Here is a 72089-nt window from a genome sequence, read left to right as displayed (position 1 = left end):
AAAGGACAGCACCCACACCACTAGAGGGATATCTTGAACCACCAATTTACCATCCTGAAACAAGGCAGAGTATAGCCCACAAAGATCTCCGCCACGGCACAACCCAAGAGGGGGCGCCAACCCAGACAGGAAGATCACATCAGTAACTCAACCCACTCAACTGATGCACCCCTCCTAGGGACGGCATGAAAGAGCACCAGTAAGCCAGTGACTCAGCCCCTGTAATAGGGTTAGGCAGAGAATCCCAGTGGAAAGAGGGGAACCGGCCAGGCAGAGACAGCAAGGGTAGTTCGTTGCTCCAGTGCCTTTCCGTTCACCTTCACACTCCTGGGCCAGACTACACTCAATCATATGACCCACTGAAGAGATGAGTCTTCAGTAAAGACTTAGAGGTTGAGACCGAGTCTGCGTCTCTCACATGGGTAGGTGGACTATTCCATAAAAATGGAGCTCTATAGGAGAAAGCCCTGCCTCCAGCTGTTTGCTTAGAAATTCTAGGGACAATTAGGAGGCCTGTGTCTTGTGAACGTAGCGTACGTGTAGGTATGTACGGCAGGACGAAATCGGAAAGATAGGTAGGAGCAAGCCCATGTAATGCCTTGTAGGTTAGCAGTAAAACCTTGAAATCAGCCCTTGCATTAACAAGAACCCAGTGTAGGGAAGCCAGTGTAGTGATCAAATTCTTGGGTTCTAGTCAGGATTCTAGCAGCCGTATTTAGCACTAACTGAAGTTTATTTAGTGCTTTATCCGGGTAGCCGGAAAGTAGAGCATTGCAGTAGTCTAACCTAGAAGTGACAAAAGCATGGATTCATTTTTCTGCAAAGTTTTTGAAGGCATGGAGGCTGAACCCTCGTCAGGCAAGGTGGGCTATGTTTTTCACCCTTTCCTACAGACCAGGTTCCCAGAAAGCTAAGGTACGGTACAGAGCCCACTCCCAACCAGTGTCCAGTTGGGCGTCTGTACGTTCCGTCTGATGTCCGCAATCGTTTGATCTGTTGGGCTCACACGTCACCCTCCCCTGGTCATCCTGGCATCGGTCGGACAGATCCGGGACCAAGGTTGTCGTCACAAAAAGCACAAAAAGCATAAAACTGTTGAAATGAGCCTGAATTCAAGCAATAGCATCACACACATTGGGGGGTGGTCTTGTTATTGAATTATAAATGTTGTGACTTGCTTTCATGTTAAAGTCAGTAGTCACTATTAACATTTCCTGCACATAAAATGACTTTCTATAGGGTACGCAATAAGTTGATAATGGCCTGGGTAAAATGATTGAGAGAAGGGAGACCCAGTGGTGTGGCTCATTGTTCTTTCTCCCCTGCAGGTGAAGCAGCGGTATCGGGAGCAGTGGGAGAAGAAGCAGTATTGGGAGCAGTGGGAGAAGCAGCGGTATCGGGAGCAGTGGGAGAAGCAGCGGTATCGGGAGCAGTGGGAGAAGCAGCGGTATTGGGAGCAGTGGGAGAAGCAGCGGTATCGGGAGCAGTGGGAGAAGCAGCGGTATCGGGAGCAGTGGGAGAAGCAGCGGTATCGGGAGCAGTGGGAGAAGCAGCGGTATCGGGAGCAGTGGGAGAAGCAGCGGTATCGGGAGCAGTGGGAGAAGCAGCGGAGTTGGGAGCAGTGGGAGAAGCAGCGGAGTTGGGAGCAGTGGGAGAAGCAGCGGTATCGGGAGCAGTGGGAGAAGCAGCGGAGTTGGGAGCAGTGGGAGAAGCAGCGGTATCGGGAGCAGTGGGAGAAGCAGCGGTATCGGGAGCAGTGGGAGAAGCAGCGGTATCGGGAGCAGTGGGAGAAGCAGCGGTATCGGGAGCAGTGGGAGAAGCAGCGGTATCGGGAGCAGTGGGAGAAGCAGCGGAGTTGGGAGCAGTGGGAGAAGCAGCGGTATCGGGAGCAGTGGGAGAAGCAGCGGTATCGGGAGCAGTGGGAGAAGCAGCGGTATCGGGAGCAGTGGGAGAAGCAGCGGAGTTGGGATCAGTGGGAGAAGCAGCGGTATCGGGAGCAGTGGGAGAAGCAGCGGGAGAAGCAGCGGTATCGGGAGCAGTGGGAGAAGCAGCGGTATCGGGAGCAGCGGGAGAAGCAGCGGTATCGAGAGCAGCGGGAGAAGCAGCGGTATCGGGAGAAGCAGCGGTATCGGGAGCAGCGGGAGAAGCAGCGGTATCGGGAGCAGCGGGAGAAGCAGCGGGAGCAGCGGGAGAAGCAGCGGTATCGGGAGCAGTGGGAGAAGCAGTGGTATCGGGAGCAGGACCCATCAGCCTGGACATGAAGAAACTGAGGCTGCATAATCCTGTTAAAGCATTCCAACATTATATCGTCAGTTGCCGAATGTGGTGGTTGTAAAGTTTGTTGCATACAAAATGGTGTGAGGGATGTTGAGTGTTACAATCTTGGGGCTTTGCTATGTTTATAGGCATTTGCTAATTTAAAAGACTTTAAAAAACTAAAATCATCTTTGCCTGCATGTTTCCCTGCGCTCAGGGAAGATGCGTATCCCAAAATGGTACAACATAGACAAGGTTGTACAATAGGTGGACAAATACGGCATGACAGTTATACATTAAGTTGATTTAAAGCTACAATATGTACATTTTTGGGCAACATAAATGTGTGTTTATACATTTGTCATTCTCATTGAAAGCAAGTCTAAGAAGCGGTAGATCTGTTCTATGTAAGCTATTTCTATCGGTCCCTTTAGTTTGGGTGTCCTTTACTTTCGGTTTTGTTGTGTACACCAGCTGAAAATACAATATTTTTGGTTATAAAAAATATATTTCACAGCGGTTTAGATGGTACAATTATTCGCGACACAATGAATGCCTGTTATCTCACAACTAAAATTAGGCAAACTATTTTAATTTTAGCAACCAGGAAATGGAAAGATTAATGCATATTCCACCTTTGAGAAATTAAAGATTATTTTTTTGAGCTCATGGTGTAGCCAATGAGGCGGAGAAGCTGGAGGAGGACAGGAAGAAGGTGAAGTGCCGCAAGAAATCTGAAATAGGGTAAGTGCCTCCCATTGGAAGGGTTCAGTCTAGTGGACTGAAATAGGGTAACTGCCTCCCATTGGAAGGATTCAGTCTAGTGGACTGAAATAGGGTAAGTGCCTCCCATTGGAAGGGTTCAGTCTAGTGGACTGAAATAGGTGCCCGTACTCATTTTGGGTGCCTTTAGTGTTCATATTTAGGTGCAGGAGCTCCACAACACTTTGAGCTAATATTCTATGAGGTGGAGGAGCTCAAGCAGTAGAAAAAGTGAGGTGCCAGTGCTCAGCTTCGGTGATCTCATGCCTAAGTGGTTCAGTCAGGGATAATGACAGAATAAATAAACCAGCAAAACTGAAAAACAGCTACAACAAGCTGTTGTTCTTATGGATCAAACTGTTTCCTTCCTAAGGCAATGATTGACCCCCCAGTACCGTACCCACCTGAAGAGGAAAGCACAGGTGGCTCAGGGGGAGCTGGTATGTCCTTGTTTTTTAACTGCTGTGAATTGACATGATGGGATCATTCCTGCTCACCCAACTTCTGCTTGTAATGTGTCTGTTGTCCATTAGGAGGCAGACTGCAGGATCCTGGGAGTCCTGCTGGAGAGTGCACGTCTGGAGGGAATTGAAGCACGTCAAGGAGCAACTCCAGCTGGAAAAGGAAGCAGAGTTTGTTGTCCTGTACAGGTCGGTAATAGCATGAGCAGGCCCGGAGGCTGCAGGAGGATGAGTGGAGACTGCAGGAGGATGAGTGGAGACTGCAGGAGGATGAGTGGAGGCTGCAGGAGGATGAGTGGAGGCTGCAGGAGGATGAGTGGAGGCTGTAGGAGGAGGAGTGGAGGCTGTAGGAGGATGAGTGGAGGCTGTAGGAGGATAAGTGGAGGCTGCAGGAGGATGAGGGGAGGCTGCAGACCCAGAGGATGTCCTAGCAGGGCAAACAGGACAAGGTACTGAACCAGGATGTGTGTTCTGAATTGCTAAATCACTTGATTAGTTGTGTCCCATGTTCATACTCGTCTTTCTCTCGTAGATTCAACACAGAACCTGTTCAGTCTGGACATGAAGAAGTTGTGAGGCCAAAAAGACACGGCACAATCATATGTTCTTATACATTTGTACAAAGAATGAAGTATACCAACTTCATGCTTATATGTTAATTGCTGAATGTGGTGGTTGTTAGGTTTGTTACATATTCAGCAAAATTATGAGGGATAGTTTATAATTCAAATAATATTTTTTTTAAATCTATAAACAAGACCTAAGATTGTGAGTTTTAGTTATGTAATTAAAACATATATTTTCTTTGCTTGCCCGTTTCTCTGCGCTCATGGAAGAAACACTTTGTCACACAATACAACAAACAATTTATCATTGACAGAATAATTAGATTAATTTCCTTAGTTGGATATCTGCTATTTATCATAATTATCAACCTATAAAACATATGTGAAGCATATACAATACTTTAGAGTCAATCTGTAAGATTTACTCTTTGATTTGAAAGTTTTTGATCTAAATACCTTGTTGAGATTCGTGCTAAAGGCACATACCCCGTTGTTTGTTTTTGTTTTCATTCAACAGGGCTGTCAAATACATTCCATTCCTAGTGTTTACATGTTAATGTTTTTTTCTTTCAATTAAAACAACCAGGTGCGTGGACTTCTTTACTAATTAGTGACCTTAATTCATCAATTAAGTACAAGGAAGGAGCGAAAACCTGCAAATACTTGACCCTGCGTGGAATGAGTTTGATATGTATGATATGTATGTTCGGCATACAATTCATACAATTCATACAATTCATTCAATTATTTGGGCCTACTTGAAACCAATACACATTTCTATGAAGTGCTTGTGTGAACAGAATTGCACAGTAGTGAAATGCATTAAATGCATGTCTTGATGGAGGTACATTTCACTGCTTCAAAATAAATTGTTCTTTATCAACTTATACCTGGTCATGATACATCTTATTTGATCTACCAACATGACAAATACATAAATAGTAAATAAATGAACACTTTCACAAACATGGTTAATCTTTGATCTTATTACTGTTTCTATTTCACCACCAGATGGATGGATATTCGTGCAGCATCAGATAAGGTTTTACAGCCGGTTCCCATCCAGAGCCATGCTGTATACACAGTCACGGCTCAGTTCTCATCAACATAGAGGACAACTTGAACAGGAAACGCTGAGTGGGCGTTTTAACTTCCTGTGCCCGACCATGTGTCAATGTCAGGACCTGTACACTGAAGGATTACAAGCAGCCAGCAGTATCATGATGTTCTTACAGCTTGTATTCTCATGTCAGACCCGTGATCACAACACGTGAGAAAACAACTTTGATCGTGTGAGCAAATTCAGTGGACACCTGCTCATCGAACATCTCATTCCAAAATCATGGACATTAATATGGAGTTGGTCCTCCCGTTGCTGCTATAACAGCCTCCACTCTTCTGGGAAGGCTTTCCACTAGACATTGCTGCTGGGATTTGTGAGGTCGGGCACTGATGTCGGGCGATTAGGCCTGGCTCGCAGTCGGCGTTCCATTTCACCCCGAAGGGGTTGAGGTCAGGGCTCTGTGCAGGCCAGTCAAGTTCTTCCACACCGATCTCAACAAAACATTTCTGTATGGACCTCACTTTGTGCACAAGGGCATTGTCATGCTGAAACAAGGAAGGGCTTTCCCCAAACTGTCGCCACAAAGTTGGAAGTACAGAAGAGTCTAGAATGTCATTGTATGCTGTAGCATTAACATTTCCCTTCACTAGAACTAAGGGGCCTAGCCCGAACCATGAAAAACAGCCCCAGACCAATATTCCTCCTCCACCAAACTTTACAGTTAGCACTATGCATTGGGGAAATTAGTGTACTCGGGCATCTGCCAAACCCAGATTTGTCCGTTGGGCTGGCAGATGGTGAAACGTGATTCCTCCTTCCAGAGAACGCGTTTCCAAAGGTGACGAGCTTTACACCTATCCAGCCGACGCTTGGCATTGCGCATGGTGATCTTAGGCTTGTGTGCTGCTGCTCGGCCATGGAAACCCATTTCATTAAGCTCTTGACAAACAGTTATTGTGCTGATGTTGCTTCCTGGAACTCAGTAGTGGACAGTGCTGAGCTGATAGATGTGTCCACTTCACAATCACAGCATTTACAGTTGACTGGGGCAGCTCTAGCAGGGAAGAAATTAAATGAACTGACTTGTTAGAAAGGTGGCATCCTATGAAGGTTCCACGTTGAAAGTCACTGAGCTATTCAGTAAGGACATTCTACTGCCAATGTTTGTCTGTGGAGATTGCATGGCTGTGTGCTCAATTTTATACACCTGTCAGCAACGGGTGTGGCTGAAATAGCCGAATCAACTAATTTGAAGAGGTGTAATTTGAAGGGGCACAGGGCCCTGTAACATTCCTCAATGAGATGAAGTGAACCGCAAATGGAAAGGCTGCCGTAATCAAGATATCAGAGAGCCGTAAGAAAAATACCACAGAATCAATATAGTATCTGATGAATATACTGTATGTATATTATATGTACTGTGTCCTTTTTACAATATGTTTTTCCTTCTCTCTGTTTTGACAGCTTTGCATTCGTATTTGTAATACTAGTTATTGTACAATGAAGAATATGTTCATAACACACTCAAGACCAAATGAATCAACTTGTTTTTTTTAAAGTGACAACTGAGTCGTTGGTTCACATTTTAAAACACAAATAGACCTATTAGCCATAATTCCTTTTTATTTGAACCATAATACTTATTTGACCCTTTTTCCCAATCTTCTTGGAAGACAACAGCATCTCATTCCCTATATTTTATTTTTTATTTATTTTGGCCAAAGGGGCTTTGGTCCAAAAGCAAAGCAATAGTTCGAAGAGAGAGACATGGAATGTTGAACATATAATTGATAGAGAATAGCTACACATCATTGATAATAACACATCAACCACCATCAAATGACAAACATTGTCTGTGAAGGCTGCCATTACAGAATAGAGGTCCCACACCTACATACCCAGATATACTATGCGTGTGGTGGTGCGTTGCCAGACTTTGTCTGAGATAGATGAAAATCAAGGTTCCTATGTGTGGAACCAGGGGTTATAATGATAGTTATGCTCTAGCACAGAGATTACATAATTTTTTTTTTTAAACGAGGATGACATACTGGGTAAAAGATGTGGGACTCTACACATGAAACGGCACATACGTTTTTTACAACATCCCATGGAAGAGAAACCAGTCGGAAGAAAGAGGAGTAGACACTTGAAGCACTAAAAGTGAGGCCTTCAACTTTCCCCATGTGGTGAGTTAGTTTTTCTAAGGATGAGATTGTGTCAGTTCAATCTGAAACACTTTCTTTATCCACTCAGGAGCCAAACGTCAGTAAAACAGTGGGAATGTGAGGCAGAGTTTAATGTGCATAGTTGTCTTTACTGCATCTTCAAGCTGGTTCGAGATTGAATTACACATTACCACAGATAGAACAGTAACAAGTCCTAAACAGTCATTGGGGCTTATAAATTCAGGGGATTATAATACTCAAACTCAGTTCTCTTACAGTAAGGATGTACAGCTGTAGTACCAGTAACAGTGTTATGTAGTTTTTGCGACAATGTCCTATAAATATGTCTATTTTATGTCTATGTAAGACCAATGATTGACGATCAGGTCATTCCCAGCAAATGCAAGTGGTCTCTTAAAAAATACAGCAGTCTTTGGAATGCAGTAACATAGTGTAAAGTAAGACTATATCCAGCTGTAAAGCACATTCTCACATATGTATTGGCACCAAGTTTAACACTATGAAATGCTGTCTGTCTGTTTTGACCATATTCTGGACTCACCTTTCCAGGATGGACCTTTGACACCATTAGCATGCTAAGCATTGACATGTTTTGGACCAGAGTAGAATCCAGTTCACTTACTCTGTCTCTACCACAATTCACATGTCTTTAAGGTTCTGTGATTGTTGGCGTCTACGTTCTCCATGCTACGTTCTCCTATCCATGCTGATGTCTACAGTAGGCCAACGTACATTTTGAAAATGACTTTGTCTGTCGATATGAACAACATGGAAGTCAAGTGGGACAGGTAAGGAAAAGACAACACCGTTAAATCTAAGTAATGGTAACCAAGTATTTGGTTTTCTGTTTGTTTGGTCTGGGTATGAAATGGCCCCTATTCCCTACATAGGCTGTGTTTAGACAGACAGCACAATTCTGATATATATTTTTTCAGATCAGCTCTGGAAATGATCTGTTTGGAAAGATCAGATGTTATTGGTCAAAAATAGAATGAGTGAAAATAGATATCAGAATTGGGCTGTCTATGTAAACGCAGCCGTAGTGCACTACATTTGACCCGGTAAATATAGGGAATAAAAGGGTAATTTCAGTCCAAGATCGATTCCTGGTAAATGTTAGCCTCTTGATTAGTGGACCATGTACAGCCCAGATTATTTGACCTAATTACCACACATCTAGATTAGGCAGCTCCATTGATCCCACAGACCAGACTCAGAATGATTAGTGACATGAACACATCGGATCAAGCAGGCCTGGGTTCAAATACTATTCCAAATACAAATATATTTAAGCATTTGCTTTAGTCTGCATGGAGTGCCAGGTGGGTGGGGTTTGCCTTTTTTGGACATTTCTATTGGTTCAATTGCTACAGGAAAGCTTCAAAAAAGTACCACTTAAGCATTTAACATGATTTGAAAGTATTTGAACCCAGATCTTGACCACAAAGAGAAACAGTGACGAAAGAAATGGGGAGAACATAATAAGTGCTGTATAAAACATACACAATCATTTCAACAGTGGTTAGGTAAGAGTCCCGCGGGGTGGGAAGGAGTGTGTGTGCCTTTTGATTGGTTGGTTGTATTTGGCATTCATCATGGCATTGAGAAAGAGGGCGGGCACCGCCAGTGCGGCAGAAGGGTAGTCAAGGAGCCTCCCGGGGGGGACACACGACTCTTCCTCATCACGCCATCTTCAGAAACTGTTCCACTTTGTCCTCCTCCACTGCGTCCGAAAACATCTCATAGTTCTGGAGGAAAGAGACCAAACAGAGTATAAGGTATTATAAAGGGGTCATATCATAACATGTTTCTGCCATCTATGTAAACAGTTACCTACCTTTTCATCTATACTTATTATCCTCATACCGTTAGATAAACACTCAACACACACACAACCCTATCATATCTCACAAATATTCATTCTCCCTTCCTTACCCCACAGTACTGGTCCTCATTGAAGATCTGTGGCGGGACAGCCGTGGGGTTCCCTGCCTTGCTTCTCATCTCGTCCCTGACCTCCCCGCCAACTGAGATGTCAATCAGCTCGTACTGGATGCTCTTACTCTCCAGTATCCTCATCACCTCCGCCTGCTGAGACTTCACCTGGAGGGGGAGAGGAAAGGGTCAGTTCAGGATCAGGGATCCATTGCACTTTTCACACTACTGGCCTGATTATACATTTAACATAGCGCTGAAAAGGACAATGTGAAAAGACATATCAGAGCCAGCACGGTACAGTTCGGTAAGATAGTGTGAAAAGGGTGCAAGCTTTACTTGTAGTACCAGGCACCAAACAGTCAGAGATCTGCTTTGTTAAATGTCTGCTGTTAAGGGAGATAGATGGGTGGCATTAACGCTTCTATGATTATCCTGACAGAGAGACAGAAAACGGCTAAGTAGATCTAAGTAGTCTGCTTTGCCTTTAAAAGCTAAAAGGGTTTATAATAATGTGTGGTTGATGATTAATTGTGCAACGCTATCTTGTTGGGCCTGATTGAGGAAGTTGGGGGATGGGGTGTGTTTGCTATGTGTAACCACGTCTACTTCACCCACCAACTACATACAGCCTGGCATTCAATGGGCAAGGCAGAAAGACACCACGCACTACTGAAAGCCGATTAAAATTACTATTAGAAAACAAGCGGAAAGCTAGGGCCAAACCGAATGACTGAATCCCTTATTTTTTTGTAGAAGAGGTGAAATTACATAACTTATGGCTAAACATTTTCAAAGTCTTCGATTAAAAAAGATCGTGAATCATATGACCCGATGGTTATAGGCTATGGATAATTTGGCAGTGCAATGCAGAGGCCACCGAAAAACAAATCTCCCTGTAATTGACACCAGATGTTTAACCACGATGTTTTGCATAAATTGATACTGTGTGTCCACGCTTGAGCGAAAGTAAACTCTTGGGAAGTACGCTGCAACATCTGTATCAATTTGATAATTTCCACGAAAAGCGAAATCCTGTCTGTTTATAATGCTTTTAGACTGCACAAATAGTTCACATCCACCGTGCAGGCAGGTACACGGTAGCCATTGCTGACAAGTATGCTAACCTAGTTCCACTTGTCTAGGCATGCATCGATTATATTAGGTAAGTTGCAGAATGCGAAAAATATGCAATTAACATGCCCTCATTATTCGAATAGGTTCGTGAGATCTACCGCCAAACGCAGACAGAGGAAATGAAGCAGAACTATATGACTTCCGTCCCCATTTTCGGGGTGAGTTTGCATTTCCTGGTCTGTTTTGTTCATCTCTAAATAAAGTCGTTCTTCAAAAACGTTGCGATTGAATGGTGGACTGAATTATAAATTATTCCACACATGCAAACAATTACATTCTTGATCTAAAACATGGAAAATTCTCATTGTGTATATATGCTGATCAGATCCTGGGATGGATCGTTGACAGGGCGTTGGGTGTGTCTTTCAGACTGGTCCATAAAGGGTCAATTAGAAGTGTATCCACCTGCAAGAATATAATATATCAATGAATATCCGTTTCATCTCACCTCTCTGGATGCAGTAACGGTGGTATAATACAATTTGACGCCCATGGTTGCGATTCTCGATTTCCCTTTGTGTTGTCACACGAACCGCGAATAGCTCTCTTGCCGAAGACTACGATCAATCGCCTCCCGCGGCTGAAAAGCCTCTATTTGCTGTGTGGTTTAAAGGGCCAGTGCAACTCTTTAGTCCTGTGTGTAGATTGATGTTCTACTAGTAGGCTATTTGATGGGACTGTGACATGTATATCGAGCCTGTTATTGGCATATAGTCCAGTGTGTAGTAAAGTTAAATAGCCTGGAATAAAATGATTACCCATATCCAATTTATTAAAAAAAATCAGCTTTTTTGTTTGAGACTATATGAACATGAAGGGCAGTGGTATAAAGTACTTAAGTAAAAATACTTTAAAGTACTACTTAAGTAGTTTCATGGAGTATCTGTACTTTACTATTTATATTTTTGACAACTTTTACTCCACTACATTCCAAAAGAAAATAATGCACTTTTTACTCCTTACATTTTCCCTGACACCCAAAAGAACTAGTTACATTTTGAATGCTTAGCAGGACAGGAAAATTTACTAATTCACGCACTCGTTTGTAAAGGATGTCTGAGTGTTGAAGTGTGCCCCTGGCTATCCATAAATGTAAAAAATAAAAAATTGTGCCATCTGGTTTGCTTAATTAAAGGAATTTGAAATTATTTATACTTTTACTTTTGTTACTAAGTATATTTTAGCAATTACATTTACTTTTGATACTTAAGTACATTTAAAACCAAATATTAGACTTTTACTCAAGTAGTATTTTACTAGGTGACTTTCACTTTAGTCATTTTCTTTTAAAGTATCTTTACTTTTACTCAAGTATGACTATTGAGTACCTTTTCTACCACTGATGAAGGGGTTAAACAGCCCAGGCTATTACTACATGTTATTTTCCATGAGCTGCTTCTGAACAACAACAAAAAATCAAAATTCTATTACAAATTATATCAAATCAAATCAAATTTATTTATATAGCCCTTCGTACATCAGCTGATATCTCAAAGTGCTGTACAGAAATATGGATTTCACTTCCATTGGTCAACAATCAACTGAGCCAATGTGCCTTGATTACAAATCCTCCTCAAAGTCCCTGTTCCACTGACTGTCACTAAGCATTAAAAAAAATCCAACCCCACCTAGGCTATTTCAAGGCAATCATTTTGTTATTGTGATAAACACTGTCCAAGTAAATTGGGTAAACTCAGGTGCAATAATGGGTTATGATAAGACCTCCCATTGGGACTGAAAGCAAATAACAGATCTTTGTAAATCTGAATCAAGACTACTATGGTCTCTGTGTAACTGATGTAATGGTGAACAGTAGGCTAATGAAACTAGTTGAGCTTGGCATGGTGATGTAGACATTGATCACTAGCAGGGCAGTGAGCCAGGCAGCAGGGGTAATGTGGACAGAGTCCAAGCGTAGGGTTAGCTCCAGCTTTGTCTGCTGGTTCAAGTTTTTCCTACATGGGATAAAGAGGAGCTGAGCTGGGTGGCTTGGCAGGCAGCAGTAGCTAACCAGGAAGAGGGCCAAGACTGGAATCAGACCCCCAAACTGTGTCCTGGCAAGCCTGGTCAATCACAATAATTCAAAAACCATTTATTGATCAGTGTCTACATCAGGATGGGACTGCTTGTGATCGTTGAAGGGAAGCATTGTGATCTCAAAGTCAAAGAATATGGAGAGATGAAACCATGTTCAGACAAACAGATCTCATTCTGGACAGAGAGGCTGACAAGTAAAACCGATACTATGCCTAAAATGCCCATTGGTATACTGGTGTCAAGATTATACTTTTCAATTGGTAAATTCTGAAATGGGATTGTTAGCCTATCACACGGTGGATCAGTTTCAGTCATTAATGAAGAGCACAAGCAGAGGACAAATACAATGATAATTTCAGCACTGTGATGGAGCATAGAACAGCAGTAGGCTGTAATGTGTCAATGTTACATCGATCAAACCAAATCCTAGGGTTACTAAAATAGGCTCCAAATGTTACATTATTTCGAGGGATATGACGGGAACACTATACCATATGGAGACAATGGATGGATACCCACTATTCACATGGATCCGTGGCATACCAATACATATCATTTGTGTTTCAGATCAGACGCTTGGCCTCTCCACATGGAGGAAGCAGTCGCCTAGAGTTCAACACTGTCCTCTGCTGAGCTGCGTGAAATGCTTGGAGACAGAAATGACAGCAACGTAACGGTTACATATTCTTTGCAATTTCATTGGGCGAGGTGAGTTTGAGGTTGCAGTAATAACGAAAGGAAAAGGGTGTGGGCTTCAAGTCGTTTTTTTTTTTTTTTTACAAATGCCATGAAAGTATTGGAATGTGAATGCCCTGCAAATTGTTAGGATTTCTGACTTGTCTTAGTAAGACTGCTTTGTTGTGAATGTTATTTTTTTTCCATCACTCAGGGGAAAACTATACCTGGAGCAGTGGCCACCTGTCATGTTCTCTAGTTGTTTTGTGCTTCACGTGTTTAGCCAAATATATATATATATAAAAATATATTTTATCTGTTTAAAAGTTTGGGGCCACTTGGGGTCCTTGTTTTTTGAAAGAAAAGCAAAAAAAAATGTCCATTAAAATAACATCAAATTGATCAGAAATACAGTGTAGACATTGTTAATGTTGTAAATGACTTTTGTACTGGAAACGGCAGATTTGTAATGGAATATCTACGTAGACCTAGAGGCCCATTATCAGCAACCATCACTCACTCCTGTGTTCCAATGGCACGTTGTGTTAGCTAATCCAAGTTTATCATTTTAAAAAGCTAATTGATCACTAGAAAACCCTTTTGCAATTATGTTAGCACAGTGAAACTGTTGTTCTGCTTAAAGAAGCAATACAACTGGCCTTCTTTAGACCAGTTGAGTATCTGGAGCATCAGCATTTGTGGGTTCGATTACAGGCTCAAAATAGCCAGAAACAAAGAACTTATTTCTGAAACTCGTCAGTCTATTCTTGTTCTGAGAAATGAAGGCTATTCCATGTGAGAAATTGCCAAGAAACTGAAGATCTCGTACATCGCTGTATACTACTCCCTTCACAGAAAAGCACAAACTGAATCTAACCAGAAAATAAAGAGTGGGAGGCCCCGGTGCACATCTGAGCAAGAGGACAAGTGCATTAGAGTGTCTAGTTTGAGAAACAGACACCTCACAAGTCCTCAACTGGCAGCTTCATTAAATAGTAGCCGCAAAACACCAGTCTCAATGTCAACAGTGAAGAGGCGATTCCGGGATGCTGGCCTTCTAGGCAGAGTTCCTCTGTTCTTTTGCCCATCTTAATCTTGGCCAATAAAAATAAAAGATTAAGATGGGCAAAAGAACATAGACACTGGACAGAGGAACTCTGCCTAGAAGGCCAGCATCCCAGAGTCGCGTCTTCACTGTCAAGAATCACAAGCAATGGACATTAGACTGGTGGAAATCGGTCCTTTGGTCTTATGTGTCCAAATTTGAGATTTTTGGTTCCAACGCTGGGTCTTTGTGAGACGCAGAGTAGGTGAACAGATGATATATGCATGTGTGGATCCCACCGTGAAGCATTGAGGAGGAGGTGTGGTAGTGTTTTGCTGGTAACACTGATTTATTTAGAATTCAAGGCACACTTAACCAGCATGGCTAACACAGCATTCTGCAGCGATACGCCATCCCATCTGGTTTGCGCTTAGTGGGACTATCATTTGTTTTTCAACAGGACAATGATCCAACACACCTTCAGGCTGTGTAAGGGCTATTTGACCAAGGATAGTGATGGAATGCTGCATCAGATGACCTGGCCTCTGCAATCACCCAAACTCAACCCAATTGAGATGGTTTGGGATGAGTTGGACCACAGAGTACAGGAAAAGCAGCCAACAAGTGCTCAGCATATGTGGGAACTCATTCAAGACTGTTGGAAAAGCCTTCCAGGTGAAGCTGGTTGAGAGAATGCCAAGAGTGTGCAAAGCTGTCAAGACAAAGGGTGGCTACTTTGAAAAATCTCAAATATAAATTATATTTTGATTGGTTTAACACTTTTTTTTGGTTACTACATGATTCCATGTGTGTTATTTCATAGTTTTGATGTCTACACTATTATTCTACAATGTAGAAAATAGTAAAAATCAAGAAAAACCCTTGAATGTCCAAACCTTTGACTGGTACACACATGTTATATATAAAATATTTGGGGGGGCATTAATATGTGTCACATATCAGTTTGCAAACAATGTATAAACTAACAATTATTGAGTTAATAAAGCCGCATACATACATGCTCTTGTTTTGCTTTCTTGAGCAAGGCAGCTTCAAAAGGCAGGTGTTTAAGCCTAGCTCAGCTTTCTGTGGTGGTGGAAAATACAGAGCTTAGGGGTTGGTAATGTTCTCTAGTTACGCCGTGATTGGCTCAGTGTTCTGTCACTCATGGGGATACTACGTCACCGCAAAAACTATGGGCAGAGTTTAAAAATTCAAACCCCTTGGGTGCTGCCATAAAGTTACAAAAGAAGTGCCCATTCAAGAAGGCTCATGGTCATTGGCCACAGATAAAATTACGTTATATCTATCCTATCTTTGATTGGACTGATCATGTCAACGTCATACTTTCTAAATCTTAGCTAGCAAGCAGTCTTCATAATGAATCACGTCGACAATCTACTTGCAAATCCTTTTCAATCCTATGAAGATAAATTATAGATACAACGTATCGGTGTTCATCGGCCATTGGACATAAACATTACACAAGTTGTGTTTTGGAAGGAAGCAGTGGCTAACTGCAAGTGTTGCAAAGCAATCACTATCCTGTTATTCAGTGGAGTGGGTGTGTGGTCCAAGTCAGGGTTTAAAGGTCTCTTTTCCAAGATAAACATTCAACACCATGGGCTAGAATAGGTTGAATACATTGACCATGCTGTCAATCCAGCATGACTTCTGCCGCGTTCAAAACAATTGGAAATCAGAGTAATGGACAAAGGGTAAACATTAACAAAGCCGGATTGCATCACAGCACTGTGGAGAGCGAGAGAGAGAGAGTCCTTACCAGTCCTGGCAGTGGGAAGCCAGGGTAAACGCACCAACAATTTACAGATTATAAACTAGTCATGTATTACTGTACGATCACGACCGTTACATACATCATTTGACACCATGTCAATTGAAAATGTTCAATATGACACAGTAGCTTTCAAAACTCAGTCAACACAAGGTCAGGACTTTTCCAGACCAGAGAACAACTAAGCAAATATATTCTAGGATTAAAGTGAGCAAGTAAAAACAACTGTTACAGCAAAGTGACAAATACACAAAGAAAAAACGCAGTTAGATTCACCCGCCCCCCAATATAGAAAAGACTATAAAAGTTTACGTTCTAATTCGCTTTGTTCAGTGATAGATCTAGCCCGGATCCAGATTGATTTGCGCTATGACAAGAGTTGGCAAGACAGCACAAACAGATCTGGGACCAGGCTAGTGATAGGCTTCGTCATCTCCCGTTATGTAAAAGATAAAGACTCTCAAGGCACAACAAGAGTATGTTGACATAATACAGCATGTTGACATAATACAGTGACTACACAAGGTGTTTACTATAAAAAATATACTGTGTGTATACAGTGGCAAGAAAAGTATGTGAACCCTTTGGAATTACCTGGATTTCTGCATAAAATTTGTCAAGTTTTATCTGATCTTCATCTAAGTCACAACAATACAATACACTTTCTCAGCAATTGGTCCAGTACAGCCTTGATTTGTGACCCCACATGAGAAATACTCAGTTTATACTCTCATAGGTGAAAAAGTGCAATGTGGGTAAGTCAATTTGTCTGCCTATAAAAGTGCTCTAGACGTGGATAGATTGATCGGCCTGGCATTAAAATGTGAAACTCCTATAAAAAGCATAGTTAGCAGTATTGTTGATATTCAGAACCACACCCACTACACAGTATGCTTCCTTTTCCAACATAATACTACTTTGAAAGTGAATAAACTATCCCTTTAAGATCAATTCATTTCATTGTTTGAGTGCTGACAAGGACTCAATGTTTCTTGGCAGTAGTTAGACATACGTTGTTGTAAAAAAAACAAAAAACATAATGGAACAAAACTAGCACAAATGTAACAAAAGCATTGAGACATGATTAGACATACTGCTATAGGAATACTTCTGTCATCGTCAAGGACACAGGTGCTGTAGAGAAACATTATATTATAGAAGCAAACTCGAGCCGGCTAAGGAAGGCAGTGTGTGTCGAGTCGAACAAGGCCACATTGATCACTTTGGTACCAACCCAGCAGGCAAAACTGGGCAAAAGTTTTTGGCTGTAATAACGTCAACTCATTTCAACCAGTTTTGCCCACAGGGAAGTGATTGTAAGTCTCCTACACAGTGACCTACCCAGTTCATTTGGACTTGTCTCTGCAGTTAAGCAACCGTTTTGCTTTCCTTGCTATGAAGACTGCTATGCAGACACAGGCCACCAGCGTGGCTCCATACTGCACCAGATAGACAGTGGATGCTCCCTCTCCGTGTAGCTGTGTGTAGAGTGGCCGTCGGCCCAGGTAGTCCAGGTGAGAGGCCTGGATCTGACAGAGAGTACAGATAACCAGGAAGACGTGGAACAGCTGGTGGCCCTGCCCCAGGAAGTCACAGTGGCCTGGGAACAGACGCTCTGGGAGGGGGTTGGTGAAGAAGAACGCACTGGACAGGAAGAAGGCTACCTGGCTCCCATGGAAGGATATAGCCGGGTCGCCGACTATGCCACTGGCGGGGGCAGCGATGTCATCACTGTGCGACGTGGTCCAGAGGGACTGGAGGAGGCGGTGGAACACCGGACTAGTATCCCAGGCATAGGCCATAGCCGAGGGAATCACCTGGCCCACCTTCCGGACCCAGACCCGCAGGCTGTAGTTGCGATACTTCCCATAGCAGCAGCCCAGGCAGGACAGGCAGCAGAGGAAGGTGGCAGTGGGCATGAAGACTGGGGAGACCCACTGGTGGTAGTTTGGTTCCACAGCATAGTAGAAGTGAGCCACGGCGCTGCCGTACTGATACTGAGCCACTCCTACATAATCCAGGAAGAAGAAGCAGTAGTGGTAGAACTCTGATTTGGCGGCCAGGAGGTGGGCTACCGTGCTGCAGGCCATGTAGGCCAGGGAGGACAGCAGGAGAATGAGGAGGGGCCAGGCGTGGGCGTCATCGATGAAGTCCACCGTCTCAGCTAGCTGTAGGAACTTGACCAGGACCAGGAGAGACCCTAGCAGGTGGGTCCACACGTTGATGGTCTCGTTGTGACGCTGGAACAGCGACAGGAAGTAGTACCTGTATTGATCAGGAGATGGGACACCATTATGTTCGCTTCTTTAAGAGACGTCTTTACTATGATAAAACCGGATATGATGTACATAGCATTATGGGTAATGTAGTACATGTTACAGTACCTCCAGCCCTGGTGGAGCGGTCGGTAGCCAGCGTGGATATAGCGCTCTCTGAAGAATCCGGGAACTTCGGTGTCCCGTAGCGTGCCTGGCATGGAGGGGGCGGCCTCTGTCAGCATCTGGGGCAACGCCCTTACCTGCTGGAGGTTGATGAACAGACGCCCAATCCGCTCCATGGCGATCGTTGCCATGAGGGATAGTTTGACGGGGGGACTGTTGTTGTTGCTGACTGGACAGCTTCAGGAGACTGGCAACTGAAAGAGAAGGAGGGTAACACCATTAGAAAGACATGCTGACACTTAAAAGGCTTAAAAACAATAACTAAGAACAAAAAGAGGTTCAAAATGACCATTTATTTGAAAACTGCAGCGCAAGTAAAACTATTGGCAAATATAACTGACACACAGGTTAAAAAAGTTCCTTCAATCAGGTGCAATTATGTGCACCTGTGTCAGTATGCCAACACGAAATGAAAAAATGGAAACAATCAGCAAGACAATAAGCATTTGGGGTGTGTGCAATTGGCAATCAGCGCAGGCTAGGAAAACTTTGAATGTTGAAGGAAATGGCAATAAATTATTATAAAAAAGAAAAAAAGAAATGAACACATCACATTACTTGCTTCAGCAGTTCAATTACTTTAAAATTAATCTCTAGTCCAAGTGAAGGTCTCTTCTTTAACAGTTCCTCTGTAAAATGCTGCCACCTCAGTAGAGAGGACTAGCCTGGTGAGTTCCTGTTCAGTTTGGTTTAACCAGGCAAACAGAGGACACCCTTTATGCTGGCCCTACCTGGCTAAGACACCAAGGCCTGGGACAGGAGGCCAGAATACACCAGACATGTTTCGATTCCTGCAGCAGACCTGACAATTTATTAACAGTAGTTAGCCTTAATCTGCAACTAATATGCAGTTAACATTGGAGAACAACATGAACTCTTCAACCTTGAAGATGAACAGAGGGCAGAGATCTTCCTGAGCAGTGCGATGTATAAACTGAACTCTAATTGCTCCAGTAAATCATTCTGGATAAGACCGTCTGCTAAATGACTAGAACGTAAAATGTCATGGGAGCGTACCAACTAAACACGCAAATCTGTTTTTAATCAAGAAATCAAGTTTTAATTTCCTGAACTGGTGAAATAATGTAGTTTCAGAAGCATACAGCATATGTATGTCATCCAACCACAAAGCACTATCAGACATGTTTACACAGTAACTTCAACTGTTTTAGTAGATATTGGCCACATGCCCATATCTGATAAAACAGAGTTGCTTATGAACAGCAACTTAGTTGCAACACTTTCAAAAATGGGATCCTTAAAAAAGGATGACATGATAACAAGGCATATGCAGTCAAGTAATATAATTTAATCAACACCTATTTCCTATTTTCAACCCTGTCAAGTATTTGCCTATGGCTTATGAGACTGAGGGATTTACACTGTGGCACCCGTGGATGAAAAATATTGTTGACACCCGTGGAGGCTCCTCAGAGGAAGGACCCTCCTCCTCAGTGAATTTCATATAAATAAAAAGTGAAACATTAAAAACGTTATCATATTTAGATTAAACTACTAAATATATTCACGTCACCAAATAATTTATTAAAAACACAGTTTTGCAATGAAGGCCTACAGTAGCCTCAACAGCACTCTGTAGGGTAGCACCATGGTGTAGCCGGAGGACAGCTAGCGTCTGTCCTCCTCTAGATATATTGACTTCAATACAAAACCTAGGAGGCTCATGGTTCTCACCCCCTTCCATAGACTTACAAAGTAGTTATGACAACTTCCAGAGGACGTCCTCCAACTTATCAGAGCTCTTGCAGCATAAACTGGCATGTTGTTCACCCAATTAAAGGATCAGTGAATGAATCTATTACTGAAAGCATAAGCTACAGCTAGCTAACTAGCACTGCAGTGCAGTGCATACAATGTGGTGAGTAGTTGACTCAAAGAGAGAGAAAGACCATATTGGAACAGTTTTTAATATTTATTTTTATTTAAAAAATTAAGGAGAAGCAAGAGAAAGAGAGATGTATTTTTTTCACTTTCACTTAGCTAGCGAATGCAGCTGCTCGTTTAGCCTATTCAAACACCCAGCTCAAACAGAGAGGGATGCTATGTTAGCTAGCTGGCTATGGCGATCCAAAACGGGACCTCTTCCAAGTAAAGGTAAGCTTTTGGTTTTATTCCCACCCGGGCCAGCCGGTGTAACTGCAAAACTGATTGTACACTCTACTGCATGATTGTAGCAGGTTTACTAATGCATTAGTTCTAGTAGCTAGGTTGATTAGTTAATATGGTGACAATGACTTAGGCTGTGTAGCAGTTATGAAATGGTTTGGCTTGAGAAGGTTTTTTCACCTGTTTACAGACAGCTGATGTGTAGTGCACTGAAGTCCACAAGCGAAGGGACAAAGTGAGAGGAGGAGAGCATGAAGATGAGAAGGAATAATGCAACAAACAAAATGCTCATGCTGTTTGTATGCAGCTGCTATGATAGTGAACTGCGTTTGCGTGTGATCAGGGATATATTCATTCCGCCGATTCTGTTGAACAACGTTTATTAAAACAGAAGAAAGCGGAACAAAATGGGGATAAAATTACAGAAATTTGCCTCCCGAGTGGTGCAGCGGTCTAAGGCTCTGCATCGCAGTGCTGGAGGCATCACTACAGACCCGGGTTTGATCCTAGGTTGTGTCGCAGCCGTCCGTGACCGGGAGAACCATGAGGCGGCACACAATTGTCCCCGCGTTGTCTGGGTTAGGGGAGGGTTTTTCCGGCCAGGATGTCCTTGTCCCATCGTGCTCTAGCAACTCCTTGTGGTGGGCCGGGCGCATGCACGCTGACTTCGGCCGCTAGTGATACAGTGTTTCCTCCAACACATTGGTGCGGCTGGCTTCCGGGTTAAGCAAGCAGTGGGTCAAGAAGCAGTGCAGCTTGGCAGGTTCGTGTTTCTCAGGACACATGGCACTCGACCTTCGCCTCTGCCGAGTCAGGAATTGCAGAAATGGGACAAAACTAACTACCAATTGGATATCACGAAATTGGGGAGAAAAAGGGGTAAAAAGTTAACTAATTCAAGAATTTGTCCAATAGAAATTCTTGTTTGCAACTGTTGGACTAATAAAAACTCCCTACATCAGCTAGATGCAAGCAAGAGTGTGCAAGGAGGTATTGAATGTAATCACTGTCTGTCACCTTGACTACTCAAATGTGTTTGTTGTAAACTTCCATTCATAGGCTAGGTTGTAGCAACCTCATGATGGGTATAGGGAAAATTCTAATATCATGTAGTAGCCTAAACATAAAAGATTTTACATTGAGCTGGATGAATGGAATATTAATGAAAGTCATCCAATATGCTGTAATAGAAATAAGGCAATGCTCAAAAAAAAAAACGCTCATCCGCCCTCATCTTAAACGTCAATGACAGCAACTGGTTGACATCCAATAATAACTAACTCAAGACCTCACATAAACCTACAGTATACATCTCTCCCTTCAGCATCTCCCATGTTTTAGTAGGTGACAAAAGGAGAGGCAGGCAGACCAATCAGTGAGAAATATACTTTCTGACTGCTCTCTTCCACAAATCAGAAAAACACATTTCACCCCATCAAATACTAAAACTTAAAATGTTGACCAATGTTCCCTCTAAGCTGCAGTGCAGCTCCCAGGGACTGCTGCGCGAAGCGCAGAATATCTGCCCATGGAGAGAAGAATTTCACTGACCTTTCTATAGTTTTCCCTGTTAAATAACACTATTTAAATGTTTCCCTTTATTGTGGCAATAGTGATCGAATCAAAGCAATATTAGCCATTTCAACGCAACATACCGAAACAAAACGAACCAAGCATGATATTCTGTTGTAGGCATAGGAGTAGGATTCTATTGTGCACAACTCAGCCCATACTCTACACAGACAGGTGCGGCATAGCCAATCAGAGCTGCAGTAGGCCTATATGCAAATAGACCATTGCTATATGGATATGTGCCATTTACTTTGAACTGGACTGTGTTTACAGCTGTGGCCATGAGTAGATGCACTTGTTTTGAGATCAAAGCAAGAGCTGCATGTAGCCACATTTTGTTCATATCCTGTGCTAGTTAGTGAGTTATTAGCCCAGTTATAGAAAATGTGTAGTCAGCAATAGGGGAGTGACTACTTCTTACAAGAGCACAGAATGTGTACATTTCTAGACATCTTTGAAAAGCGAGTCAGGTAAAGAGTTTTTCGGGTCTTAAAGGGGCAGTGTTGTATTTTGAGACAGGCTTTAATAAGCTAAGTAGCCAATAGGTAGAGCATAGCATAATTTGTCTGATTCTCTCTAATAATGGTATGGGAATTATAATGCATTTTATTTTGTAAAGTGGTTTCTTGCCTCAAACACCACAACATTTTCAGTCACCTCCTTGTTTGAAGGACAAGTGGATAAACCGGTTAATGTCAAGCCCTGCATGTTTTTTTCACAAGTATCATGGCTGCTACTGTAGGCCGAATGATAGAACAGCTATTTCCATGTTAAAATGAAATGGGATGCATTTTCTCCATTGTTTTTGACAGTAGGCCACTACATCGTGATCAAATAACCGCAGAAGACTACTTGGCCACTGTTAAAACTAACTTGAAGCAGGTACGCCCAGTGTTCACAGTAAACCCGTGCTGGAAGCTGCACAGAATTTTCACAACGTTCACGTTTGCGCTCAGCTGACCTGAAATTTGCTCAGTGGCAAAACAATTGAGGGAACGTTGACATACATTCAGTTTCATTTGGTATAGGCTACACTAAAATAAGTTGTGCTCTTTCTTGCGTACACTGTTTAACCTGAGAAGTAAAAAGTTAGAAAATATTGCGCAAGACAAGAGGGAGGAAATACCAATGCATGTGGTTCTTCCTCTTCAAGGCTGCTGCTGTAGAACTAATTTGTTAGACTACACCAGACGGCTCCTAGAGATGCAGCGCAGCAGGACAGTCGGCAGGTTCTTTCACCTTCAAGATGTGATGATCGTCCGACTGTCTCGGTCCCTGTGCCCCTCCGACAGTCATCGGTCGTCACGCCTCCCCGACCGGTGTCAGCCTTGTCATCCACTCATATACTGGAATGCAACAGATGTGTGTCCAATATGAACAGGAGTTGTCCAATGGCAAGTAAGTAGGCGGTGGTTAGCAGCAGAGGACAGAGAAGAAATATGGTATTTATCTTGGCTACGGGAATCTTTGGGCTGGACGTGTGATTGACTGCGAACTGTCCGTCATGCCTTTCAGAAGAGTCACCATGTAACTGTTTCTAGTCAAGTTTAGATTGCTCTCTGTTTCACATGCTGGTGAAATTGTTTCAATAGGTTAACACAGTAGTAGCCTATAACCTGTTGGTTTCGAGAGAAGAATACCGAGGCACAAAATACTGACGAAATTACTTTCTGAAAAACCACACCCTCTTAAGCCGGAAAAATAAAAAATGAGAACTCCAGTTGAAATACATCAAAAACGAAGTGGCCTAGATTTTAGCCTGCTGTATAGCTTCTACGTGGAGTCTACATGTAAAATTTCATTTAAGTCCCAATGGTATAAAACGCCGCAAATACAACAACAAAAACTCCAGAACATGGGCTCATCAGGGACATTATTTCGCATGGATGTGTCCAGAACGTGGTATCATGGAACGAAAACTTTCCTGCCTGTGTGTTTAACCTGTTTCAAACAAGGAGAAGCAATGTCAATGGCATAGCACTGACAGCATTATTCAAATGTTTGAGGGGTTATATGTCTATGGGTCTTGGTGCCTTTCATTTCAAATATGTAATATTCTGTATTATCAGCAAAAGCATTTGAGGTGGGCTACACGATCAGGTTTTTAAAAACTGCCCTATCCTATTTGTGTCTGCAGTTCGGTAACTCAGTATTGCCTGCATATTAAACCTGATAGGAAACCATACCACGGATGTTTTCCAGAGCATATACAATGTACAAAACAAACTAAGAATTAACTGCTTCAGATAATCAACAAAGGTCTACTTTGTAGCTTGGAAGCTCCCTTCAAATGGTGCAGACAATTATGTACTATGTTGACATTACCAATTTGGGCAGTACCTCATTGGCAGTGCTCTACTCATGGGGTTGTTCCCAAAAGATGTGGGGGGGGACATTTTCCTCTGCTGCTGAAAGACCCACTTTAGCTATTTTTGAACTATAACAAAAGATAAAGAGGGTGTTCTTGGCAGCTCCAAGCTCGTTCTTAGAATTTGGTTGAGTGTTACCTTTTCCCTGGGGTTCTCTGGGTGTACTACACTATATATACAAAAGTATGTAGACACCCATTCAAATTAGTGGATTTGGCTATTTCAGCCACACCCGTTACTAACAGGTGTATAAAATCGAGCACACAACAATGCAATCTCCAAAGACCAACATTGGCAGTAGAATGGCCTTACTGAAGAGCTCAGTGACTTTCAACATGGCACCGTCATAGGATGCCACCTTTTCAACAAGTCAGTTTGTCAAATTTCTGGCCTGCTAGAGTTGCCCTGGTCAACTGTATGTGCTGTTATTGTGAAGTGGAAACGTGTATGAGGAGGAACAGCTCAGCTGCGAAGTGGTAGGTCACACAAGCTCACAGAAATGGACGGGCGAGTGCTGAAGCGCGCAACACTCACTACCGAGTTCCAAACTGCATCTGGAAGCAACATCAGCACAATAACTGTTCATAGGGAGATTCATGAAATGGGTTTCCATGGCCGAGCAGCTGCACACAAGCCTAAGATCACCAAAGCGCAATGCCATGTGTCGGCTGGAGTGGTGTAAAGCTCGCCGCCGTTCGACTCTGGAGCAGTGGAAACGCATTCTCTGGAGTGATGAATCACGCTTCCTAACCCTACAGCATACAATGACAGTCTAGATAATTCCGTGCTTCCAACATTGTGGCAACAGTTTGGGGGAAGGCCCTTTCCTGTTTCAGCATGACAATGCCATCATGCACAAAGCGAGGTCCGTACAGAAATTGTTTGTTGAGATCGGTGTGGAAGAACTTGACTGGCCTGCACAGAGACCTGACCTCAACGCCATCAAACACCTTTGGGATGAATTGGAATGCCGACTGCGAGCCAGGCCTAATTGACCAACATCAGTGCCTGACCTCACTAATGCTCTTGTGGCTGAATGGAAGCAAGTCCCCGCAGCAATGTTCCAACATCTAGTGGAAAGCCTTCCTAGAAGAGTGTTATAGCAGAGGGGGGATCAACTCCATGTTAATGCCTGTGATTTTGGAATGAGATGTTCGATGAGCAGGTGTCCACATACTTTTGATCATGTAGTGTATTTTGCTTAATGGTATAGAGAATACACCGAAGTGGTAAAAACATAGGTGTGTAAAGACTAAATTCTGTGGGTAAGTAGGTAGGTATACCCAAAACACTTATCTAGCACAACAGGTGGGTTAACCCCAAATGCAAAATACAGTTAAGGGGATAGTAAACGCAAATGACAAAATGACACATTGGTTTTCTTACCCTGTAAGCAGTCTATGGACAAGGTAAACTGAGTTTACTTGAATTACCCTCCATTACTGATCCTCTGCTTTCAAGGTATTTGTTAATGGTCAGCTGTAAACAACCTAGAAAACAAATAAGTGTAGGTTACTGTCGCCATTAGCCAGCATTCAAGCTTTTCTTGTTCAGATAATTGCTTGGGGATTTTTCAGTTGTTTTCTGCCTTGTATTTAAGAATTATGTTAAAATATCTGAAACACCTAAATAATCATCTGGTCAGACACAAAAGCTAGGCTGCCGTACGGATTCTAAGGTTACATAACTTTTAGGGCTGGATTCACAGATTCAGATTTTCCATTGAGATTTTTTTTTGTCCAGGAGTTGGCTTAATCTGGGTGTGGAAAACCCTTCCTCAGAAAAGCTATTTTGTGCCAAACTATTTGAAATCATTTAAAATATATCCACTGTGTGGCACTGTTTCCTTTCACATTGATGTACGCTGAGTACACCAAACATTAGGAACACCCTCCTGATATTGAGTTGCACCCCCCCCCCACCCACACACACATAAACACACACACACCTTTTGCCCTCCGAACAGCCTCAGTTTGTCGGGTCACAGATGCTTCAAAGGGTCGAAAGTGTTCCACAGGGATGATGGCCCATGTTGACTCCAATGTGTCAATTTGGCTGGATGTCCTGTGGGTGGTGGACCATTGATTTGATTTCATTCTTGTTGCACACAGGAAACTGTTGAGCGTGAAAAACCCAGCAGTGTTGCTGTTCTTGACACAAACCTGGCACCTACTACCTCACCCTGTTCAACGGCACTTACATCTTTTGTCACGCTATGAATGGTACACATACACAAACTGTCTCAAGACTTGAATATCCTTCTTTAACCTTTCGCCTCCCCTTCATATACATTGAAGGGGATTTAACAAGTGACTTCAATAAGGGATTATAGCTTTCACTTGGTCAGTTTATGTCATGGAAAAAGCAGGTGTTCTTAATGTTTTGTATACTCAGTGAAGGTTACATGCAGAAATGTAGAGCGAGCAGAGCTCACATATTTGTATCTCTTCATTCTCCTGGTTGTGAGATAAAAATGGAGCTTTGACTCTATAATTTTATATACATGTACGATCCAGATGTTTAGAATGTACTCAACTTTTATTGAGCATAAATATCTCCAGCATCTTCTGTAGGGTTGTTGCTCTCGTGAGTTGTGAAATAGAGCACCTTGTGGAATAGATCAGATCTATCCAATCCATTTGATTAGGTCCCTTTTTTAATGCTATTTTTTTATATGTATATATTTTTTTTACATTTAATTTCTTCTTCTTTTTCATATATTGGCCTCTTATTTCTTATATTTGAAAATCATGTCAACAATTTATTTCTGATGGTAATCAATCAACAATGTCAGCTAATATGTTTGAGTTAGAATGAGGGTAATGGCCATCCATTGTGCATCTACTTCTCAGATCTACTTCTATACCGTAACATACACTTCCAAGGCAATCTTGCTGTGTCCCCTTGCAATATATTGCTCTATATATTCATCTTCCTGAAATGACCATCCATGCAAACACATTTATAACAAAACTTTTGGGACCTTATCAATCAATATTCCTCATTGTTGATGATGTTGAAAACCAATGAGCCGGTCTGTATTGACAGCATCATCACAAAACATCTGCCATCTGTTATACAACCTAAACAATATGACCCCTTTAAATTGCAGCATAAACACTAACAGATCGCTAAAGGAAATTAACATTTTCATGGACCAAACCGTTAGGATACTGTGGTCTCTAAGGATTGCTTTGTACTGCCTATTTTCCTGTTTCACGTTGTGATATATGAGTGGTGGTTTCATTGTGAAGCCTATAGGTGTCAGCCAGGTAACCTCGTCTCCAGGTTAATTGTCAACAAGTGCCGGCTGGTGGACAAAACTAGAGGTTGGATAACAGGGGTTTGGTGTCTGATACCTACAGTACACTAATTGATACACTGTGATTCCCAAAAACCTCAATCACTATCTTATAAAGGTTAATAGCTCCAACACATAATCGATATCTCAATTGAGACAAAGACAGCAAATCCATTGATGAGCAGGTTTATTTATGGATGTTGAATGAGATTTGGTTGCAGGGTTTCACATATTGCAGAATGTTAGCTATTAGCTTAAAACACATCCCTCAGCCTTCTTTTTCTTTCTCTCTTTCTCTTCAGTGTATTACAGTTTTCTTTGTATTGCTTTGGTACTCTTTTCAGAAGTATGTGGTACATTATCGCAACTCTTAGTACAAAACTCGAAACTGGTCACACTTGTAACGCAGCCAGTCAGTCTTTCATTCAAAACCTGTCATTTTGCATTTGGATTGCAAACATCTCTCACAACACAACCATTGCTTAAAAATAATTGTATTGTGAAATGTAATGAGAACATTAGTTTAGTCACCAAAACATAACAAAATGATATGTTTTCAATGTATTCATTCAAACTACCAGTTAATCCAAAAGAAAACAATGCAAGACATGTGTTTCAAATCGCCTTTAGGAGTGCTGAAAGTAATATGCTACACTACTGTAATTTACAGAGAAATGATCAGTCTATAATTTTAATGGTAGGTTTATTTGAACAGTGAAAGACAGAATAACAACAACAAAAATCCAGAAAAACACATGTCAAAAATGTTATAAATTGATTTGCATTTTAATGAGGGAAATAAGTATTTGACCCCCTCTCAGAAAGATTTCTGGCTCCCAGGTGTCTTTTATACAGGTAACAGGCTGAGATTAGGAGCACACTCTTAAAGGGAGTGCTCCTATAAAAGACACCTTTCCACAGAAGCAATCAATCAATCAATCAGATTCAAAACTCTCCACCATGGCCAAGACCAAAGAGCTATCCAAGGATGTCAGGGACAAGATTGTAGAACTACACAAGGCTGGAATGGGCTACAAGACCATCGCCAAGCAGCTTGGTGAGAAGGTGACAACAGTTGGTGCAATTATTCGCAAATGGAAGAAACACAAAAGAACTGTCAATCTCCCTTGACCTGGGGCTCCATGCAAGATCTCACCTCGTAGAGTTGCAATGATCATGAGAATGGTGAGGAATCAGCCCAGAACTACACCGGAGGATCTTGTCAATGATCTCAAGGCAGCTGGGACCATAGTCACCAAGAAAACACTTGGTAACACACTACGCCGTGAAGAACTGAAATCCTGCAGCGCCCGCAAGGTCCCCTTGCTCAAGAAAGCACATATGCATGTCCGTCTGAAGTTTGCCAATGAACATCTGAATGATTCAGAGGACAACTGGGTGAAAGTGTTGTGGTCAGATGAGACCAAAATGGAGCTCTTTGGTATCAACTCAACTCGCCGTGCCTATGACCCCAAGAACACCATCCCCACCGTCAAACATGGAGGTGGAAACATTATGGACCTGGAGTGGCCTAGCCAGTCTCCAAACCTTAATCCCATAGAAAATCTGTGGAGGGAGCTGAAGGTTCGAGTTGCCAAACATAGGTGTACTGCAACATAGGTGTACTGTCTGTGATCAAATGTAAGAAATTATACTGAACAAAAATATAAATGCAACATGTAATGAGCATAATAGGACAAATAGGAGGACATTGACATATAGGGGCCAAAATACCAGTACAGGATAAATCATTGACAAACAGTATAGGGGACAAACAGGGGACAAACAGTGCTATGAGGAGGTTGGTTTAAAGTGTGGTAGACATACATAGTGCCATAGATAATACAGCAATCATCGCTGGACTGTAACATTGGCAAACCTTGAAGTGTCAAACTAAAGTGACTTCCAGGAAGAAAATAACTGGAGTGTTTAGTGTGAATAGGAAGATGAGGAGGAGAGGTTGGAGGATGCTCAATTGACTTCCAGGAAGAAAATAACTGGAGTGTTTAGTGTGAATAGGAAGATGAGGAGGAGAGGTTGGAGGATGCTCAATTGACTTCCAGGAAGAACATAACTGGAGTGTTTAGTGTGAATAGGAAGATGAGGAGGAGAGGTTGGAGGATGCTCAATTGACTTCCAGGAAGAACATAACTGGAGTGTTTAGTGTGAATAGGAAGATGAGGAGGAGAGGTTGGAGGATGCTCAATTGAGACTGACGGCAGGAAAAACACAGTCATCATTATCTGAAAAAACCTAGTGGGTGGTATTCCTTTCCAAACTATTTTACTACTGAAGAACTAATACTTAGAAATCAGTGTTGGGGTCAATTCGAATTGAAGGCAGTCAATTCAGGAAGTGATTTGAATTTAAATCAAAAAGGAAAAACGTTTGGAAATAAATACACTGAACAAAATATAACATGTTAAGTGTTGGTCCCATGTTTCATGAGCTGAAATCAAAGATCCCAGAAATGTTCCATATGCACAAAAAGCTTATTTCTCTCAAATGTTGTTTTGAGCATTTCACCTTTGCCAAGGTAATCCATCCACTGGTGTGGCATATCAAGAAGCTAATTAAATAGCATGATCATTACACAGGTGCACGTTGTGCTGGGGACAATAAAAGGCAACTCTAAAATGTGCAGTTTAGTCAGCGGCCAATTGGCATGCTGACTGCAGGAATGTCCACTAGAGCTGTTGCCAGAGAATTCAATGTTCATTTCCCTACCATAAGCCACCTCCAATGTCGTTTTAGAGAATTCAGCCCCACGTCCAACCAGCCTCCCAACTGCTGACCATTTGTAACCACGCCAACCTAGGACCTCCACATCCAGCTTCTTCACCTGCATGATTGTCTGAGACCAGCCACCCGGATAGGTGATGAAGCTGTGGGTTTGCACAACCAAAGAATTTCTGCACAAACAGTCAGGAACCATTTTAGGGAAGCTAATCTGTGTGCTCGTCGTCCTCACCAGGGTCTTGACCTGACTACAGTTCGGCATCGTAATCGACTTCAGTGGGTAAATGCTCACCTTCAATGGCCACTGGCACGCTGGAGAAGTGCAATCTTCATGGATGTATCCCAGTTTCAACTGCACTGGGCAGATGGCAGACAGTGTGTATGGCCTTGTGTGACTGAGTGGTTTGCTGGTGTCAACCTTGTGAACAGAGTGCCCAATGGTGGCGGTGGGATTATGGTATAGGCAGGCTACAGTGATGGATCTAGCTTGTATGGCTCCCTGGGTGACCCCAACTTCAGCCCCCCCCCCACCAAAAAAAGCACCATTCTGAACTAACTGTAATTTTTATTCAGACATTTGGAACAACACTGAATAAATAATCCTAACATTTAAACCATATAAAAATATATACTAAAGTAAGACTCATATCAAAAAGAAGTAACAAAGACAAATAGAAACAAATGTGTTGATTTGGCACTCGAGCATCAATACATTACCCATCCACCAACACTGTCAACCAAGAGTCAAGACTAAACCAATTCACCTTGGTGCTGTGCAGACTGGTTTTATAGATTATTCTGAACAATTTCACACAAACCAGAAAAACATGCAACAGTATGTCTGTGAAACTATATATTCACAGTATTATGAATGAATTGTGGTTTATTTGGTAACATTTCGTAGTGTGACTGATTTTACTAATTGCGTTAGTACTGTACAAAGTTAGAGGTGCGCTATTTGATAGATTCCCCCACTCCCCCTACCTCGGGCTTCCAGTGGGGAGACCTGAGGTCAACCTACCCCCGCCCCCTCCCCATCTCGTACTTCTGAGTGGGAGACCTTCCCAGGCAGTAGCCTGCCTAGCTCACAAACTAGAATCAGGGCCACCACTCCGACAAGGTTAACTGACCCACAGTCCCACACGGTGACATGATATCATCGACGTGACGTGCAAATGAGACAAATTCGATCGCGCAAATGTCACCATTTTGAATTTGTTTGTGCGGGCGCCCTGTGCTGCCCCCGGCAAGATGTCGCCCATACCTAAATCCGCCACTGGGCAGGCATAAGCTACGTACAACAAACACGATTGCATTTTATCGTTGGCAATTTGAATGCATAGAGGTACCATGACGAGGCCACAATCAACAACCTGATCAACTCTATGCAAAGGAGATGTGTCACGCTGCATGAGGCAAATGGTGGTCACACTAGGTACTGACTGGTTTTCTGATCCACGCCCCTACTTTTTTTTAAAAGGTATCTGTGACCAACAGATGCATATCTGTATTCCCAGTCATGCGAAATCCATAGATTAGGGCCTGATTTGATTTGATTTGATTTGGATCTCTTTTAGTCCCCATTTGGACTAGTCTTCCAAGAGTCCTTAAACATTAATATACCATTTATAATACGAACACATTTCCACATATAACACACTATTACAAACATACATAATACACTAACATAATGACCCAATAAATACTCAATCTAAAAAAATATTGATTCTTCATCTACGATAATCCCACAACATTTATATGTATTATATTTAAATTGTTTTAAAAGAATGTTTAAATGTATATATTGAAAGGTTTCTGGTTTGCTCAGTTAATTTATTCCTAGTGAATTTATTTAAATTGACTGATTTCCTTATATGAAATGTAAAAATCTTTGAAATTGTTGCATTTATATTTTTGTTTACTTTGGGCACGTCAGTCAGACAGGAAGTGGAGAAAATAGACCCTAGCCTGAAGAAGTTATATGAAATGTAACTCAGTAAAATCTTTGAAAGTGTTGCATGTTGCGTTTTATATTTTTGTTCAATGTAAATTAAACAAATTCAATGAATGAAAATAAAACATTACGTTTAGCACACGTTAATTTGCGTCAAGCCTGCCTGGAGCATTTGGCCAAAAATTCTCATCCACATTCGGTATTTTTATTAGGATCCCCATTAGCTGCTGCACAGTCACAGTGGATGTTCTCACTGCTCATGCACCGCAGGAAAATCCTTTTGACATGACAAATCCAAGCTTGATATTGGTCTGCATTGATGTCGTCGCATGCCTCATCTATGGCCAGCATCAGGGTGGCACGCTCATGGGGATGGCGATCGTACACCTTCAACCACCATGCAGAAAAATTATCCTCAATAGGTTTGAGGAATGGAGAGTATGGGGGCAGGTATAGGGTCACTGTCACACCCTGACCATAGTTTACTTTGTATGTTTCTATGTTTTGGTTGGTCAGGGTGTGATCTGAGTGGGCATTCTATGTTACATGTCTAGTTTGTCCAGTTCTATGTTCGGCCTGATATGGTTCTCAATCAGAGGCAGGTGTTCGTCATTGTCTCTGATTGGGAACCATATTTAGGTAGCCTGGGTTTCACTGTGTGTTTGTGGGTGATTGTTCCTGTCTATGTGTTTCACCAGATAGGCTGTTTAGGTTTTCGTTACGTTCATTACGTTCTTTATTTTGTAGTGTTTGTATTGATTCGTGTTTTACGTTTGTTTATTAAAACATGGATCGCAATCTGCACGCTGCATTTTGGTCCGACTCTCCTTCTCCTCAAGAAAACCGATACAGAATCACCCACCACACTCGGACCGAGCAGCGTGTTAACAGGCAGCAGCGAAAGGAGGACGTTATGGACAGCAATGGCATGGAGTATACTACTTGGGAGGAGATCGATAGGTGGGCGGCCGACCCAGGGAGAGTGCCGGAGCCCGTCTGGGATTCGATGGAGCAGTGCGCGGAAGGTTATCAGAGAATGGAGTTGGCGAAGCAGGCACGGCGGCGCGGAAGGAAGCCCGAGAGGCAGCCCCAAAAATTTATTGGGGGGGTGCTAACAGGGAGTATGGCTACGCCAGGTAGGAGACCTGGGCAGACTCCCTGTGCTTACTGGGGGGCTAGAGAGACCGGACAGGCACCGTGTTATGCAGTGGTGCGCACGGTGTGCGGGTGCATAGCCCGGTGCGGTATATTCCAGCTCCGCGTGTCGGCCGGGCTAGATTGAGCGTTGAGCCTGATGCCATGAAGCCGGCTCTACGCAGCTGGTCCCCAGTGCGTCTCCTTGGGCCGGCTTACATGGCACCAGCCTTGCGCTCGGTGTCAGACTCGGTGCTCAAGAGCTCCAGTGCGCCTGCACGGTCCGGTCTTTCCAGTACCACCTCCACACCCCAGCCCTCCGGTAGCAGCTCCCCGCACAAGGCTTCCTGTGCGTGTCCTCGGCCCAGTACCACCAGTGCCAGCACCACGCATCAGGCCTACAGTGCGCCTCGCCTGTCCAGCACTGCCGGAGCCTCCCGCCTGTCCGGCGCCTCTGCCGGAGCCTCCCGCCTGTCCGGAGCCTCCCGCCTGTCCGGCGCCTCTGCCGGAGCCTCCCGCCTCTCCGGCGCTACCAGAGCCTTCCTCCTCTCCAGCGCTGCTGGAGTCTCCCGCCTGTTCGGCGCTAGGAGAGCTACTCAGCCCAGCGTTGCCGGAGCTTCCCGTCTGCCCAGCGCCATCTGAGCTTCCCGTCTGCCCAGCGCCAGCGCCGCCCGTCTGCCCAACGCCGCCAGCGCCGCCCGTCTGCCCAACGCCGCCAGCGCCGCCCGTCTGCCCAACGCCGCCAGCGCCGCCCGTCTGCCCAACGCCGCCAGCGCCGCCCGTCTGCCCAACGCCGCCAGCGCCGCCCGTCTGCCCAACGCCGCCAGCGCCGCCCGTCTGCCCAGCGCCGCCAGCGCCGCCCGTCTGCCCAGCGCCGCCAGCGCCGCCCGTCTGCCCAGCGCCGCCAGTGCCGCCCGTCTGCCCAACGCCGCCCGTCTGCCCAGCGCCGCCAGCGCCGCCCGTCTGCCCAGCGCTGCCAGCGCCGCCCGTCTGCCCAGCGCTGCCAGTGCCGCCCGTCAGCCAGGGGCCGCCAGTGCCGCCCGTCAGCCAGGGGCCGCCAGTGCCGCCCGTCAGCCAGGGGCCGCCAGTGCCGCCAGTCAGCCAGGGGCCGCCAGTGCCGCCAGTCAGCCAGGGGCCGAGCAGCTGCCCCTCTGTCCCGAGCTGCTGCCGCCCCTCTGTCCCGAGCAGCTGCCGCCCCTCTGTCCCGAGCTGCTGCCGCCCCTCTGTCCCGAGCTGCTGCCGCCCCTCTGTCCCGAGCTGCTGCCGCCCCTCTGTCCCGAGCAGCTGCCGCCCCTCTGTCCCGAGCAGCTGCTTCACCTCTGTCCCGAGCTGCCCCTCTGTCCCAAGCAGCCCCTCTGTCCAGTGGGGTCATTGAGAGGGGTGGGCATGGTGAGTAAGCCACGGAGGCGGACAATAAGGCGGACTAAGACAATGGCGAAGTGGGGTCCGCGTCCCGCGCCAGAGCCGCCACCGCGGACAGACGCCCACCCAGACCCTCCCCTATAGGTCAAGGTTTTGCGGCCGGAGTCCGCACCTTTGGGGGGGGGGGTACTGTCACGTTCTGACCTCTATTTCCTTTGTTTTGCATTTATTTAGTATGGTCAGGGCGTGAGTTGGGTGGGCAGTCTGTTTGTTTTTCTATGTTTTGTGGCAGTTCTATGTTTTCGGCCTAGTATGGTTCTCAATCAGAGGCAGGTGTCATTAGTTGTCTCTGATTGAGAATCATACTTAGGTAGCCTGGGTTTCACTGTGTGTTTGTGGGTGATTGTTCCTGTCTTTGTGTAGTGTTCACCAAATAGGCTGTATTAGGTTTCACGTTCCGTTTGTTGTTTTCGTATTCATTTAGTTATTTCATGTATCGTCATTTATTTCATTAAAGAACATGAGTAACCACCACGCTGCATTTCGGTCCTCTCTTTCAACAAACGAAGAACGCCGTTACAGTCACAGATCGGGGATTGGTCCAAAACCATGACTGAACCACCTCTGTATGGTGGAACTTGACATTGTCCCACACAATGACATAGGTGACCCCTTAACCTTGACAGGCCTGTTTATTTGAGAAACAATGAGGTGTGCAGCGTTGTAGGATCCAAGAAATGGCCTAGATCCTACCACATCATCTTCAGATATAGCTTCACACATGGAGATGTTTCCTCCACGTTGTCCAGGCACTTGGAGGGTCACCCATTGGCCAAAGAGGTTCTGCCCACAGCGCTGAGTTTTTGCCAGGTTGAAGCCCACTTCATCAACAAATATATACTTGTGATGGTTCACAGCAGCATCAAGCACCATCACCCTCTAAAAATATATTTTGGTTAGTTATTTTTAAAGTATAGTTCCAATACGATATTGTGAGCATCTGGATCAAATATAAACAGTTATACAGTATATAGTGCTGTGCCTGAACATACTCACCTCGCTGTTGTTTCACCCGGTTGTCTTTTCTCTCAAAAGGCACCAAGTAAATGTGTTTCATAGATGCGTTGTGCCTCTTCAAAAGTCGGGCGATTGTTGGTAGGCTGATGGATGCCACGTTGGCAAAGGTGTAATTGTTATCCTCAAAGCCCTGCTTTATTTCGAACAGCCATATTAAATTCCATCACCTTTTCCACCACACACACTCCTGCTGGTCAGTCAGCACACTGCCACGGCCATCACCATGGGCTCTTCTGTCAATGCTGAGGGTAGAACAGAGTATACCATAACATGTTTTGTGAATTTACATGCATTACAATACGTAATTTGCGGTAAATGTAATGGTAAAGCATAGTGCATATCCTGCAGACTTAAAAAAAAAAAAGGTACTTTTTACCCATTTTTCTCCACAATTTCATGATATCCAATTGGTAGTTACAGTCTTGTCCCATCACTGCAACTCCCATACGGACTCGGGAGAGGCGAAGGTCGAGAGCCATGCATCCTCCGAAACATGATCCTCCCAAGCTGCACTGCTTCTTGACACACTGCTCGCTTAACCCGGAAGCCAGCTGCACCAATGTGTTGGAGGAAAAATCTTGTTTTAAATCAAATTTATTTTAATTTTACCCCATTTTTCTCCCCAATTTCGTGGTATCCAATTATTTTAGTAGCTACTATCTTGTCTCATCGGTACAACTCCCGTACCGGCTCGGGAGAGACGAAGGTTGAAAGTCATGCGTCCTCCGATACACAACCCAACCAAGCCGATCTGCTTCCTAACACAACGCGCATCCAACCCGGAAGCCAGCCGCACCAATGTGTTGAAGGAAACACCGTGCACCTGGCAACCTTGGTTAGCGTGCACTGCACCCGGCCCGCCACAGGAGTCACTGGTGCGACTACCGGCCAAGCCCTCCCTAATCCGGACAACGCTAGGCTAATTGTGCATCGCCCCACAGACCTCCCGGTCGCGGCCGGTTGCGACAGAGCCGAATCCAGGGTCTCTGGTGGCACAGCTGGCGCTGCAGTACAGCGCCCTTAACCACTGCGCCACCCTGGAGGCCGGAGGCGACTAAAGTCAGCTTACAGGTGCCCGGTCCACCACAAGGAGTCGCAAAAACGTGATGGGACAAGTTAATCACGGCCGGCCAAATCCTCCCCTAACCCGGACGACGCCATGCCAATTGTTTGCCGCCTTATGAGTCTTCTGGTCGCGATGCAGTGCCTTAGACCACTGCGCCACTTGGGAGGCCCATATCCTACAGACTTACCGGTTTTCTTGGAGAAATGTTCTCATGATCGAATTGACAGTTGATTTTTTCAGATTGGGGTGAACTAATCTGGCAGCCTCGGCCATGGTAAGGCCTCTGTTTACCACATGGGCAACGACAGTGGCCCGGACTTCATTAGACACAACAGTTCCCTGCCGTCTACCTCCCTCTCTCTGATGCCCACCTCTCTGACGGGGCCCTTGTCCACAAGCTCTTTCATTTCTTCCTCTCCCTTGCTGTCTATCCTGCTCCATGTTGAAAGAAATTGCAAGTCTTCACACACACCCTTTTATATGGTGACCAATTGTGGTGACCACTATGTGAAATCAATTAGCAGTAACAAGTAGTCATTATGTATGGTTATCATGTGTCCTACATGTACTTTAGATGTTTATACTTTACAAACACACATTGTATTTATGTAGTTCAAATTCCATATATAGTAGACAAACCAGTTTAAAATCTATAGGTTTACCAAAATCCACAGTTGGAGTAACTGATGGTCAAATGTATTTAAACAAATGAGAAGAGAATCATATGAAAACTATTGTGAGCCTTGCATTGTGAAAGACAATTACTTCATATGGAAGGTGTTTCTAGATGAAACACTGATTAGGTTTGGGGAAAAAAGTTACATTGTAATCTTATTTGTTGTACTTAGTCAATTGAAAATGTGCTTAACGTTTTGAAAAACAGAAATTGTACCACATACTTGTGAAAATAGTACCAAAGCGATTAAAAAAACCTGTAATAGACCCTCACCAAACCTTTCATGTTTCCCCAACCAGCTAAACAGGGCTCATCTGGGAAATGGACCTTGGTTTCAGCATTGACTTCCTGTCAAAATAATGGTGAAATAAAAAATAAAAGGTAATCACAAATATGAGTGTTGGGAGGATGAGAAGTTCACGTATTGACATTTAGTATTTCAAACCTTTTGACTTGAAAAGGAACCTCAAGCTGCCATGAAGTTCCAGCAAGTGCTATTCTCCACATCCTGAGGCCTAATTGGAGAGGATGGTGGTGGGCCAGTGTGAGCTGGATATTGAGGTGGCATTTCGCTGGAGAATTCCCCTGGTTCCACTACGACCAGCCCGCTGTTCCTTCCTCCTTCCTTCATTTATCAACGTCTGCCTGCTTTTGCTGAGTAGTTTGTTTTTGCCCTTCGCACAATATATCACCTGCCATGTTTAATAGGATGCTGCATGGAGTACACTGAACCCAGCCACATCCCATGGGTTCCTCTCTGCTTCCAGTTTCAGTATTGCATCGCCATAGATATATAACTTCTTTAATAGCTGTGTCTTCCTCTGCTTCTGCCTGCAACCTGCACTCCCACTCCACCTCTGAGTACTTCTCCTCTCTGTGCTGGCTTGAACATAAGCCAAAACTGTCTATTTATGTAATATAAAGCAAATATTGATGGATTTAAAGTCCCATAAACCACCTGTAATCCACGATTTAGCAGAACTTTAGGGGGAATGTTAGTCAGTGCATCTATACGGAGCAAAAATATATACGCAACATGTAAAGTGTTGGTCCCATGTTTTATGAGCTGAACTAAAAGATCCCAGAAATGTTCCATACGCACCAAAATCTTATTTCTCTCAAATGTTGTTTACATTTAACTAGGCAAGTCAGTTAAGAACAAATTATTATTTACAATAATGGCCTACCCCGGACAAACCCTAACAATGCAAATAGTCTAGGTAGCCATTTGATTAGCTGTTCAGGAGTCTGAAGGCTTGGGGGGTAGAAGCTGTTTAGAAGCCTCTTGGACCTAGACTTGGCGCTTTGGAACCGCTTGCCGTGCGGTAGCAGAGAGAACAGTCTATGACCAGGGTGGCTGAAGTCTTTGACCATTTTAGAGCCTTCCTCTGACACCGCTTGTTATAGAGGTCCTGGATGGCAGGAAACTTGGCCCCGGTGATGTACTGGGTCGTACACACTACACTCTGTAGTGCCTTGCGGTCGGAGGCCGAGCAGTTGCCGTACCAGGCAGTGATGAAACCCGTCAGGATGCTCTCGATGGTTCAGCTGTAAAACCTTTTGAGGATCTGAGGACCCACACCAAATCTTTTCAGTATCCTTTGGGCGAATAAGTTTTGTTGTGTCCTCTTCACGACTGTCTTGGTGTGCTTGGACCATGTTAGTTTGTTGGTGATGTGGACACCAAGGAACTTGAAGCTCTCAACCTGCTCCACTACAGCCCGGTCAATAAGAATGGGGGCGTGCTCGGTCCCCCTTTTCCTGTAAGTCCACAATCATCTCCTTTGTCTTGATTTGGCTGAGGGAGAGGTTGTTGTCCTTGCACCACACGGACAGTTCTCTGACCTCCTCCTTATAGGCTATCTCATCGTTGTCTGTGATCAGGCCTGCCACTGTTATGTAATCAGCAAACTTAATGATGGTGTTGGAGTCGTGCCTGGCCGTGCAGTCATGAGTGAACAGGGAATACAGGAGGGGACTGAGCACGCCCCCCTGAGGGGCACCCGTATTGAGGATCAGTGTGGTGGATGTGTTGTTACCTACCCTTACCACCTGGGGGCGGCCCGTCAGGAAGTCCAGGATCCAGTTGCAGAGGGAGGTGTTTAGTCCCAGGGTCCTTAGCTTAGTGATGAGCTTTGAGGGCACAATGGTGTTGAACACTGAGCTGTAGTCAATGAATAGCATTCTCACATCAGTGTTCCTTTTGTCCAGGTGGGAAAGGGCAGTGTGGAGTGTAATAGAGATTGCATCATCTGTGGGTCTGTTGGTGTGGTATGCAAATTGGAGTGGGTCTAGGGTTTCTGGGATAATGGTGGTGATGTGAGCCATGACCAGCCTTTCAAAGAATTTCATGGCTACAGATGTGAGTGCTACGGGTCATGTATGGTGTGTATGGTGACATTTGGGCGAGTGCTTTGCTGATGTCAACGTTGTGAACAGAGTGCCCCATGGTGGCAGTGGGGTTAAGCTACAGACATGGAATACAATTGCATTTTATCGATGGCAATTGGAATGCACAGAGATACCACGACGAGGCCCCATTCAACAACTTGATTAACTCTATGCGAAGGAGATGTCACGCTGCATGAGGTGGTCACCTAGATACTGACTGGTTTTCTGATCCACCCCCTACCTTTTTTAAGGTATCTGTGACCAACAGATGCATATTAGTATTCCCAGTCATGTGAAATCCATAGATTAGGGCCTAATGAATTTATTGATTGATTTCCTTATATGAACTGTAACTCAGTAAAATTATATTTTTGTTCAATATAATTGCAAATAGAAATATGGGTTTAGAGACTGAGAACTCAGCATTCACAGTCCTAGCATTCACAGTCCTGGCTGTCTGATTGTGAAGTGCTTATGTTGTTCCCTTTCCCCTCTATATAGGCCTATTGGCTTCTTATAAGTGAAGTGACTCCACTTTTTCTGTATGTCTGTAATTATATTGTTTGCGATTGAGAGTTTTACATTGTTGAATGTTCATAGAGATAATATGACATTTGAAACAGGACAGGTGGTAGGATTTTTCTACAATGTGGTTTTAATCTGTCTTCACATATTGTTCACATAGCCTGGAAATAATTATCTCTTGTTTATTTTATATATATTGCAGAAGCTCAACGATTTAGGGGAAGACTGTAGCTAATTCTGATCACTGATACTTCTGCTTGTAGAGTGCGGACACCCTGGAAGTTCGCGCCTGCTGTCAAAAGGGAGACGCTGGTGGTTGTCACTTGCCAGGAAGTGGGGCGAATGAAGTCAGAGACTAAGAGGCGAAGCGAGAGGGATAACTGGGCCTAAAATCTGTCTTCTCCAGCGGGTGGCGGGTTTTCGTTTTTTTTCGCTCACCGAGCAATTCATTTTTGTATGGACTTCAATGTGTGTCGAATTTTGTTAGCAAACAAATATAGTTATTTATTTGCTATGTGTGGCTTATTTGATCGAATAGAAGTTTCGTAATGATTAGGTTTTTATGAGTGTACTGATATAGGTAGGACACGTAACATCATAGCAACTTTGAGAAAAAACACTTTATATCGGAGGTGTGCCTACGCATCACTAGTTCAAGCACATCGGTCAAGTCATAAACCCCGTCTTTCTACAATTTCTCTTCTTAAAATGGGATTTTAAAACTAACCCTAACCACACTGCTAGTTTTATGCCTACCTTTAAATTAAAACCCTAAATATGCATTTTCAGGATTTTTTACGTTTTAGACTATGTTCATGTTGTGCTGTGGTATTGTAACTAGTGCCTGTTGTTCACTCTCGTTTCTGCTCTCTCATTGGCTAGAATGGTCCCACCTGATCATGCCTCTTTCCGACTGTCTTCCATTTGTAAATACATTTATTTTCATTGGTAGCGCGGCCACTAGAGTATCTGGTCAATGTAATGGAGAATCTGTGATGAAGTTCATTTTTCACAGTTGGTGATGGCGGGTGTTGTCGAAATCGACACCATGAAGAATTACCACATAGCCTTTGAGAGAATAGACCCCGATACGAGCCGTTATCCCTACTGTATTGTGTGGACACCTATCCCCGTGCTATCGTGAGTTCCCGGATTAAACATGCATGTTTACTTTGTTTTGCGCGTGATCATAATGGGGCGAGTTATTGGTGACAGCTCGGTCGCTAACGTTAGCGAGCTGGTAGCTATTTGCTATCAGTCAGTTTATTAACTGTTCTCAAACCCAGTCGGTTAGAAATGCCGACAGGTTCAGATAAAAAAATATATATATAATTTAAAACGCTGACTTTCCTTTTTCGACGGACCCAGGGACAGTTGACAGCATAGCCCCGTGGCTAGTTAGCCTTTGCTGACATAGAAAGGCACACAGGCTAAATATGTTATACTAACGTTAGCTACTTGGCTACAATATGATTAATCCAACAAATTGGTTTTGTATCAAAGTGGTTTAATACAATCTATCCGTTTCAGCGAGGCAACTCGCTACATTTTATCAAAGCCACGAGCTGCTATAGTAGTTCAAAGTTACGTCATCTTCACACACAGGTTGTAGGCTGCTATATCATTGGCATTTTGCACATTATAAGTTTTTATCAGCCTACTAAAACAAAATCGGCTAATTGCTAGGGTTTGGCTGTTTCAAAACAAATATGTTTTATGAAATCACCAGTTCTTTAGTCTACCTGTTAGCTAAGCTTTTGGTGTGGTGTTGTAGGGAGTGTGTTCAACCAGGAGACTGAAACTGAATGTGTACTTAATGGAACCCTATTCCCTTTATAGTGCACTAATTTTGACTGGTCAAAGTTAATACACTAAAGAGAATAGGGTACCATACAGTCCTCACCACCTGCTTTTTGGCCAACAACCCTGCCCCACATAATATCTCACTGCTTAGTATTTAGGTCGGCATGACTGCACTGCACTGCACTCTCTCCAGGAATCCTGTGAGATTAATATTGGATCAGGCATTATCTAGGATGCCTCCTCTGTGCTGTGCCCCTCTCTCCTGCACCATTTCACTGTTGCAAAATGACATCTCTTGAATGCATAATATAAGGGTATCATTGGTATAAACCAATCATATGAATATGCTCTAAGCGGCTGCCAGATTTATGAGCACTTCTATAGAAGAAATTATGTTCTGTGTCCCTATGTACTGCACTATAAAGAAATAGGGTGCCTTTTGGGACTTAATCGCTGTAACTCGATGCAGTTATGCCTCGATCAGACCGACAGCGTCATTGCATCAATGCTGCATAATCAATTCTGCAGTCAAACTTTTTTGAATGTAATAAAAAAAAAATTGTGGATGTGTGTGCAACAAAAGTTCAACATTCACCTTTTGCTACTATTTCTGTCAAGTCCACTCACACACTTTGATGCATATGTTAGGTAAATCCAACGTATGCACCACACAGAATGCACTGCCTCTGCAACGCAATACTGCAAGGCAAACGCAGCATTTCTTTGGAAATGAATGTACTTCTGGTGTACAAAAATGCAATGCTGCTGTTGGTCTGATCAAGGCGTGAGGGTTCGTGGACAATACACTGCCCTATTTGTTAATTTGATCAGCAAGGCTTTATTCCACCTTGGAACTGGAGAGAACGTTTGTATTGAAAGTCATCCACAGTGAATACATTGTGTAAATCCCGAAGAACTTTACAATTATTTATTTTATTTTTATTGTGACAGTGTAAGGCAGGCTATTATTTTATATTTTAATGTCTATTCAAATCATATTCTTCGTTTTTTAGATGGCTGCTACCATTCATTGGACACATGGGAATCTGCACCTCTTCTGGTATCATCCGTGACTTTGCTGGGCCCTACTTTGTCTCTGTGAGTACTTCTGTTCTTCCTCTCCTCTCTTCTTCGGTTCTTTCTTTCCTCCTCTCTTATTTTCTTTCTGTTCTTCCTCTCAAGCGGCTGAAGGAAATTGACACATAATTTGGTTGAAATCCTAACAGGGACACACTACACACACTGGCATAGATTCAGGGCCCATTTCCCAGAACCAGATTAAGCCTACTCCTGAAGATGAATCTTGGTCAGGGGGAAACCGCCGTCACTGTTCCAGAATGTTGAGTTTCGTCTTTAATACTTGTTTTCCCAGACGTCATAAGAGTTGGCAAACAGATTTGGGACCGGCGGCAAGTATACATTGGAGCTGGCTTCAAACCACATTGAAATATCTCTCGGCTGCCTCTAGAGGGAGTAAACTATAGATTTATATACAATGCATTTGGAAAATATTCGGACCCCTTGACTTTTTCTGCATTTTGTTACGTTACAGCCTTATTCTAAGATTGATTAAATAAATGTTTTTCCTTATCAATCTACACACAATACCCCATGAAGATAAAGCAAAACAGGTTTTTAGAAATGTTTGCAAATGTATTCAAAATCAAAACAGATACCTTATTTACGTGAGTATTCAGACCTTTTGCTATGCGACTTGAAATTGAGCTCAGGTGCTTCCTGTTTAGGGCTGTCCCTGACAAAAAAAAATCTTGATCAACCGAAAGTCGTCTGTTCTTTCGACCAAACGTTAGATTTTTTTAAACATGTATTTTTCCATTATATAGACACACCATATGTGTTTTTAATAAAATCAACTAAACTCAGCAGTTCATAAATATTTGTGTGAACATAACAAGATTCAACAACTGAGACATAAACTAAACAAGTTCCACAAACATGTGACTAACATCAATTTAATAATGTGTCCCTGAACAAAGGGGGGGGGTCAAAATCAAAAGTAACAGTCAGTGTCTGGTGTGGCCACCATCTGCATTAAGTACTGCAGTGCATCTCCTCCTCATGGACTGCACAAGATTTGCCAGTTCTTGGTGGAAGAGTGGGGTAACATCTCACAGCAAGGCACCTGCAATTTCCAGGACATTCCTGGGGGGGAATGGCCCTAGCCCTCATCCTCTGATCCAACATCTCCCAGACGTGCTCAATGGGATTGAGATCTGGGCTCTTCGCTGGCCATGGCAGAACACTGACATCCTTGTCTTGCAGGAAATCATGCACAGAACGAGCAGTATGGCTGGTGGCATTGTCATGCTGGAGGGTCATGTCAGGATGAGCCTGCAGGAAGGGTACCACATGAGGCATGCTGCAATGATGAGGGAGGAGGATGTCTTCACTGTAACACACAGCGTTAAGATTGCCTGCAATGACAACAAGCTCAGTCCGATGATGACACACCGTCCCAGACCATGACGGACCCTCCACCTCCAAATCGATCCCGCTCCAGAATACAGGCCTCGGTGTAACGCTCATTCCTTAGACGATAAACGCAAATCCAACCTTCACCCCTGGTGAGACAAAACCGCGTTTAGTCAGTGACCACTTTTTGCCAGTCTTGTCTGGTCCAGCGACGGTGGGTTTGTGCCCATAGGCAACGTTGTTGCCAGTGATGTCTGGTAAGGACCTGCCTTACAACAGGCCTACAAGCCCTCAGTCCAGCCTCTCTCAGCCTATTGCGAACAGTCAGAGCACTGATGGAGTGATTGTGCTTTCCTGGTGTAACTTGGGCAGTTGTTGCCATCCTGTATCTGTCCCGCAGGTGATGTTCAGATGTACCGATCCTGTGCAGGTGTTACGTGTGGTCTGCTACTGCGAGGACGATCAGCTGTCCGTCCTGTCTCCCTGTAGTGCTGTCTTAGGCATCTCACAGTACGGACACTGCAATTTATTTCCCTGGCCACATTGCAGTCATCATGCCTCCTTGCAGCATGCCTAAGGCACGTTCACGCAGATGAGCAGGGACCCTGGGCTTCTTTCTTTTGGTGTTTTTCAGAGTCAGTAGAAAGACCTCTTTAGTGTCCTAAGTTTTCTTAACTGTGACCTTAATTGCCTACCTTCTGTAAGCCTTTAGTGTCTTAACGACCGTTCCACAGGTCCATGTTCATTCATTGTTTATGGTTCATTGAAGGTATTTGGATTTTTACGAATTATCTTTGAAAGACAGGGTCCTGAAAAAGGAAGTTTCTTTTTTTGCTGAGTTTATATGCATTGAGCTTGTCTTATGCTTAAGGTTTGATGAAATAAGACAAATGCCTCAAGAGGGCACCAGAGATCTAGATAACCCGAAGAAAAAAACCTTAACCTGACCCAACTTTTCTCCTCTTGCTGGCTTTCGCAGATTCTGCCATTACTCTCCTGAAGTTGCCGGTAATGGGCTACACAAGGAGTCGGCAACATTTCTCATGTGGAATGCCAATTTATCTTACCATTTCTATCGATCTGCTTGCCAGTTATGGTTTTCATATGCATGTTTGTGAAACTGTTTCATTTAATTTATAATATCTCAGTCATTGTCATGTGCTTAATCAAAATTCTATCCAAATCTTAAACTAAAAAGTAACTTATATTGCTATTGCCAACTATTTGAAAAATAGCATACATAAAGCCAACAAATAACAACGTTGTATCCTGCAAGTAGAAAATATCAGGCTAAAAATAAATATCCTATAAATCACATTGGCTACACATGGCCTGTCTGCAATGAACTTGAAACCTTTTATTAACTTGGGTCAGTCTGAAGCTTGCACTAGCAAACTTGCAACATTGTATAAAATATTCTGAGCCTCAGTTTCCTGTGTCAGTGAGCTCGGGACAGACACAGCTGTAGGATATTTGCGCAAGGGATAAGAAGCAGTGCTTGACCTGGGCAGGAGCTCACTGGAGCCGAGCACCGGAACCTCAAATTTTCTTACATGTTTCCCTTTCATGAGTGGTTATCAAAAGGGAGAGAGCTGGAAAGATTTTTCAAATACATTGGCATTCTCTCAACCTACTTCATGAGGTAATGGAATGCATTTCAATTAACAGGTGTGCCTTGTTAAAACCTCTATGGGCTAGGTGGCCCGCTAGCGGGATAATAAAGACAACTTCCTGTGAAATTGGAGAGCACCAAATTCAAATGACAAAATCGTAATATTAAACATTCATGGATATACAAGTGTCTTACATCATTTAAAAGCTTAACTTCTTGTTAATCCAACTGTGTTGTCAGATTTCAAAAAGGCTTTATGGACAAAGCATACCATGCGATTATCTGAGGACAGCGCCCCACATCAAACTACTTTTTCAACCAGCACCGGCTTCACAAAAATCGCAAATAGCGATAAAATAAATAATTTACCTTTGAAGATCTTCCTCTGTTTGCAGTCCCAAGGGTCCCAGCTACACAATGAATGTGTTTTTTTGTTCGATAAAGTCCTTTATATCCAAAAAAGTATGTTTAGTTGGCGCCATTGATTTCAGTAATCCACTCCTTCAACATGCATACAAATTAATCCAAAAAGCTACCTGTAAACTTCGTCCAAACAAGTGAAACAATGTTTCTATTCAATCCTTAGGTACCTTAATATGTAAATAAATGATCATATTTCAGGTGGAAAGAACGGTGTTCAATAGGAAAGGAAAATAACGAAGAGCACGCGCTCATTCACGCGCGCCAAAAGCCTACCTTTCCTGATGACAACACCTTGGACAAACTACAACTACTTGTTTGTTTTTCAAAAAACAAGCCTAAAACCCTGTATAAAGACTGACATCTAGTGGAAGCCATAGGAACTGCAATCTGGTAGGAATTTTGATATATAGACCCATAGACTTCCATTGGAATGGCCTGTGACCGCCCCCCAAAAAAAATTACGAATGGATTTTCCTCAGGTTTTCGCCTGCCATATTAATTCTGTTATACTCCGACATTATTTTAACAGTTCTAGAAACTTCAAGGTGTTTTCTATCAATTATATTCATATCCTAGCCTCTGGGCCTGAGTAACAGGCAGTTGACTTCAGGCACGTCAGTCAGGCAGAAATTCAGTATACTGCCCCCTAGCTCGAAGAAGTTAAAAGCTCATTTGTGGAATTCCTTTCCTTCTTAATGCGCTTGAGCCAATCAGTTGTGTTGTAACGAGGTAGGGGTGGTATACAGAAGATAGCCCTATTTGGTAAAAGACCAAGTCCATATTATGGCAAGAACAGCTCAAATAAGCAAAGAGAAACGACAGTCCATCATTACTTTTAGACATGAAGGTCAAACAATATGGAAAATTAAGGACTTTGAAAGTTTCTTCAAGTGCGGTCGGAAAAACCATAAAGCGCTATGATGAAACTGGCTCTCATGAGGACCACCACAGGAATGGAAGACCCAGAGTTACCTCTGCTGCAGAGGAAAAATTCATTATACCTACCAGCCTCAGAAATTGCAGCCCAAATAAATGCTTCACAGAGTTCAAGTAACAGACAAATCTCAACATCAACTGTTCAAAGGAGACTGATTTAAAAATAATAATAATAATAATTTCCACCTATACTTTACCAGGTACGCTAGAGAACAAGCACTGATTTTGCAACTGCGACCTGGCCAAGGTAAAGCAAAGCAGTGCGACACAAACAACACAGAGTTACACATGGAATAAATCAGACCTTCATGGTCGAATCGCTGCAAATAAACCACTCATAAAAGACACCAATAAGAAGAAGAGACTACCTTGGGCCAAGAAACACGAGCAACGAACATTAGACTGGTGGAACTATGTCCTTTGGTCTGGAGTTCAAATTGGAGATTTTTGGTTCCAACCGCTGTGTCTTTGTGAGACGTGATGTGGGTGAACGGATGATCTCCGCATTTGTTTTTCCCACTGTAAAGCATGGAAGAGTGGGTGTTATGGTGTGGGGGGTGCTTTGTTGGTGACACTGTCTGTGATTTATTTAGATTTCAAGGCACACTTAACCAGCAAGGCTACCACAGCAGTCTGCAGTGATAAGCCATCCCGTCTGGTTTGTGTTTAGTGGGACTATCATTTGTTTTTCAGCAGGACAATGACCCAACACACCTCCAGGCTGTATAAGGGCTATTTGACCACGAAGGAGAGTGATGGAGTGCTGCATCAGATTACATGGCCTCCACAATCCTCCAACCTCAACCAAATTGAGATGGTTTTGGATGAGTCGGGCAGCAGCGAGAAGGAAAAGCAGCGAGCAAGTGCTCAGCATATGTGGGAACTCCTTCAAGACTGTTGGAAAAGCATTTCAGGTGAAGCTGGTTGAGAGAATGCCAATAGTGTGCAAAGCTGTCATCAACACAAAGGGTGGTTATTTGAAGAATCTTAAATATAAAATATTTTGATTTGTTTAACACTTTTTTGGGTTACAACTTGATTCCATGTGTTGTCATAGTTTTGATGTCTTCACTATTATTATACAATGTAGAAAATAGTACAAATCAAGAAAAACCCTTGAATGAGTAGGTGTTCTAAAACTTTTGACTGAGTGTGTGTACAATTGAAGTCGGAAGTTTACATACACTTTAGCCAAATGCATTTAAACTCAGTTTTTCACAATTCCTGAGATTTAGTCCTTGTGAAATTCCCTGTCTTAGGTCAGTTAGGATCATCACTTTTATTTTAAGAATGTGAAATGTCAGAATAATAGTAGAGTGATTTATTTCAGCTTTAATTTCTTTCATCACATTCTCAGTGGGTCAGAAGTTTACATACAGTCAATTAGTATTTGGTAGTATGGTAGTATTGCCTTTAAATTGTTTAACTTGGGTCCCACAATAAGTTGGGTGAATTATGGCCCATTCCTCCTGACAGAGGTTGTGTAACTGAGTCCGGTTTGTAGGCCTTCTTGCTCGCCTTTTCAGTTCTGCCCAGAAATGTTCTATAGGATTGAGCTCAGGGCTTTGTGATGGCCACTCCAGTATCTAGACTTTGTTGTCCTTAAGCCATTTTGCCACAACTTTGGAAGTATGCTTGGGGTCATTGTCCATTTGGAAGACCCGTTCCAATGGCACTCCTGCGACCAAGCTTTAACTTCCTGACTGATGTCTTGAGATGTTGCTTCAATATATCCACAGAATTCTCCTGTCTCATGATGCCATCTATTTTGTGAAGTACACCAGTCCCTCCTGCAGCAAAGCACCTACACAACATGATGCTGCCACCCACGTGATGCTGCCACCCATGTGCATGGTTGGGATGGTGTTCTTCAGCTTGCAAGCATCCCCCTTTTCCTCCAAACATAATGATGGTCGTTATGGCCAAACAGCTCTATTTTTGTTTCATCAGACCAGAGGACATTTCTCCAAAAAGTACGATCTTTGTCTCCATGTGCAGTTGCAAACCGTAGTCTGGCTTTTTTTATGGCGATTTTACTGTGGATATAGATACTTTTGTAACTGTTTCCTCCAGCATCTTCACTTTGCTGTTGTTCTGGGATTGATTTGCACTTTTCGCACCAAAGTACGTTCATCTCCTGAGCGCTATGATGGCTGCGTGGTCCCATGGTGTTTATACTTGCGGTCTTGGCTGATTTCTTTTGATTTTCCCATGATGTCAAGCAAAGAGGCACTGAGTTTGAAGGTAGGCTTTGAAATACATCACTCATTATGTCATGCCATGCCATCATTTTCTGGAATTTTCCAAGCTGTTTAAAGACACAGTCAACTTAGTGGATGTAAACTTCTGACCCACTGGAATTGTGATACAGTGAAATAATCCGTCTGTAAACAATTGTGGGAAAAATTACTTGTCAGGCACAAAGTAGATGTCCTAACCGACTTGCCAAAACTATAGTTTGTTAACAATAATTTTGTGAAGTGGTTGAAACACTTAGGTTGGAGTCATTAAACTAGTTTATGTAAACTTCAACTGTATGTATGTGTGTATAATATATGTACACTACCGGTCATAAGTTTGGGGTCACTTAGAAATGTCCTTGTTTTGAAAGAAAGGCAACTTTTTTTGTCAATTTTAAAATAACATCACACTGATCAGAAATACAGTGTAGACATTGATAATGTTGTAAATGACTATTGTAGCTGGAAACAGCAGCTTTTTAATGGAATATCTACATAGACCCACAGAGGCCCATTATCAGCAACCATCACTCACTCCTGTGTTCCAATGGCACGTTGTGTTAGCTAATCCAAGTTTATCATTTTGAAAGGCTAATTGATCATTATAAAACCCTTTTGCATTTATGTTAGCACAGATGAAAAGTGTTGTGCTGATTTAAAGAAGCAATAAAACTGGCCTTTAGATTAGTTTAGTATCTGGAGCATCAGCATTTGCGGGTTCGATTACATGCTCAAAATGGCCAGAAACCAGGGACTTTCTTCTGAAACTCGTCAGTCTATTCTTGTTTTGAGAAATGAAGGCTTTTCCATGCGAGAAATTGCCAAGAAACTGAAGATCTCGTACAACGCTGTGTACTACTCCCTTCACAGAAGAGCGCAAACTGGCTCTAACCAGAATAGAAAGAGACGTGGGGGAGGCCCCGGTGCACAACTGAGCAATTGTGGAAAGGGCCTTGGTCAGGGAGGTGATGGTCCCTCTGACAGATCCTGAGTTCCTCTGTGGAGATTGGAGAACCTTCCAGAAGGGCAACCATCTCTGCAGCACTCCAGCAATCAGGCCTTTATGGTAGAGTGGCCAGATGGAAGCCACTCTTCAGTAAAAGGCAAGTGACAGCTCGCTTGGAGTTTGCCAAAAGGCACCTAAAGGACTCTCAAACCATGAGAAACAAGATTCTCTGTTCTGAAAAAACCAAGATTGAACTCTGGCCTGAATGCCAGGTGTAACTTCTGGAGGAAACCTGGCTCCATCCCTAAGGTGAAGCATGGTCATATTGTATAGCATTGGTCACATACATGTGGTTAGCAGATGTTCTTGTGAGTATAGTGAAATGCTTGTGTATAGTGAAATGCTTGTGTGTAGTGAAATACTTGTGGTGGCAGCATCATGCTGTAGGGATGTTTGTCAGTGGCAGGGTCTGGAAGACTAGTCAGGATCAAAGGAAAGATGAATGGAGCAAAGTACAGAGAGATCCTTGATGAAAACCTGCTTGGGACCTCAGACTGGGGCAAATGATCCCTTTCCAACAGGACAATAACTCTAAGCACACAGCCAAGACAACACAAGAGTGGCTTCGGGACAAGTCTCTGAATGTCCTTGAGTGGCCCAGCCAGAGCCCAGATTTGAACGCGATCAAACATCTCTGGAGACGTGAAAATAGCTGTGCAGCGACACTCCCCATCCAACCTGACAGAGCTTTAGAGGATCTGCGGAAAGTAATAGGAGAAACTCCCCAAATCAAAGTTTATTTGTGACGTGCGGGTGTAGACCTTACAGTGAAATGCTTACTTACAGGATCTAACCAATAGTGCAAAAAAAGGTATTAGGTGAACAATAGGTAAGTAAAGAAATAAAAACAACAGTAAAAAGACAGGCTATAAAAGTAGCGAGGCTACATACAGACACCGGTTAGTCAGGCTGATCGAGGTAGTATGTACATGTAGATATGGTTAAAGTGACGATGCATATATGATGAACAGAGAGTAGCAGTAGTGTAAAAGAGGGGTTGGCGGGTGGTGGGTGGGACACAATGCAGATAGCCCGGTTAGCCAATGTGCGGGGGCACTGGTTGGTCGGTCCAATTGAGGTAGTATGTACATGAATGTATAGTTAAAGTGACTATGCATATTTGATAAACAGAAAATAGCAGCAGTGTAAAAAGAGGTGGTGGGGGGGAACACACGATGCAAATAGTCCAGGTAGCCATTTGGTTACCTGTTCAGGAGTCTTATGGCTTGGGGGTAAAAACTGTTGAGATGCCTTTTTGTCCTAGACTTGGCACTTTGGTGCCAAATGCTGGTGTGCCACGCTTGTAGCGTCATACCCAAGAAGACTTGAGGCTGTGATCGCTGCCAAAGGTGCTTCAACAAAGTACTGAGTAAAGGGTCTCGACTGGGGACTAGGTTTTAAGAGAAGATGTGTGTTTGCTCACTATTACATTGTCCTTCCTGGGAGAACTTGTCAGGGACATAAGTCCCCTCAGGGATCAATAGAGTTCAATTTGGTCCGTTAACTCCCTGACGCTCCCCTACATGCACACTTGTTGGCCCCAAAAAGATAATCCATTATTTGTGATTGCTAAATTGAAAAAAAGTTTCTATACCAATAGGATTACCCTGGTGTGTACAGGGTGAAGAACTAGACCACCCCTCCTCCACCACTTTCTCCACCATGAGTATAATGTTTGTTCTAGCTCAGGGATGGGCAACTGGGTTCGCGGCCCCCCTTGGTAGGTCTGCTGATCAATTTAAACATTTTTCAGGGGGAACTCAATCGGGGTCTCAACTTACTGTTAGAATAGTGGAATACTATAGTTTTTCTCTTACTATGTTAGCCACTGGCAGTCACTCAATTCGCTCATGTCAGATAAACCTTTTTTCTTCTTCTAGCCAGCTATCTAAACTTGTAGTAATCAGGCTCGAATTACCGACCGGGTGGCCCCATTGATTCACTTATGTCCCCCAAAAGGCTAGTGCCGGCTCTGACTGCATGTGTGGGTATGGATGTTGGTATGCAGACCCTCGAGCCACTGCGGTCCCTCATAATGTGTTCCAGTGGAGGCTGCTGAGGGGAGGATGGCTGGAATGGAGTGAATGGTATCAAACACATGAAAATCATGTTTGAGTCCTTTAACTCCATTCTACCCTCCACTGATGAGTTTGGATTTTGTGGCCCCCAACCCCGTCAGTTGCCTATCCCTGTTGTAGCTAGACGTTGACTTTGTCTTTGTGGCGTTTGGAAGATCCCAGTTATAAGCTTTGTATCTGTTCACTAGTTTTAATGGCCTCATTGGGAATTCCATGATCTGATGCACCTCTGCCCCCTGTCCCATGTTTTGTATTCCACACCCAGCCAGCCTGGTTGGTAGAGTCATAATAAAATAGGTTTATAAATACAGAGATTCTGTTTTTAACACTCAAGGGTGTTTCATGGTTAAATAAATAAATTAGGACAGTAAGTGAAACTGCCCCAGGGGACAACAAGTGGTGTATACTGTAGCGTGCGCGCGCACACACACACACACACACCAATGCTATTACCTCCTGGGTGGTCTTTATCTGCTTCCTGTATCACTTCAACACCTTATATGGTTTGTTGTTTATCTGCTGATTTTATGAAAATTCATATACCCGAAAAACTGCACTTTAGGATGATTTAACATTTTGTTTTTGCATCATTCAATAGGTTTGATATAATGAACACATTACCATTTATATTGCATATTGTTTTCTTTTTGTTTTATTGCAGGAAGACAACATGGCCTTTGGGAGACCAACAAAGTAAGTGAATGGAATGTTCGTGGGAGGTGTTATTCTTATCTTGATGACTGAAATGTTTGTCCTCTTCATGGTCAAATCAGTAGAGGGATATGAAAACCTCAGCATCTTTTCTCAACATACAGTGGGGTCCCAAATTATTGATACCCTTGATAAAAATGAGCAATAATGACTGTATAAAATAAATCTAATTCTGGGCTATATAGTATGCAACAAAAAAAAGTGATATTCTATTTTATACTAATGCAATTAGAATAATCCTGAATGAATTGTGAATTATGATCAGTGAGAAAGTTACAGATGGTGAAAGATCATATCACTAAGACATGCTAACCTTCCCTGTTATTGTAATGGTGAGAGGTTAGCATGTCTTGGGGGTTTGATGTTTGAACCTCAAACTTTCTCACTAATCATTGCTCATGATTCTTTCAGGATTATCCGTAATCATAGTAGCATCCATATTTAATGTAGAAGTGTTTAGCGATATTCTTATTTTACAATAAAAGTGACTCCAAAATGACACATTATTTACCATTCATTTCTATTTGGCACAAAATCTGAAACACAACCAAAACAAACTGCAAATGCATTCAACAAGTTTGTAGTCCCACGCTTGATGTAGTCATCGCATGCAAGGAATATGGGACCGAATACTAAACCTTCGACTTCTTTATTTACATGAATCTTTAGGGGTGTCAATAATTTAGACCCCTCCTTTTTTGTGTTTTTGTTACTTGTTAAACAAAATTCAGTTCTCAGAGCAAATGTATTATATATAAATGTAATATAAAATATAATTTCCCAATTTTTTTGTGGTTGTTGCATACAATATACAGAGGGTCCAAAACAATAGGAACACCTTCCTAATAATGAGCTACACTAGCCCCTTTTGCCCTCAGAACAGCCTCAATTCATTGGGACATGGACTCTACAAGGTGTCAAAAGCGTTCCACAGGGATGCTGGCCCATGTTGACTCCAATGCTTCCCAGAATTTTGTAGAGTTTGCTGCATTTCATTTGGGTGGTGGACTTTTCTTGATACACACAGTAAACTGTTGCGCCTGGAAAAACTCAGCAGCGTTGCATTTCTGGCACCTAATACCATACCCTGTTTAAAGGCACTTCAATATTTTGTCTTGCCCATTCAACCTCTGAATGTTACACTATCCATGTCTCAAGGCTTAAAAATCCTTCTTTAACCTGTCTCCTCCCCTTCATCGACACTGATTGAAGTGGATTTAGCAAGAGACCTCAAAGGGATCGTAGCTTTTACCTGGATTCATCTGGTCACTCTGTGTTGTGGAAATAGCTGGTGTTCTTAATGTTTTGTACACTGAGTGTAGCTCAGTATTTGAATTAGTTATTTTATACAGTCATTATTGCTAATCTTTATCAAGGGTGTCAATAATTTCGGACCCCACCGTATCTTGAATTAAAGCACTTGTTGATTGTTTAATTACAATTCTGAGAGAGAATATTGGTGCAGAGCAGTTAACTTGGACCCAGATCTATTTGTGCTGTATACCCAACTCAAGACAGCACAAACAGATCTAGGACCAGTAGCTTTAGTTTCTGATAGAAGATCTATGTATTTGAAGGTACTGGATGCTGGACGTAGCCAAGGTGTATGCTAGTGGCTCCAACGCCTGGGACACAGCAGTGCATGATGCCTCAGAAGAGTACAAAAACAGAATGGTAAGGAATTGTGGGTGTAAGGTTGCAACTGGAAGGTTGTCGGTTTGAATCCAAATTCTGGTGGTGTTCTAGGTATCGTAGATGCCATCTCGTGCCTTTGAGCAAAGTATTTAACCCCTAAACTGTTCCAGGGGTACCGCACCGTACTAACGTTGATTATACTTCTCTCTCCCCAGCACAACCTCTGCTGTGACAACTGTCACTCCCATGTGGCCATGGCTCTGAACATGATGCGCTATGAGAACAAGACCTCGTGGAACATGATCAACCTCTGTCTGCTCTCCCTAGTCCATGGAAAACACGTCAGGTACTGACTTTCTGTCTTTGTCTGCTCTCCCTCTTCTACAGCAAACACGTCAGGTACTGACATACTGATGCAGAAATGGTTCAAGTCAAAAGAATCTCCTGCATTTGCATTGTTCAGATTTACCACAGTGTGACAGAACTTTTTTAGAGCCAAAACTGTATCTTACTTATGCTCCACAAAGCCATGCGAGGTAGGGCTAGATATTGGGGATGTGTAATCTCTGGGTCCCATGAGCTGATGGTTATGATGTCACTGAATTGCCTCTGAATACAGAGAAGGACAGAGGGCCTCCTGATGATTTTGTGGAGATATTAGGCTCGAGTCTGATGGACGAGTAGTATGTTGTGGTTGAAGGAATGTGACAGCTCGTTCCCATGCCCCCTCCTGTGAGAGTGGTAATGGCCACTAGTCTTCCCACTAGCATACTACCTAGATACAGTTCCTATTTCTGCAACTTTTAATAACCTGTGATTCTCCAAGAGGGATTTGTTGTTGCAATTAATTGAATCTATTTACTATGTTGGAGTGTATCCAGGATAATAATTCTCCATACTCTGCTATAAACAAGTGATGCTTCATATCTTGTATAATATCTGAGTAATTTAACTGCTTTTATCTGCAGCTTTATTAAAATATGTATTTTTCTTTGAACTCTATTGACAATTATGTTTAGATCTGTTTTAATGATGGCTCTTTTTGAAACGGGATTATAGATTTCAGATAATCTCATTAAGTGTGTTGGATTATTTGGATACTTCCTGCAGTTGCCATGGTAACCTCTGTGGAACCCTGGACTCATAACTCTGGACTGCAGATGGGAATGAAATGCATGATGTTCTAGAATGCTCATTTGTTCATTTGTGTTCTAGAATGTATTCATGCAATCTGAGTGGTATGCATGCTACTATGCACTTAGCTCCTAGCCTGGCTGGAGTTTAGTGGTTGCCGTGGCGACTGCCAGAGCCTCAGCGTAATTGATTACGTGCATGCGATCTCAAACATATGCTGTCACGACAACGGGGGAAATTATGTGAAGAATCAGATTTTGACTCGGTCACTCCTCAGACCTCAGATATGATGACTTACGTCTTGTTGTTGTTCCAGAAAGCCAATGTCTCTCTCGCTCTCTCCCTACCTCTTGCTCTGCTCCTCATCTGTATTGCCCACTCTCTTTGCCCTCCCCTCTCTGTCTTTCTCTCCCTATTTCCAGCTGTGCAGGGTTCTTGAAGACCTGGCTTCCCTTCCTCATGTTGCTGGGTATTATCCTGACTGTGGCTCTAACCATTAACCTGCGGTGACCAGCCAACCAGGTGGGAGGACACAGCTTAAAGGGTGGGAAGGGGGAGGGACTCCTTGCAGGAGGGGGATGAGGGAGATGGGGGTTGAGGTAGGTGAGAGCACACACGGGGAGGGGGGACCCCCTACAGGTTGGAAGTTGAGGTGGGAGGTGTCACTCTACACCTACTCTGCTTGTGAGGACCGAGCGGGGAAAAAAGACATGGAACTGTGACATCCCAGCAACAAACAAACCAATGAGAGAAGGGCAATAACATCCTCCTCTCGACTTAACACAAAGCCTGCTTGTTTCTAGGACCAGGCAACCTAGCTTTCAATGGTGGCGGAATGGCAATTTAGTTGTTTGTTTATTTTGGCATTGAGGTTAATTGTTCTTGATGGACGGTAGCTTACTTATAAATGTTTTAATCCCCCTCCACACACATCCCAACCCCATGCAATTTAATGCAGTTTTCAAATGTTCTGATTTTCAATTAAGTCCTACTATGGGGTGTATAGACCCTCATAATTTCTAGGTAATGGATGATGTTGCAGGTTCTGTAGACTAGAGGAGCGACGGTAGTGGTGAAGGGGGCAGGGGTTGTTGTTTCTTTCAGGGGTAGTTCTTTCTTTCAAGGGTAGTAGTCTTGTCTTCCACAGCGACAGCAGTATCCATCTCTTTCTCTCTCTGCCATGCTGAAACAAACACCCACCATCCATCTAATGACATGGGACTGATGATGACTCTGTGCTTCCCATACTCCATCTTGATGATTGGAACAGAAAACATGACATTTCCCTTTTAATGCCTTTAAAGGAATGTGTTATTGTGTTGACATTTTATACTTGGATTAATACAGTTCCTATTTCTGCAACTTTTAATAGCCTGTGATTCACCAAGAGTGATTTGTTTTTACAATTAATGTAATCTACTACATTGGAGTGTATCCAGGATAATAATTCTCAAAACTCTGCTATAAACAACTGATGCTTCATATGTTGTATAATATCTATGAGTCTAATTTAACTGCTTGTATCAGCATTTTATTAAAATATTTCTATTTTTCTTAGAACTCGATTGACAATTATGTTTAGACCTGTTTTAATGATGGCTCTTTTTGAAACGGGATTATAGATTTCAGATAATCTCATTAAGTGTGTTGGATTATTTGGATACTTCCTACAGTTGCCATGGTAACCTCTGTGGAACCCTGGACTCATAACTCTGAACTGCCGATGGGAATGAAATGCATGATGTTCTGGAACGCTGCAGAGTTCATTTGTGTTCTAGAATGTGAGCGTGCCAAATGTAGAGCTTCCCGGTCCCTACAGGAGAGGGATCACCGCTTTCTGATCTGTTCCACGCGCAAACTTTAACCCCAATGTGCCCCAGAAGAAAGAAGCACCTCTGAAACCTGGCTCGGCCTGAGTTGACAAATTGAAAGTAATTCATATAGTTGGTGCCTGGAAAAACATGGGTCTTCCTGGATAACATGTATGTGCATGAATGGCTCAATTTATATCAAACTTCATTTTTAGACCGTACCATCTATATTGATTTTGTATGTAGTAGCCTACTTTCAAACACTGGTTAATCCTAGATCAGGGGTTCCCAAACTTGGTCCCGGGGCCTCCCCTGGATGCACGTTTTGGTTTTTGCCCTAGCACTAAACAGATGATTCAAATAACCAACAGAATCATCAAGCGTTGATTATTTGAATCAGCTGTTTAGTGCTAGGGCAAAAACCAAGACGTGCACCCATGGGGGGCCTCTGCACCGCGTTTGGGAAACCCTGTCCTAGATGATGGTTGGCTCACAAAATCCAATGACATGGCTTTCTTCTGCGGTGGCAGGTTCAAATCCCCTCATTGTTTGAGTGAAAGCGCTGAGCCTTGAGCCTTTTCTCTTTATCTGTGGAGCTGCCAGAAGCAGCAGGTAGCCTGCTGGCTCCTCCATGTTTACACACCCTTGTCACACTACCGAGCTGGACTGAACCGATGTACTGAGCTGGCCTGGTTATGCATCCAGCATAACGTGTAACCGTGCTGACTAAAAATGACTTTGCCAGAACAGTTTGGTTCGCTTTGGGTTGGGTTGGCACGTTAGTGTTAGAAGCATACAAGTCTTTGGCTTAATATCCTGTGGTCTCCTCCTGTGCCAGAGAAAGTTTCACTCCTGTCTCAGATGAGATTAGGACATAGTGAAATGCCAATGCATCTCTATGCAGCCCTTTTCACATTCCTGCTTCTTTCTCTCTAGTTGGACTTTATTATTTGAAATTCCAGTAAATGTGATATGTCGATCTACTACTGCAATAACCCCAAATTGTATGTAGAAAAACAAACAGAAAACCATGTTTAGATTTGTATAGGAAGTCTTTAAAGATCCTTTTGCTTTCCATTACTTTCACAGTCAAGGCAGTTTTACACTACTTCTGTAGCTGTTGGTGATTTTATGCGAGATGCCAATTGTTTCCAGGGTATTGACATTCCTTTGGTGTGCTTATGGCGTCTTTCATCTTTTTCCTTTCATGTTCATGTGTAAATATTAGACCAAGTGCTTTTGTCTTAGGATACTTGATGATAAATCACACCTGTTTTTAATGTTCTGTTTTAATTTATATTGTAAATGAACTATCCTCCTTAATTCCCTTCATTTTCTACATGCAATACCATATGATACAATATCAAAACTCATCACTGTTCTGCAATGAAGCAGTTTTGTGCCTGAATGCATGAGTGAGTGTGTGTCAAAAGAAGCGTGTGGGCGTGTACATGCATGACGGCCGGTTGTGCATGTCCTGGCTGCGTGTTCTATGTCTTTGTGGACACACAACTATTTTCTTGAATCCTGTGGCTTTTTGGGGAATTGACGATAACTGCATATGATATTAGATGGCTGCATATAACTTCCTTTATATACACTTATTTATTACCTAAATTGTTATCTAAAATGATGTAAATGGATAAAGGTATATAGTACATAATAGACTAGACTGTAATGGACCTTTTTTAAATGATCCATAGTTGACCCAAGTTTCCCAGTCTTGATATTAATTGTGTCTACACTCTTAGACAAAAGGGTTCCAAAAGGATGCTTCAGCTGTCGCCATAGGAGAACCCTTTTTGGTTCGGCGTAGAACCCTCTGTGGAAAGGGTTCTACATGGAACCCAAAGGGGTTTTACATGGAACCAAAAGGATTTGACCTGGAACCAAAAATGGTTCTTCAAAGAGTTCTCCTATGGACATAAGGTCAATCTTGAGGGAATCTTATTTGAGTCCGATAAGGATGTTCATATGATAGGCTCTCTGCAAGGTATTGTATAATTTACCTATCCAACTGACAATCTCTTAGGAAAAAATATAAATGATCAGAACCAAGACTTAAAAATAACTGATATTGGCACAAGGTGGAGGGAATGTTGGATCATAAGGTTACAGTTAACTAAAATGAACGTATGCATAGAATGTATTATACAAGAGACAACATTCACAAATTCTACAGCACAATGGCAAGAGTCATGTCTGAAGTGTAAAACTAATAATTACTCAATAATCCATGCCTTCTGGGAATGTTATAAAGTCAAGTTATAGGCGGAGTTAAAGTTGGCTGTCAGAAGTATTACAGTGTACATGTACTTTTAATCTGTCTCTCTGTATATTTTAAGACATGGAGGCTGCAGTGAGATACCCAATGTGTTGGACCATACTTTTCTCGCCAATCATCTTTTTTTTTTTATTATACTTAGACTGGAAATTGACCAATACTCTGTAATTTACGCAATGGAAAGTTCAAATGCGTTATCTAAATGTTGAAAGTGCGTGGACTACAGAGAAACATAATGGTGCTGTTTGAGGCCCTGTGGCATAAAGGGAGATGGGGGTTTGTGCTAGTGGTTCTGGGCAGGTTTGTATGATGATGTTTTGTGTGTTTTATTTGTTCTAAAAATAATAATAATTAAGTTCTCCAGTGGGGACAGCCGAAGAACCCTTTTAGGTTCTACAGTAGCTCTTTTTTTCAAAGAGTGTAGGAGGTGCCATGTAATAGAAAGGTAGATTAAAACTAACAGCACTGACGTCATTGATGACTGATATTGTCGTTGAGTGATGAGCATCACCTGAGATGCAGGAGAATAGCTCTGCTCAGTGTTAACAAACCGACTGGGGCTTGAAAACAGTGCTTAAGTACCAAAAGTGGTCCCTGTTTTTTGTGTACCGTCATCAAATTGTGTACTATGTCATCCATTTTGTATGATACACTATAAAGAGTGCATTCTGAAAGTATTCAGACCCCTTTCTTTTTTTCTACATTTTGTTACGTTACAGCCTTATTCTAAAATTGATTAAATTGTTTTTCTCCCCTCATCAATCTACACACAATACCCCATAATGACAAAGCATGCACTGTATACAAAAGTATGTGCACACCCCTTCAAATTAGTGGATTTGGCTATTTCAACCACACCCATTGCTGACAGGTGTATAAAATTGAGCACACAGCCATACAATCTCCATAGACAAACATTGACGGCCTCCCGAGTAGCGCAGCCATCTAAGGCCTGGGGTTCGATCCCTAGCGACTCCTTGTGGCGGGCCAGGTGCCTGCAGGCTGACTTCGGTCGTCAGTTGAATGGTGTTTCCTCCGACACATTGGTGCAGCTGGCTTCCGGGTTAAGCAAGCGGTGTTAACAAGCGTGGCTTGGCGAGTCATGTTTCAGAGGACGCATGACTCAACCATCGCCTCTCCCAACCAGCCGCACTGCTTCTTGACACAATGCCCACTTAACTCGGAAGCCAGCCGCACCAATGTGTCGGAGGAAACACCATACACCTGGCAACTGTGTCAGTATGCACTGCACCCAGCCTGCCACAGGAGTCGCTAGTGCATGATGGGACAAGGATATCACTGCCGGCCAAACCCTCCCCTAACCCAGGCGACACTAAGCCAATTGTGCGCTGCCCCATGGGTCTCCCGGTTGTGGTCAGCTGCGACAGAGCTTGGACCCGAACCCAGAATCTCTAGTGGCACAGCTAGCACTGTGATGCAGTGCCTTAGACCATTGTGCCACTCTGGAGGCCCAGAGTGAATCTTTAAGTGGAATTGATTTAGTTCTGATAGGTGGGCAATTTGAGAATGAGAATTTAGATGCAAGATTGGATGTAAATTGTGGCCTTGATTCCATTCTGAAGCCTTACTCCTTTCCTCTAATGGAAAACAGAGAAGAAAGCATGTTTTTTTTGTGCAATGGAACCACTCCTATTTAAACTTGTACCAAGGTTCACCGGTTTGTTCTCAAATTCTGTTCCGTTCAAGAATCTGTTCTAGAATCCGTAATACTCTTTAGAGTGTAGTTGAATCGATATTAATGTTCTTTCCTCCAGTTGTAACTAGGTGCTGGGTTGTGGAATGTGGACACCTGTGGTTTCACACATTCAGTGCTAACAAAAGACGGTTGGGATGCTATTATGACTGAGGGCCAATAATCATATAAAGTCATACAAATCCTAACACCAATACACTTCTTTTGTTCTTTAAATCCCTTGAAATGTCACTATGCTGCATAAGATTAGGAGTTCTGTTTTCCCATGAAAGAATCTGCAAGGGACTGAGTGAACTGTGAATGTATTTAAATGACATGTAACTATGATACCAATAAAGACGTTTATTTATTGTAGACAATTTGTGAAGCATTTCTGAAGAAATGGTGTATACATTAGGCTACTTTTTCCAGATCATATCACATGACTTACGCCTACTCATACAGCATAGACTTATTAATTACTACATGCCCTCAACATTATAGTTTGTCATGGAGAAAAGGCTAATTGAAAAAAAATCAACGCTCAATTTCAAGTGAATTTCACCTCTGATCCAACCACTCTCAGAGTTGACACTTGGCTATCAAAAGGACAACCTCGGATTCAATTGCCATTTGTCATCATCCTGCAAACATCCTATCTATGCTCTTTCCCTCTTTCTGTAGAGAGCATTGGGGGAGGACGGGTGGGCAGACATCAGAGGCTCCCCCTCCCCTCCCTCTAAAAAGCATTGTTGATCTAATGTCACCTAGAGTGAGAGAGGAAGGCGCGTCTACCTCTCATCATTGTATCCGCATTTTCTGTAGCGCAGCTTTTGATCTGCAAATGCTCGAAGGTGCTACCGTCTTTATTGATTTAGATACATTAACTTTTCTCTTGTGGAACATGAAAAAGCTCTACGCATAGCCTGTGTTATTCATTGTTATAACATTGTCAATGACTTTGGCGCGTATTCAGATGTATTACACTTCATGGCTCAAAATATTAAATTAATTAGGGACTTTACATTTTACATCTTGCTGATGTGGACCCCATGAGTGCTTATTCAGTGCCCCAATTGTTATAATCAAGTGTCATTCCACAAGGATCTGGGAATGTGCCAGTTCTTAATCATCTTGGTGCTTACGCCTATAATTCTGGGCATTTTGCGCTTCTGGTTATTATTACATATTGGTAGAATCTTTAGCCTAGACTACCTGTCTATCGAATAGCTTGAAGATAAATGACTTATTTCATAATTATTCGGTAATCGCCTATTAATAGGGTCGTATGAGATATATCCTAACAAACTAATCATTTGAAGGTATAGGTTGCAAACATTGATCCATGTTTAAAATCTAAGAAGGCACTACCAACTTCTACACTTGTTAAGGTTTTTGTCAAATTCAATATTGCATTTCTCTTTCCCGCCCGGTGTAGACCTGGCCTGCATGCTGTTAATTAAAGTGGGAGGACAGAAAGGCTCCGGACGGGGTGAGAGGGAAGCTGAAAAGCCCCTCCCCGCAGATTGTAGCCTACGATGCGATGGTGCTTTAATTTCATTGTTTGAGAGGAGCGACGCTCGGTGTGCATCTGCTGGGATCAAACAGCCCCGAAAGAGAGATCCCCTTTTGTCATGGAAATCAGACCCTGACTCTGTCACACGTGGGCTTCAGAAATGCTAAGAAGTTGAACATCCAGCCAGGACTTGTAATATAGAATAGAACGGGTCAAGGAGATGGCGAGGACAATCTGACCAGTGTACGATAGGACTCTCTCTCCACGTTTCACTCTCATCGGCAGTAGGATATATATATTTATATATAGCTAATGTGCACAGTCAATGCGCTGTAGTCTACAGCATATGCATTTTTTTTGTCGCGCTTAGAAGTAGGCAAGAAGGTTGAGTTTGTTATTCTTCTGAAATGGCAATCAAGTCATTTTCGGTAAATGTAATTCGCTCTGTATAGAATACTTTTTTGTTTTTAATGTATAGAAACTATATTTATCACTGTTCTGGTATCGCGTAGCCTGTTTTTCAAAAATGCTGGATTTGGTTCTACGGATGGTTTTCTGTGCGCTGCTCTGTTCTATTTCTGCGCGCGCATCCGGGTGCCCTCTTCGTTGCGAATGCTCGGAAGCTGCTCACACGGTGAAGTGTGTTTCCAAAGACTTGCGGAGTGTCCCGCCTGGGATACCAGGGTACACGAGGAATCTGTTCATAACTGGAAACCAGATCAGCAGAATTGGACCGGAATCGTTCAAAGGGCTGGACAATATAACAACGCTGTCACTGAGTAACAATAGGTAAGAGAAACATTGCCTAGCGGGGGAAAAAAAAGACTGTTTTCTAGTTTGGCCTACTTTTATTTGTCCAAGTTTATATATGCCTCATGATTTGAAGTGCCAATGTATTATTATAGCAAAAATGTCATAGAGCTTGTCTGTCTATTTTCGCACACTTTTGAATGCATCTTAACATGAAGCCTTTGATGAATGGCATCCTGTTATGTTGGGTAAAACTTGAATAAACCGTGTGCTTACTATTGTTTTTCTTTTTATTTATTTAACTAGGCAAGTCAGTTAAGAACAAATTCTTATTTTCTAGGACGACCTACCCCGGTTGTGATACAGCCTGGAATCGAACCAGGGTCTGAGGTGACGCCTCTAGCACTGAGATGCAGTGCCTTTTTAATTTAATTTAACCTTTATTAACTAGGAAAGTCAGTTAAGAACAAATTCTTATTTACAACGACGGCCTACACCGGCCAAACCCGGACGACACTGGGCCAATTGTGCGCTCCCCTATGGGACTCCCAATCACAGCCGGTTGTGATACAGCCTGGATTCAAACCAGGGTGTCTGTAGTGACGCCTCAAGCACTGAGATGCAGTGACTTAGACCACTGCGCCACTGTTATTATAGACTATGAGTGACTATGCATCCTCTGCTTCCTCTGTATCCCTCCCTCACTGCAGGATAACAGAGGTAGAGTCTCAGACTTTCTCTGGGCTGCGTTCCCTCCGCTCTCTGGACCTGAGCTCCAACCAGCTGGCTGTCATCAACCCAGAGGCCTTCACTGTTCCGGGCCACACTCTCAGGGAGCTCAACCTCAGCCGAGCTCTCTACAACCACTCCTCTCTCATGAACCTGGCAATGTCTCTTCGCTGGTCCACCCTGGTTGAGCTCCGGACCCTGGACCTGTCAGGGAACAGGCTAATCTACCTGCCCTCTCACACCTTCTCCTACCTGGGGGGCCTGCGGAGGCTCATCCTGGCCAACAACTCCCTGGTGGCCCTCTACAATGGCACCTTCTCTGGGCTGGACTCTCTGGAGCAGCTGGATCTGACCCTTAACGCTCTGCGGACTGTCCAGGAGGAGGGCCTGGCTGAGCTGGCCTCTCTGCCCCCCGGGGTGAGACTCCTTCTAGGGGAGAACCCCTGGACCTGTATCTGTGGCATGGAGCCCTTCACTGCCTGGCTCAACTCCTCCCAGGGACATGTGGGAGACGCAGAGGGCCTGGTGTGTGCCTTCCCCTCAGACATGAGAAACACCTCTCTGCTGAGGTTGGCGGCTGGACACGCTGGGGGGGACGGGGTGGCGCTGGGATGCCACAGGGTGGGTGAGGGGGCGGACCTGGCCCTCCAGACTTCCTACGTGTTCCTTGGGATCGTCCTGGGCTTCGTGGGACTCGTCTTCCTCTTGGTCCTCTACCTCAACCGGCAGGGCATCAAGAAGAGGATCAATGACATGCGGGAAGCGTGCACGGAGGTGTTGGAGGGATACCACTACCGCTACGAGCACGACGCCGACCCCAGGCTCTCACAGGTCTCCACCACAGCAGACATTTGATGGTAGGAGGACACTCCCAGGGGCTTCCATGATCCTTCTTTCATAATCAAAAAAGTTTTTTTCTATTGCATTTATAAGTAGATAAGATCATGTAAAAACTGTACATGTGAATTGTATGTTAATATAAACATACAGTAAGTATATGACTGAGTATTATTATTGTTACTAGTAGCCTTGTCCATGATTAAAGCATGCACTGTCTGATCTGTAGTCCTTCACAACCAGTCCTCACTTTCAGTCCACACATCGTCTCAGACTGGGGATTACCCATGGCTAACAAATGGGCGTTGACTGTGAAAGAGAACTGTTGTATGGATGGGGGACTGACTGACTGTTCTTCTACATAGATTTCCCCCTCTTAAAAGTGGGGCTTCCCTGTCTGTCCTAGAATGAAGTGTCATGTGAAGGAGTGAAACTACATTTGGACAATATCATTGATGTATGTTATGATTCTTGGAACTGAGAACAGATGGATGGATGAATATACATAATTCATGAAGCTGAAGTAATGAAACTGAAGACTGTTCTTATACATTTCACTTGCTATGACTTTACTTAAGTATTGTTCTTTGAGAGGAGGTCTTGTAAATGTATATAATATCGCTACCAAGCTCACATACAGCATAATTAATCAGCTCATGAGTTGCAAGTTGTGTGACACCAACCCCTGTGAAGCTTATGCACAATGATCATGTCTGAAATTGCACCATATTCCCTGTATTTGCCCTGGGCAAAAGTAGTGGACTTATAAAGGGAATAAGGGTGCCATCGGGACGCAGAGTTCAATGAGAGATTGTCTGAGGGCCAGCTCACCCCAGGACTGAGGAGCATTTCTTTGGTCTTCTATCCCTCTGCCCCAGGGTGCCTGAAAGGAATCCCAGCAGATTAGTCTCCATAGCATTCCAAAGGGAGGAGAACCTCTCCTCTAATCTCTCCTAAAAGCAACTCTTTCTCTCTCTCAATTCAAAGGGCTGTATTGGCATGGGAAACATATGTTTACATTGCCAAAGCAAGTGAAATACATAATAAACAAAAGTGAAAATAAACAAATCAGAAATGAACAGTAAACATTACTCACAAATGTTTCAAAGGAATAGAGACATTTCAAATGTCATATTATTGCTATGTACAGTATTGTAACGATGTTTAAATAGTTAAAGGGAAAAAATAAATAATCGTAATATGGGTTGCATTTACAATGGTGTTTGCTCTACACTGGTTGCCCTTTTCTTGTGGCAACAGGTCACAAATCTTAATGCTGTGATATCACACTGGTATTTCACCTAATAGATATGTGAGTTATCAAAGATAAGATGAGAAGAAAAAGGACTGTTCATTCAGTTCACACTGCACAGCCCAAGTCATCCAGCAACGGAAATCTCAAAACACTCCTTCATGAAAATGTGCTTTGTTTTAAGTTCTCTAGTTTTATTGTCAAGATGATGAGAACCAGGACGAGGCTGTGGCTATAGGGCTGGGGATATAGAGCTGGGGCTATAGGGCTGTAACTGGTGCTGGGGCTATAGGGCTGTAACTGGTGCTGGGGCTATAGGGATGGGGCTAAAGAGCTGTAACTGGGGCTATGAGGCTGGGGCTGTAACTGAGGCTGGGGCTATAGGGCTGTAACTGGGGCTATAGGGCTGAGGCTGGGGCTATAGGGCTGTAACTGAGGCTGGGGCTGTAACTGGGACTAGGGCTATAGGGCTGTAACTGGGGCTATAGGGCTGTAACTGAGGCTGGGGCTATAGGGCTGAGGCTGGGACTATAGGGCTGGGGCTATAGGGTTGGGGCTATAGGGCTGTAACTGAGGCTGGGGCTGAGGCTGGGGCTATAGGGCTGTAACTGTGTGCATGTGGCTGAGCCAAAAGCAATCCCTCCTCCTTGAAGACAACAAGCCATTCTCTTTAAAGGAAGGAAAGCCTGGCTGGAGCTGCAGCTTTTTCTGTTTAAGGGACATTTTTCAGTGATAAGATACAGATGATTCTGGAATGCCAGCAGCTGAGCAGGCAGCAGTAGTTTCATTGAGAGGCCAAAGCCTGTTCTGCTCTTATTAACCAGTGCAGTGGAGGAACTGTTGTTGTCTTCCTACAACAGAAATATACTATTTGTTTTACACTTCAATTATATTTAATTCCTCGACTGTAAACAGTGTTTTTGACTAATTTGTGAAGTGATAGTTGACTTAAGTGGGTTGAGCGTACACATGAAGGGGGTCTGGGTCTCTTTGAGATGTGCTCTTTGTCATGATCTGCGATGTTTCTGTCATGATAATTGGTCCCAGGTTAATGCTCAGTCTGGTGTGGGGAAACTAGAGGGAGAATTAAACAACAAAGAACACAGTTCTTATTGATTTCAAACTCCATTTGATGCTTTCGTTTTGATTGCATGTTTTTTAGTAGAATCAGAAAGCCTGCACATTGTCGAACCCTTTTCACCAAACTTGAAATTCTCTAGGCATATTTGAATGAGGTTTTCCTTTTTTATATATACTTCAGATAAAAGCCTATAAGTGTCCGCCTGGTTTTGCCATAGCCCTGGTCAAAGATAGCGCACTATGTAGGGAATAGGGTACCAGTTCAAACGGACACAATAACTTCCTAAAACAAGGTGTTCTACTCTGCTGTGGATGAATTGAACAGAATTTGACATTCCTTTCTGACTCTGCTGGCTCTCATCACAGTGTTGTTCCTCATTATCCTCCTGCACAAAAGCTGACTCACTCCCTCTGTGGCCGTGGTGATGTAGGACGTGTCACAAAGAAAGACCTAATGTCGAGCAAAGCTCCACTGCTAATTGCAGGGAGTGCTGAGAGAGAGAGAAAATAACTTGTGAGAGAGGGGGAGGGAGCTAGAGAGAGAGATGGGGGGGTGGGGGTTGTGCCTATCCTTTATCATATTGAAATGTTATTCAAATCTCTCTGGTAGTAATAATACAGCATTGGTTACACACTTAGTCAGCCAATTGTGCTGCATGCTAAAAATGACAAAATAAAGTATTATTGAAAAGTACAGTATTTTTTAAAAGTCTGTCTATTCATTTATGTTCATGGATGGTACTGTGAAATTGGGCAAGTCTTCAGGTCAAACAGGTGAATTGTGTATCAAATATACATTTCCCAAGTTGCAGAACCCAATCTATGTGGCCATTTACACTGAGAAGAGAAAGCAACTGAGGCTACTGCAACAACAAAACAAAGACAGCCTCTAGCTGATGGCATGTTCTGTGAACTGTGCATTGTCCTCCCATGCTAAGATGCTTTGTGATGTGACAGCAGCTAGCTTCTCCCACAATCATGACTAGGGTGCGTCTGAAATGGCACCCTGTACCATTTAGTATACTACTCCAGCCACCCTAGTCATAGACTGTTCTCTCTGCTACCGCACGGCAAGCGGTACCGGAGCGCCAAGTCTAGGTCCAAGAGGCTTCTATGCATATCTATGCATAGTCACATTAATAACTCTACCTACATGTACATATTACCTCAATTACCTCAACACCGGTGCCAATACATGTACCGGTACCCCCTGTATATAGCCCCGCTATTGTTATTTACTGCTGCTCTTGAATTATTTGTTATTCTTATCTCTTACTTTTTTTTTGTATTTTCTTAAAACTGCATTGTTGGTTAAGGGCTTGTAAGTATTCGATGCATATGACAAATATAATTTGATTTGATTTCAATGCCCATTCCCTATATAGTGCACTACATTTGACGATGGACAGTAATGCACTATAAATAGGGAATAGGGTGCCATTTCAGGTACAGCCTATGTCTGGCAGTCTGATACAGCAGCTATTATCAGTAAAGTGTCATCATTCCTAATAACTGCCACTGGGAAGGAAATCCATGAGAAGTAGGCCTATTTCCATTTGCCTTGATGCAATGTGTCATGACAAGAGTAAAGCATGAGAATGAATGTAGTAGTGCACAATAAAGAGAATAGGGTGCAATTTGGGATGCAGACAGACAAACAGAGATTGGTGACTGTTGGTCATTACTTGCCCCTCAGGTTATTATTGGGTGGATCTGTGACTGGGTTCGATTAACGGACTTATGATGTCTGGCTTTGGCCACAACTGTTGTCTTGAAAAATCAATGGTGTCAGTTTTCAATAGGCTGGGCTGCAAGGTTGTCACGGCAGGGAAGGAAGATCAGAGAGATTGTCAGAGAGCTAGAGAGAGACAGACAGACAGAGAGAGAGAGACAGAGACAGACAGATAAACAGACAGAAGAGAAACAGAGATGGGGAGATAGAGATAGATTGAATATAAACTGGCCCGGTCTCTCTCCATCGCTTTCTATACATCAGAGGAATACAGCCTAGCTAGTTAAAACCACAAGACCAATTAAACCAATTAGCTGTTGTTTTTTGTTGTTGTTGTTTTGTGTTGTATGATGATGAAAAATCATGTTTACATCCCCCACATAGAAATGATTGCCACAATGATAGCACTGTCTCTTCTAGAACGTGGCAATCAAAATACTTCCATGTCTCTCTCTCCCACATGGGAAGTTCCTGTTTGACAGAGAAAATCCCTGGTTTATAATTTGCTTTCATTTCTTCTTTTCCGCTTCAAGCAACAAGCCGGGTTTTTTTAACGACTTGAATGATACAAAACTTTTGCAAGACCACTGGGCAGCTTTCATTCTTTGATATTTTATTATTTTCACTAATCTCTGCTCGGCGGTTTGGCTATTAAATAGAGAGAGAAATAAGGGAAAAAAATATTTGTATGTTTCTAAGTTACTTTTGAAAACGTTCCTCTCAGGCAATTAGCCATTTATATGAGTCCTTTCTGTTGGGGAACATCTTGGCGCCATTAACTGGGTTTAATCGCTATGATAGAGAATATGGCTTAAAAGTGAATCCCACATCTGTGAGAAATTGAACATGTAAAAAAAAGAGACCACAACAGTCAGTGGCATGACGACAAAGGCCAAGTGGCAGCCACTTGGCCGCTGGCTATGTAATGGCAAACAGACAGACGGAGCTCTAGAGAAGGAGGAGCAACTTCCTTTGTCTTTCGCTCTCTCTTTCTGTCCCTCTCTCTCTGTCTCTCTTCCTCCTCTCTCCCTTTCTTTCTCCCTCCCTCCCTCACATTTTCTCATTCTCTACCGCTCTCTTCACCCCTGCTTCCACTCGATCAAAGCATCTCTCTTCCTCTCTCTGTCTCTCTCTCTGATCCACAGTGGTTCCTTTCTGTGACAGATCTGTAGCCCCTCTAGCCTCTGACTCTGTCCAGAACGAACCCATGCCATGCTGAAGTGGAGCACAATTGGTTTCAAAGCAACACTCATTATCGACAGGAGTCAATCCCAACCCCCATTTACATGACCAGCACCTCATTGGAACCACAGTCAGTTAGAATCAGCACACAAATAACATACAATATGTTACTGTAAGATTCCCGTACTTTACATTTGGTGGCTCTCGTATTTATCACAGTATGGCCATAGTTCCATCAATTGATTGAAATTGAAGCGCAGGCTCTCCTCTTCCCCTTCGCTCATTTAACCATCCCTCCATAGACCTATCATATTGACCCAGCCGTATCTGTATCTCTGTAGCTTGGTGCAGCGACAGTAGACTCTACACACAAACAGATGTGGGACCAGTCTAGTGCCTCCTGTCCAGCATGTCAAAACAGTCCTGAGACAATAGACAGCTACAGAACCACAGAGGGATTGGCCCATCTATTGTTCTGGTGCTCAATTGATCAATGGCAGCTAGTAGTGTTTGCCAGAGGGTGGAAGAGCAGGAAGAGGTGGGAGAGAAGTACAGCT

At 43.2% G+C, this 72089-nt stretch overlaps 3 protein-coding genes and 1 pseudogene across 4 annotated transcripts; 2 read left to right on the top strand and 2 right to left on the bottom strand.

The window, feature by feature from the left end:
• Positions 1-6713: 6713 nt before the first annotated feature.
• On the bottom strand, positions 6714-10971 carry LOC139392285 (SH3 domain-binding glutamic acid-rich-like protein 3). The gene is made up of 3 exons (XM_071140155.1): positions 10818-10971; positions 9233-9400; positions 6714-9045 (listed from the first exon to the last, which is right to left on the bottom strand). Exons 1-3 carry the CDS (start codon positions 10860-10862, stop codon positions 8980-8982), a joined length of 279 nt encoding a protein of 92 aa, XP_070996256.1. The 5' UTR covers positions 10863-10971; the 3' UTR covers positions 6714-8979.
• Positions 10972-14451: 3480 nt separating this feature from the next.
• LOC139391664 (membrane progestin receptor alpha-B-like) lies at positions 14452-23195 on the bottom strand (annotated as a pseudogene).
• Positions 23196-41568: 18373 nt separating this feature from the next.
• On the top strand, positions 41569-65522 carry LOC139391663 (transmembrane protein 222-like). Of its 2 annotated transcripts, XM_071139079.1 has the most exons (7): positions 41569-41795; positions 43472-43556; positions 53848-53879; positions 55475-55571; positions 55748-55878; positions 57089-57188; positions 65431-65522. In XM_071139079.1, the coding sequence occupies exons 1-6, from the start codon at positions 41677-41679 to the stop codon at positions 57174-57176; spliced, it is 552 nt and encodes a 183-aa protein (XP_070995180.1). In that variant the 5' UTR covers positions 41569-41676; the 3' UTR covers positions 57177-57188; positions 65431-65522. The 2 variants fall into 2 exon arrangements, with proteins under 2 accessions (XP_070995180.1, XP_070995178.1); XM_071139077.1 differs by lacking the exon at positions 65431-65522 and having other exon boundaries at positions 57089-61438.
• On the top strand, positions 64057-67467 carry LOC139391662 (trophoblast glycoprotein-like). The gene is made up of 2 exons (XM_071139076.1): positions 64057-64759; positions 65431-67467. The coding sequence occupies exons 1-2, from the start codon at positions 64497-64499 to the stop codon at positions 66302-66304; spliced, it is 1137 nt and encodes a 378-aa protein (XP_070995177.1). The 5' UTR covers positions 64057-64496; the 3' UTR covers positions 66305-67467.
• The last annotated feature ends 4622 nt before the right edge of the window (positions 67468-72089 follow it).

Source organism: Oncorhynchus clarkii, chromosome 32 (genome assembly GCF_045791955.1).
Source record: "Oncorhynchus clarkii lewisi isolate Uvic-CL-2024 chromosome 32, UVic_Ocla_1.0, whole genome shotgun sequence".
In the NCBI taxonomy this organism is placed as follows: Eukaryota; Metazoa; Chordata; class Actinopteri; order Salmoniformes; family Salmonidae; genus Oncorhynchus; species Oncorhynchus clarkii.
This window is presented reverse-complemented; position numbering and strand designations above follow the sequence as displayed.

Excerpts from the sequence above, each read along its gene's own strand:
- LOC139391663 (XM_071139079.1), top strand. The coding sequence starts at position 41,677 with ATGGCGGGTGTTGTCGAAATCGACACCATGAAGAATTACCACATAGCC. Across the intron at positions 41,796-43,471 it reads ACACCTATCCCCGTGCTATC|ATGGCTGCTACCATTCATTG; the intron begins GTGAGTTCCCGG and ends TTCGTTTTTTAG. Across the intron at positions 55,879-57,088 it reads GTCCATGGAAAACACGTCAG|CTGTGCAGGGTTCTTGAAGA; the intron begins GTACTGACTTTC and ends CCCTATTTCCAG.
- LOC139392285 (XM_071140155.1), bottom strand. The coding sequence starts at position 10,862 with ATGGGCGTCAAATTGTATTATACCACCGTTACTGCATCCAGAGAG. Across the intron at positions 9,401-10,817 it reads CCGTTACTGCATCCAGAGAG|GTGAAGTCTCAGCAGGCGGA; the intron begins GTGAGATGAAAC and ends CTCCCCCTCCAG. Across the intron at positions 9,046-9,232 it reads ATGAGGACCAGTACTGTGGG|AACTATGAGATGTTTTCGGA; the intron begins GTAAGGAAGGGA and ends TCTTTCCTCCAG.
- LOC139391662 (XM_071139076.1), top strand. The coding sequence starts at position 64,497 with ATGCTGGATTTGGTTCTACGGATGGTTTTCTGTGCGCTGCTCTGTTCT. Across the intron at positions 64,760-65,430 it reads CTGTCACTGAGTAACAATAG|GATAACAGAGGTAGAGTCTC; the intron begins GTAAGAGAAACA and ends CCCTCACTGCAG.